Source organism: Felis catus, chromosome D2, assembly GCF_018350175.1.
Source record: "Felis catus isolate Fca126 chromosome D2, F.catus_Fca126_mat1.0, whole genome shotgun sequence".
NCBI lineage: Eukaryota > Metazoa > Chordata > Mammalia > Carnivora > Felidae > Felis > Felis catus.
Window position 1 is genome coordinate 19,277,913 of NC_058378.1, and position 71,259 is coordinate 19,349,171.

A 71,259-nucleotide genomic window follows, 5' to 3' on the forward strand; every position below is an offset into this window, starting at 1 on the left:
CAACATGTTATAAAGATTGTTTTAAGTTTGCTTAAGTAATAGTTTATGCAATAAGTTTATGCACGCGCAATTCCAAGTATGTATGGCTGGAGGTTTCCTGCACTGCTGAGTAATTCTCCAGAACCACCTCAATTCGGACACTATCTGCCTGGAGACAGCATCGGATCCCACAGGTTAAGGGCTCAGTCCCACAAGTCCCCTCGCCCCCCCTGCCCCCCAGACACAAATCCCAAGTCCAAGTTGTCATCACCTGTGCTTCTGCTCCGCCAGCTACTGATTGGAGTTTCCAACGAATCCCTCCGTGGGTTCAAGTAATTCGCTAGAGTGGTTCACAGAACTCAGAGAAACACCTTATTTACCAGAGCACTGGTTTATAATAAACAGGTATAACTCAGGAACAGCCCGGGCAAGGTCTGGGGAAAGAAGGTGGAGCTTCCATGCCCTCTCTGAGCATGCCACCCTCCCCGAATCTTCACGAGTTCACCAACAGGGAAGCTCTCCAAACCAATCACTTTGGGTTTTCATGGAGGCTTCATTACATGGCATAGTTGATTGAATCATTGAGCCTCTAGGCAGGTCACTCCCTAATTGAGGCTCTGCTTTGGGGAATGCTGAGAAGAAATGAAACATGAGGGGGGCTGGTTCCAGCATTGAAGATGGTTTTCCCTTAAACTAAACTCCAAGTCCTGGGGGCACGGGGGTGGTTCAGCTGGTTGTCAACTCTTGGTTCAGTTGGTTAAGCGTCCAGCTCTAGGTTTTGGCTCAGGTCATGATCTCAAGGTTCGTAAGTTCGAGCCCCACATCGGGCTCTGCGCTGACAGCGCAGAGCCTGCTTAGGATTTTCTCTCTTTCCCTTTCTCTCTGCCTCTCCTGTGTTCTCTCTCTCTCTTTCTCTCTCTCGCTGTCTCTCAAAAATAAATAAAGAAATAATGGGGAGAAAATCCAAGTCCTGGGCTTTCCCTGGAGTTACCTCAACTCACTTGGGTCCTTGGGGGAAACAGATGGATAGGATTGACGTATATTTGGGCTTTATTTGGACTCTGACCAAAATATATCCCAGCTTAGAGCTGGCTCTCAAGGAAAGGGGTGTTGCCTTTCTCTGTCACCCTCCTGGCCATAGTAACAAGCAGGCTGATAAGAGGAGTGGCCCCCAGGGATGAAGAATTCCGCGGTGCCTTGTCCTCCTCAAAGAGGGCTGGGTGCCCAGGTACCACCCAAGGGAACAGGGATCTATGTGCGGGCCTCAGCTTCCAAAAGCCCTATCCTCCGGCTTGTTCGTCCCAGTACATTCCAGAACCATGACATGTCTCTCAGAAAGGAAGAATTATTTTTGCCCATGGCATAAATAAATCCAGGAACTCGTTCCAGTAATCACAAGTGCGTGCCAGCTCTCGAGTGCACTCTCGACAAAAGCAGAAAGAAATCAGTACAGCCTGCCCAGAAAGGCCACTGGCCGTAGGGAAGCCAACAGGATTGTCAGGGATTGCCAGACTGGGATTCTAGAGAAAGGAAGCGGGAAGGAGGGGCTAGATTTTTATTTGAAATTTTCAAGTTTTCAAACAAATGGAAAGACGGAGCAATTTAAAAAACAAATTTTAAGTAATGTTGCCCGGTTTATTTCAGATCTTAAGAAATAAAAATAAAACATTATGTTCCACTAGAAACCTGACCATACTCTACAATTCTCTCCCCAGAGGTCATTGCTACCCTCAATCTGTGTTTACCTTTCCCATGCTTGCTTTAATAGTTTCATGATACACACACACACACACACACACACACACACACACACAACTGGATGTGATTTTCTTTTGTTTTTAAACTTCCTTTAAATGATTTTCTACTCTACATACGATTCTGCCCTTGCTTGTTTAGAAAAATTGTAGCAAAAAGAAAAAAAAAAAAACACATGAAAATTCACCCTCCCAACAATTTCCGATGTAGGCTGTAGTATTCGTCAACCACACGAACCCATCCTGTGTGATGAATCTACACCCGCCCACAACTCCCCACCTTCTCCTTTCCCCGTCCCTGGCAGTTACCATTCTGCTTTCTACAAATTGAACTACGTTAGATACCCTATATAAGTGGAGTCATAGAGTATTTGTCTTTTTGTGACTGCCTTATTTCACTTGCATAACGTCCTCAAGGTTCATCCATGTTGTAGCATATGTGAAAGTTTTTCCTTTTATGGCTGAATAATATTTCATAGCATATATATGCTGCACTTTGCTTGTCCACTAATCCATTCATGGGCCTTTAAGTTGCTGACTATTATGAACGATGCTGCCGTGAACACGGGTATGCGAATATCTTTCTGAGGTCTCGGTTGAATTTTTTTGTGCGTTCCTTCGGAAATACACCCAGAAGTGGGATTGTTGGATGATACGATAATTCTACCCTTTTTTTAAGTTTTTGAGAAAGCGCCACGCTATTTCCCCTAGTGGCTGCACCATTTTACGTTACCGCCAACAGTGCATAAAGGTTCCAGTTTCTCCTCTTCCTAGCTAACAGTTGTTATTTTCTCTGTTTTTGGCAGTGACCACACTAATGGGTGTGAGGTGATATCTCATTGGGGTTGTGGTTTGCATTTCCCTGATGATTAGTGATGCTGAGCATCTTTTCGTGTGCTTGTTGGACATTTGTGTACCTTTGCAGAACTGTCTCTTCAAATTGCCCGTTTATTCATTGGGTTCTTTGCTTTTGTTGTTGTTGTTATTGAGTTATAGGAGTTCTTTTTACATTCTGGATATTAACTCTTTACCAGATAAATGGTTTGCACATCTTTTCTCTATAGGATTGCATTCTCACTCTGTTGATTTTGTTGTTCACAGAAAATTTTAAGCTTGATGTGGTTCCGTTTGCCTATTTTTGCTTTTGTTGCCTGTGTTTTTGGTGTCGTTTCCAAGAAATCTTTATTGAATCCAACGTCATGAAACCTTCCTCCCTGTTTTCTTCTAGGAGTTTTATAGTTTCAGGTCTTATGTTTAGGTCCTCAATTAATTTTGAATCAATTTTTGTATGTGGTGCATATGCCTTGCTTTTTGAACTTTCTTTGTCTTTGAGATTTATCCATGTCAGTACAAGGGGTTCTAGCTCACCGACTGCCACTGTGGATGGAAACTCCTTGTAGTGTTCTCCACAAGTTATTCACCCATCGTTCAACGTGTCACACACAGTGTTGTGATGTTCTAAGTCTCCATGCTCATGTGTAACAAACAGAATCGCTGGCCCTGGGGTTGTGCTTGTACTCCTGTCCCATATTAATAGATACTCCCCCCAAGTGTCATCCGAAGGCATTGTATGAACTAACACTACTGCTTCTCTTCCCCGCAGGCACCTACACCCTCTGTCGCTGATGATGTAAGCTAGTGCCTCATGATGTTAATTTCCATTTTCCTGACGACCAAGTACAAATTGACGTATGTAGTTTACTAACCTGTTTCGTATTTTTCCACTCCCCTGAGCAGTTAGAACAGGTGATTATTACAATGTTAAAACTCAAGAAGTAGCAGTAAGTTACTCCCCGGAACACGCTTTTGCCTCTTACCCCCATGGTGTCAACTCAACGATAAGAACCTATTACGGTAGTTTGGGGCAAACTGGGGATAAAACCAGTTAGCAAAATTTATGCCTATCTTAAAGAGATAAACTAAAGAAGAAATAAATCCCTGGTTTGAATAATGGGTCTCAAACATGGCAAGAACTTCCCTATACTTAGATATGTGGGCCACACTGCCTTCACTTTGTTCCTGGAGCTCCCTGAGTAAAGGCACGCTAGAAATGGGAGGCGAGTGACATTTCTCAAATTCAGACTGCAGTTCATCTATTTGGGGTTGCAGAAAAAGCGCCAGGTAGGCTCCAATGTTAGAACTACCCCCTGAGAAAAGGCTCTGCCTGAGGACAGGATTTAGGTGATAAAATGGTAAGAAAAGACGCTGATCCAGTATGTTTGGATGTCGTCACTCCTGTGCTCATGACAAAGAGAAAGCTGAACAAAATGAAAATCGGCCACTCTTCCTAGATCCATGACAGTACTGACATCACAGGGCAATCGGCTGCCTCCCAAATTGGAGAGATGAGCAGGCAGAGAGAATCACAGCTTATTGGCAGAGAGGATCACGACTTACTGGAGAAGCAGCTTACGAACAGAAATCTTGGTGGGAACCAGTACTGGTGTAGGAAAAACCAAACTTTAATGGACGGGTAGCTAGAAGCTCCAGTCTGAGACTTGGCCAAGTCTGAAAGCTAAAAACTCCTGAGGGGATGCAAGGTTTGGAAGGCCCCCCCCCCCATTATTTTTTGAGTTTTACTTCCATGAGCCCTATCAGGTTCTCACAATGAAGATTGGAGAAAAATACCTTCAGACTGCTGGTAGGGGGAGGGGAGAAGGAACTTTTCCGAAACGTGCCAGAGCATTCTGTTCTTCTTAACAGGGCCTGCCTTCAAGAGAAACAGCTAGCCTACTGGGGTTTCATCAGAGCCTAACCAATTTGGAGGAAAGAAAACACCCAACTCCAGCTCCCTCTGGCCGCCTTATTCCATGCAAGTATGTGCTGGGGGGTACTGAGAAGCACTTGTAAAGATCACGGTCCATGGCTCAGGCTCATTAAAAGACTGAGACCTCATCATAAAACTATAGACCTCTCCCTCCCTATACCACACCCCCACATCAGTAGTGCTCCTGTATAATATCAGGGGAAAACAGCTGTAGGACTGTCACGTGACAGATCTTATTTGAGAAGACTTTCGGGAAACTCAAGCATAAACATACAGTGGAAGCAAAAGCAAAGACACCAGAGGCAATTTTAGCCTATGACACCTAAGTGATAATAAACAGTAAACACAGCCTCACTCTTAGCCACACAAACATAAAACCTCACACTAAAGGTGTAGTACATAGGGTTCCTTTTACTTAGTACATCGGGTTTGTTTTTCACCAAAAACTTAGAAGCCTTACTGAAAGACTGAAAGCACAGTTTGAAAAGACAGAGCAAGCATTAGAACCACAATCAGATATGGCAGAGACGTGGGAGTTATCAGACCGGAAATTTAAAGCAACTGTGGTTAATATGCTAAGGCCTCTAATAGAAAAAGTAGACAACATGCAAGAACAGATAGGTTATGTAAGCAGAGAGATGGAAATGCTAAGAATAATAAAAATAAATTCTAAAACCACTCTAACAGAAATGAATGAGGAATGCCTTTGAGGGGCTCATCAGAAGACTGGCATGTATTGGGAATAGCGGAGGAGAAAAAAGAGATAAAGAACAGAAGAAATATTAGAAGTAAGAATGACTGAGAATTTTCCAAAATTAATGACAGACATCAAACCATAGATCCAGGAGGCTCAGAGAACACTAGGAATGCTAAATACTGAAAAATCTATACCTATGCATATCATATTCAAACTGCAGAATATCAAAGACGGGAGACAATCTTGAAAGTGGCCAGAGAAGAAAACACCTTACCTATAGAAGAACAAGAATAAGAATCACATAGGGCTTCTCTTCAAAAACTGGGCAATAAAGAAAGAGTGGAATAAATAATTTAGTGTTGAAAGAGAAAAACCACCAACCTAGAGTTTTGTATCCAGTGAAATCCTTTAATAGTGAAGGAGAAATAAAGAGTTTCTCAAACAAGCAAAAATTAAGGGAATTTGTCACCATTAGATCTGCCTTGCAAGAAGTATTAAAAGTTCTTTAGAGAGAAGGAAAATGAGGTAAGCCAGAAACCTTGATCTACATAAAGAAGAGCATGAAAGAAAGTATAAATAAAACATTTTATTTTCTTATTCTTACTTGATTTAACAGAAACAGTTTGCTCAAAACAATGACAATACCCTCTGTGATTATAGTTTACAGATAACTGAGGTCAATGACATCAATGTTATAAGAAACAGGAGAGAGAAACTTGGAATACTCTGTTATAAGGTACTTGTAATACTCACGAAACAGTATAGTGTTATTGGAAGTGGATTGGTTATAAATGTATACTGCAAACTCTAGGGCAACCACTAAAAAAGTTTTATAGATTATAATTGCTGTGTTAATCAGGATTCTCCAAGAAATAGGGTGATAGGGTGTGTGTGTGTGTGTGTGTAAGAAATTGGCTCATGCAACACCTGAGAAGTCCCAAGGTCTGCAGTCTGGAGACCAAGGAGAGCCAATGGTGTAAGTTTCAGTCCAGGTCTCCTCCAAAGGCAGGAGAAGACCAATGTCCCAGGTCAACATCATCAGTCCAACAGAGAGGATTCTCTCTGGTTTGGCCTTTTGTTCTATTCAGGCCAGATTGGATGAAGCCTGCCCACGTTGTGGAGGACAATCTGCTTTACTCAACCCACTGATTTAACTGTTAATTTCATCCAGAAACACTCTCACAGACAGACTCAGAATATTCTTTAAGAAAATATCTGAGCTCCCCAAGACCCAACCAAGTTGACACATAAAATCAACCGTCACAATTGATATGCTAAGAGAGAAGAGAAAATGGTATCATATAAAATTCTCAAAGCCAGAGGTGGAAAAAAAAAAAGAAGACAAAAACAATCAAACGAAAAGCAAAAGCAATAGCTAGAAAATGTAACAGATATGGCAGACATTAATCTGACTATATCAATAATCACTTTAAATGTCAATTGTCTAAATGTGCCAATTAAAAGACAGGCGATCAGAGTAGGTTGAAAAAACCAAAGACCCAACCGTGTGTTGTTTATAAGAAACCCACTTTAAATAAAAGGCACAGATTAAAAGTAAATGGGTGCAGAAAGATTTACCATAGTAACACTAATCAAATGAGAGCTGAAAGAGCTATGTTAATTTCAAACAAAGCAAAATTCACAGCAAGGAAAGTTATCAGAGATAAAGAGAAGTGTAGATCATGAAAAAGGGGTTAATTCTCCAAGAAAACATACCAATCCTTAATGTGTATGCACCTAAGAACAGAGCATCAAAATACAAGACAAAAATGGATAGAAATGGGGTGCCTGTTAATCTCAGCCGGTGAAGCCTCCAACTCTTGATTTCAGCTAAGGTCATGATCTCACAGTTCGTGAGTTCAAGCCCTGTATTGGGCTCCACACTGACTATGGAGCCTGCTTGGAATTCTCTCCCTGTTACTCCCCTGCGCGCGCGCGCTCTCTCTCTCTCTCAATATAAATCAATAAACTTAAAAAATTGATAGAAATGCAAGGAGAAATAGATAAATGCAGTATTAAAGTTGGAAACTTCAACACCCCTCTTTCAGAAATGGACAGATACAACAGGCAGACCATCAGTTGGATATAGTTGAACTAAACAACACCATTAACCACCAACAACTGTATGTAATTGTCATTTACAGACTACTTGAGCCAAAACCAGCAGAATACACACTCTTTGCAAGCTCACACAGGACATTCACCAAGATAGGCCACATTTTGGGTCCTAAAGTATACCTTAACAAATTTAAAAGAATAGAAATCATATGAGATTTGCTTTCAGATATTAATAGAATTAAACTAGAAAATCCTGACAGAAAGATCACGGGAAACTCCCCAAAGACTTGGAGATTAAGCAACAGGCTTCCAAATAACACAGGAGTCACAAAAAGAGTCTCAGGAGAAATTTTGTATCTTAAACTAAATGAAAAGGAAAATATAACCCACAAAGTTTGTGGAATGCAGTGAAAGCAGTGCTTACAGGGAAATCTATAGCATTGAGTGCATGCATTAGAAAAGAAAAAAAGACCCAAATCAATTTTCCAAGCTTCCACCCTGGGAAACTAGATAAAGAAGAGCAAATCCCAGGTAAGCAGAAGAAAAGAAATAATACAAATTAGTGCAAAAATCAATGAAATTTAAACCAGGGAATTAATAGAGAAAAGCAATGAAACAAAAGCTGGTTCTCTGAGAAGATCAATATAATTGATAAACATCTAGCCAAGTTAACGAAGAAAAAAAAGGGCGAAGACACAAATCGCTAATCTCAGAAATGAAAGCGGGGTCAACGCTACTGATCCTATGGGCATTAAAAGGATCACAAGAGAATTCTGTGAACAAGTCTATGCCCACAAATTTGATAACCTAGATTAAATGGATTCATTCCTTGAAAGTTGCAACTTACTGAAATGCATACAAAACTCACAGAAGGAAAAATATACATCCTGAACAGACCCATATTTATTAAAGAAATTGAACTAATAATTAATAACCTTCAAAAATAGAAAGCACCAGTCCAGTTGGGTTCACTGATGAATTTTACCAAATATTACAGGAAGAAACGATACCAGTACTTTATAATCTCTTCCAGAAAATAGAAGCAATAGGAATACTTCTTAACTTATTTTATGAGGTCAACATTACCTAATACCAAAACCAGAGAAAAACATTACAAGAAAGGAAAACTACAGATCAACATCTCTTATGAACACAGATGCAAAAATCCTCAACCAATTACTAGCAAATTATATCGAACAGTGAATAAATAGAATTACACACCCTGACAAAATGGGATTTATTCCAGGTATGCAAGGTTAGTTCAACACTGAAAACCAATACTAGTGTAATCTATCTTAGTTTGTTCAGGCTGCTATAACACAATACCACAGAATGGGTGGCTTAAACTATAGAAATGTATTTTCTCACAGTTTTGGGGGCTGAAAGTCCAAGATCAAGGTGTTGGCAAATTTGGTTTCTCCTGAGGCCCCTCTCCAGATGTCTACATTCTCTCTACATCTTCACGTGGCCTTTCCTCTGTGTGCACATCTGTGGTATCTCTGTCCCTGTGTCCTAACCTCTTCTTGTAAGATTACCAGTCAGATTGGATCAAGGTGCATTTTAACTTAATTACCTCTTTAAAATGCCCCATCCTTAAATATAGTTACATTCTAAGATACTGGGGGTTAGGGCTTCAACGTGTGCATTTTAGAAAGGACACAAAAAAGAGAGAGTCAATGTTCTCAAGATGTTAGTTCTTTTCAATTTTGTCTATATATTCAATGCAGTCACTCAAAATCTCAGCAAGTTACTTTGTGGATATAGAAAAACTGACTCTAAAGTTTGTGTGGAAAGGTAAAAAAAAACCAGAATAGCTAACGTAGTATTGAAGGAGAAGAACAAAGTCAGAGGACTGACACTACCCACCTTCAAGACTTACTATAAACTATAATAATCAAGACAGTGTGATATTGGTGAAGGAATAGACAAATAGATCAATGGAACAGAAAAGAGAGCCCAGAAATAGATCCACACAAATGTAGTCAATCCATCTTTGGCAAAAGATCAAAGGCAATTGAGTGGAGAAAGGATACTAGTCCTTCACATAATAGTGCTAGAACAATTGGGCATCCAAATGCAAGAATATGAATCTAAATACAGATCTTACATCTTTCACAAAAAGAAACTCAAACTGGATTATAAATCTAGATGTAAAATGCAATAAAACTCCCAGAAGATAACATAGGAGAAAATCTAGATGACTTTGGATTTGGTGATGACTTTTTAAATTTAAAACCAAAAGTACAACCCACGAGAAAAAATTGGTAGCTGAAGTTTGTTAAAATTAAAAACTTCTTCTCTGTAAGAAACGCTATGAAGAGAATGAAAAGCTAAGCCACAGACTGGGGAAAAAAAATCTTTGCAAAACACACATCTGATAAAGATCTGGCATTCAAAATATGCAAAAAAAAAAAAAAACCCAAAGAACTCCTAAAAGTCAACATAAGTAAACAGACAACCTGATTTAAACATGGACAAAATACCTGAACAGACATCTCACTAAAGATGTACAGATGGAAATCAGCATATGAAAAGATGCAACCCATCATATGTCATCGGGGAAAAGAAAATTAAAACAATGATGAGATACCACCACACATCTATCAGAGTGGCCAAAATCCAAAACAACAACATCTAATGGTAACAAGGATGTGGAGAACAGGAACTCTTATTCATTGCCGATAGGAATGAAAAATGATACAGCCATTTCAGAAGGCAGTTTGGTAGTTTCTCACAAAACTGCATATGCTTTTACTATATGATCCAAGCAGTCCTCCTCCTTGGTATCTACCCAAAGGAGCTGAAGACTTATGTCCACACAAAAGCCTGCACACAGATATATAGAGCACTTTTATTCATAATTGCCAAAATTGGGAAGCAACCAAGATGTCTTTTGGTAGATGAATGGAGAAGTAAACTTTGGCACACAGACAAGGGAATATTATTCGGTCCTGAAAAGAAATGGGGTATCAGTGAGCTTATCAGCCATGAAAAGACATGGAGGAAACTGAAATTCATCTTACTAAGTGAAAGAAGCCAATCTGAAAAGGCTTTACTCATGTTGTATGATTCCAGCTATATTGCATTCTGGAAAAGGCAAAACTATGGAGACAGTAAGAAGGTCAATAGTTGCCAGGGGCTGGTGGAGAGGGATGGATTGGTGGAGCACAGAGGGTCTTTAGGGCAGCAAAGAACTTTGTATGATACTATAATGGTGGATACATGTCATTATACTCTTTTTTCCCTCTACTCACAACGCTTCTGACCCCAAAGTATGGGGGTTTTCCCACACTAACCAATTCCAATCTCTGGACACCAACTAGATGTCTTACAATTCCATTGTGACACTCCTAGGAGGTGGTACAGACTCCACGAAACCCAGAGAATGAGAAACGCAGAGTGATTGTTAAAAATGTATCAATGTTGGTTCATCAATTATAACAAATGCATCACACAAATGCACCACATTAACAATAAAGGAAACTTGGCAGGGAGGGGGCAAGGCGGAGGAAGTATATGGGAACTCTGTTTTCTGATGAATTTTTCTGTGAACTTAACCTACCCTAAAAATTAAAGTGTGCTAATTTAAAAAATAGTAAGGAAAGCAGGTAGCTTGAAGTCAAGCAAATTGAACAGATGACTAAACCAGAATGGTGAGGCAGATAGGACGGTGAAATGGCACACAGGGAGGGCCTGAGGAATGGGCATGTTGATTGGCCAAGGAGTCAGTAACTCATTTTGACAATATGGGCTGTTCCTAAAGGTATTTCTCTATCTACACTCTGCCTGATCAGAGAAGAACCTTTCAACGGCAAACCACTGGACCACAAAACCATAAACTATGCAGAGAAGGAAGCTGAAGAACCCATAAAAAGTTTTAAGTTTATTGAGAGCACGTGCATGTGCACATGAATGACGGATGGGCAGCGAGAGAATCTCGAATCTTTTAATCAGGTCAACCTTAGCCTTGTGGTATAATTTGACCTACTACGTCTTTAGCAAAACTTTTCGTTCATAGACAATTCAAATGCAAATTCCAAGCTCCTTGGGGAGCCTAGCCTGGGGTCCAGGTGAGTGAGATTTTCCTGTATTACTCTATTCCAAATTGTCTGTTTCTTTTTTCTTTAAAAAAAATTTTTTTTTAATGTTTATTCATTTTTGAGTGACAGAGCATGAGCAGGGGAGGGGCAGTGAGAGAGAGAGAGAGAGAGAGAGGGAGACACAGAATCTAAAGCAGGCTCCAGGCTGTGAGCTGTCAGCACAGAGCCTGACGCGGGGCTCGAACTCACGGACCGCGAGATCGTGACCTGGCTGAAGTCGGACGCTTAACCGACTGCACCACCCAGGTGCCCCCCAAATTGTCTGTTTCTGTAGTGATGAAGTGGTTTCATGTTTCTGGGTATTGTGGAGGATACTAGAAGAACAAATACAAGCTCCACCAGTCATGGGTACCAATGTGGAATTTTTTTAGAGACGAGCTGACATTGCTTCCCATCGATCTTGAAACCCCACCTCCTACCTCACTGTGCAATACTAAGAGGGAATAGCATTGACCAGTCTCTGCCACACTCGAATGAAAACAAGTCAACTGTTCAGCCAATACACTGGGTCTTAATGGTCCACTTCTGTGTTTGCTGCCAAAACCTTATATCCTTGGGCTTAACACCCCTTTAAGGATCTCATAATGAACTCAAATAAAGACCGCCTGTGAGCCCACAACACCTGAACTTCGGAACCATATCTACCTGCCAATGGGACAGCTCCTTTTGGATGTTCACGGGGGCTTACACCAATGTGTCCAGCACCGAAGCTGGCTCTTCCTCCTGTGATCTGCGATCCCCTCTGACTGAGAATGGCACCTCTGTCCCCAGGTGCATAAGCTAGGTGTCTCTTTCTTCACTCTTCTTCCCCTTCCACATCCACGTATGCTGTAGACCCGCCACTCCTCTTTCCCCTTCTGTAACTTCCTCAGTACAGACCACCCTTACTTGTCATTTGGAGGACAGTTTTCCTTGTTGCTTGTTTGCAAAGAGCCCTATCCTTTTCCATTCGAAAACATCTCTGTAATTACACATCCATGGATGGTTTTCTGATTCCCTCTTTTTGACCTTAAGCTCCACGAAAGCAAGACTTGCTTTCTGCTCCCCATTTTATTTCCAGTATCTCTACAGAGCCTGACATATACGAGACCCTTCAGAAACATTTGCAGATTTAACAGATTGTTGGATCAGCTCCCTAATGGTCTCCTGCTTTTGCCATTCTCCAATCCTTCTCCCTGCTACGGTAAGAACACGTATCGGATCATGATGTCACTTTCCTGCTGAAAACTTTGCAATAGCTTCTCGCCGGCCTCATAAAATCCAGTGCTTGACAAGGCTTCTGACAGGCCTTGGTCTCTTCTTACATTACTCGCCACCATGGCCACTAAGAGCTGGGAGTCATTCTCACCTTCATTTAGATCCTTCCCCCAGCTCTTTTCAAGCCTCCACATTTGTTGTTGCCTCTGCCTGGATACTTTCTCTTCAATCCCCTTTCGTTTGACCTGCTCATCATTATTCCTTATGTCAGCTTGGATGTCACCCTTGCTGAGATGTTTTCCCTGACCCCCTCCATCAGATTAGTGCCCTGCACACCAGTGTATTTCCTCTGTCACTTTACTCATCTGACCATATTTTACTTGCATATTTAATTGCCTGTCTTCTTTATAATATATAAATCATCTAAGAGCAGGCACCTGTCCTATCCATTGGGCTTGTCACAGCTCCTAGCTTGGGCAGACCCAGTCAATCCTTGTTGAAGGAATGAATAGGTAAATGAATAACCAAAGGGCAAAAAAAAAAAAAAAAATACTGGCTGATAATACGTCGAGGCTCTAAAAATGGGACGGGAGACAGAGTCCATCCAAGGTTTATTCAGTGCACATGCATTGAGGACATGCTCTGTGGCAGGTTCTGAAGCACAGACAGTGTCATAGAGATGACACAGAGAGAAACTGTCAAAAACACATGGGGTGGTGAGTACCCTGAGACTGTGGAAACCCACCCACTGGCATCTGCAAGGGAGATCCTGCTCCGCTGGGCTCCCAGAGACAGCCAAAGGAGACCTAGGTGCTTTCTATTTCTCCTACTATTGCACTCACAGAATTTGTCCCTTCACGCTGGACCCATTGAATTTTTTCTCTCACTGTCTGCGATGGAAAATTAAAGAAAGAAAGAAAGAAAAAAAGAAAGAAAGAAGAAAGAAAGAGAAAGAAAGAAAGAAAGAAAGAAAGAAAAAGAAAGAAAGAAAAGAAAGAAAGAAAGAAGAAAGAAAGAAAAAAAAAGAAAGAAGAAAGAAAGAAAGAAAGAGAAAGAAAGAAAGAAAAGAAAGAAAGAAGAAAGAAAGAAAGAAAGAAAGAAAGAAAAGAAAGAAAGAAAGAAAGAAAGAAAGAAAGAAAGAAAGAAAGAAAGAAAAAAGAAAGAAAGAAAGAAAGAAAAAAGAAAGAAAGAAAGAAAAGAAAATTAGTCAGAAAATCATGGGATGTGGAGAAACTCGAAAGTCATCTAATTAGTCTCCTACTTTCAGGAAAGATTGCTCTTTGTTTAAATGCATTCAGACAAAATTCCATAGCTGCTTTCAGCAACAGTCTAGAATGTCACAAACCCTGATGCCAAGAATTTTTTTCTTATAGGTAATCTTGGTCTCTCTTGCTACAATCTGAGCTCATTTCTTCTTCTCTGTACCCTGCTATGACCCCCCCCCCCCGCCCCCAGCCGATCACTTGTTTTTGTCATTCTCTGCCTGGAGTGCCTCCCTCTCTCTCATTGGCTCTACCAAAATGTTGTGGTCCCTGCACACCAGCTCCCCCAGAGTGTGGTCCAAGGACGTCTCAGGTCTAACTTGTCTTGGGGGTGATAAAAGGAATGAATTACATTTCCACTTGTCAACATGGATTGGACTCCAAACCATGATGCTGAATGAAGAAAGTTTGAGAACGAAGCATACAGTACATGAGTTATGTAAATCAAATATTATATAAAACAATACTATACCTTTTATGGATGTGACACACACACACACACACACACACACACAAATCAAGTGTGGGAGGAGGGCTGGGAGGATGCAGTAATTATATGAGATTGTGTTATGGGAGGGTGGGGCCAGGAGCAGAGATCAAGGGACCCACAGAAGAAATGGATGTCTGCATGTATCAGCCGGCCTGCAGTACTGTGCCATCAACTAAGGACCTAGTAACTTGAATTTATTCAAATTCAGCCCCCCAAAGGAAAAAGCACTCAACTCAAGGTGCATTACACATAGAGGCAGCTTTGAGGTGGACAGGGCGCAGAGTCAAGGGAAAAGAGAAGATGGCCAAGAGAAAGTCCAGGGGCAGGCACCCAGGTGTGAGCGAGGTGCGCATGTGCTCCCCGGAACTTCTGTTCCGTGGTACCTCTGTCCTCAGAGGGAAAGAAAAAAGAAATCAGAAACTCTGAGCCGTGGTGCAGGGAAAAGAGTCTAAGATATTTTTTTCTGGCACTAGAAAAGATACACAGACGTGTCCCCTATAATAGAACAAACAAGCCTACAAGGGATCGTTAGCTCCAAACATCAGGAATGTTTACATAAACTGAGTAGCGTTTAACGTCACGGCTTTGTGAGACTTAGATTTGGTATTTTGGAGGCAAGGTCAAAAAAGATGCACGGCCCTTTGAGGTCGGTGATATAAATATCCAACCATTGACCCCTTAGGCTAAATCCCCAACTCCTGACTGTGGAGCCCTTACCAGGGCACAGGGGCACCCAGCTCCCACCGACCCGGGGGCCGGGATGCCACCGTCTTCCTATGCCTCCCTCCACCCTGCTCTCTCCTGCCTTCAGACCTGTCTGTGTTTCTTTGAACTGTACCTCAATTGTTATATTTTTAAAAATATTTTTATATTCATGTTATGATTATGTTTTGCTGTCTTATCGATCTGTCTTTGAATAGGGTGAGCACATGTCATAGAAAAGCACGACTCAGTTTAACTGCCTATTGGAAGTAAGTTATTTAGACACCGAAGCCCTAAGCCCCCGGGGGTTGGCTTGCTTGGATCTAGAGCTCTGCCTCTGGCCTGCCAGCTGCTCATTCTACTTTTAGCTGATGGTGGATGTTCCTCTTACTTTCTTTTCCATAACCACCCAACTGCCACCCCAATTAGTGTTATACTTTGCAAAGCAGCGTTAAGACTGGACTCTGCCTCAGTTTCTCCTGTGGCCAGGACGCTCACATTCCAAAGATGGGAGCCAGCCCACCCAGCAGGGCTTTCAAAGGAGGCCTCTGCACATGGTGTCTTGCTGCCTATAAAAGAGGTTGGAGAGAGGTGAGGGGTCCAAAAGACAGAACTTACGTTGTGGGCATACAGTGAGTCCTTCCCCTCCTGTGGGGAAAGAGTAGGGGGGGGTGCCCCCTCACCCCCAGTTTAGGGAGAGGGGCTTTGAGTAGATACATTTGGGCACAGGCCAGGGGATCTGACAACGGCCTGAGAATGTAGGGGGGACACTTAGCTGAACTGGCTGGAGGAGGTGAGACCAGGACTGTAGGTGGGAAGTTGCTAGTCCTGACAAGGGGTGCAACGGAAGGGGTCTCTCATCTGAGAGACCAGGCCCTGGGCTTCTTTGCCCTTGATACCCCAGAATAAAATGCCTCTGTCTGTGAAGATGAACCTCCAAAAACCAGGGACTGGAAGGGAGTTGTCATGGCCAACTGGGCAGTGTATCACCCTCATCCAGAGAACTGGAGGTGAGAGGTCCTCAGACATCTCAGGACTGGGTCCCCAGAGGACCCAAAAAGACATTCCCAAGAGAAAGCCTGGTTTTTATATCTGTTGTGGCCACAGGGCTCCACATCCAGACAGACAGAATCCTTCTCCCCCTGCTAAGGCTCTGTCTCTCCTCTATCCCCAGCTTCAGCTCTGGAGAGGTCAAAACTAGGGAGAGGTCAAGGGGTAGGAACACTGGAGAAAAGAGAGAAGGCCTGGCAGGTGTTGTTGGTCACGTTGCAGCTCCCCTACTCCCTGAACCCATATGCTGAGGTCCTAACCCCAGCACCTCAGAAGATGGCTGTATTTGGAGATAGGATCTTTTTTAAAGCTTTTTTTTTAAATTAAATTTAAAAAAATTTTTTAATGTTTATTTATTTTAGAGAGAGAGAGAAAGAGACAGAGTGTGAGTAGGGAAGGGGCAGAGAGAGAAGGAGACACAGAATCCGAAGCAGGCTCCAGGCTCCGGGCTGTCAGCACAGAGCCCGACGCGGGGCTCAAACTCATGAACTGTGACATCATGACCTGAGCTGAAGTCGGACGCCTAACCGACTGAGCCATCCAGGCGCCCCTTAATTAAATTTTTAATTTTAATTCCAGAACACTGAACATACAGTGTTCTATTAGTTTCAGGTGTACAATATAGTGATTCAACAATTCTATACATTACTGTGCTCATCACGATAAGGGCCCTCTTATCCCCTCACCTACTTCACCCAACCCCTCCCACCCACCTCCCCTCTGGTGACCATCAATTTGTTCTCTATATCTAAGAGTCTGTTTCTTGGTGATCTCTCTCTTTTTTTTCCCTTTTGCTCATTTGTTTTGTTTCTTAAATTCTACCTATGAGTGAAACCATACGGTATTTGTCTTTCTCTAACTTATTTTTCTCCATCCTTATTGTTGCAAGTAGCAAGATTTCATTCTTTTTCTGTGGTGGAATAATATTCCTTTGTGTATACGCATCTTCTTTATCCATTTGTCTATCAGTGGACACTTGGGCTGCTTCCATAATTTGGCTATTGTAAATTATACTGCGATAAACACAGATAAAGGGTGCATGTATCGTTTTTGAATTAGTGATTCTGTTTTTGGGGGGCATATACTCAGCAGTGCAACTACTGGATCATAAGGAAGTTCTAACTTTTTGAGGAACCTCCATGCTGTTGTTCACAGCAGCCGCACCGGTTTGCATTCCTTGCCAATACTCGCTGTTTCTTGTATTTTTGATGTTAGCCATTCTGACAGGTGTGAGGTTATATCTCACTTCTATAAGTTTTGATTTGCCTTTCCCTCACGATGAGTGATGTCAAGCACATTATCATGTGTCTGTTGACCATCTGTATGTCTTCTTTGGAGAAATGTCTGTTCATGTCTTCTGCCCATTTTTGAATTGCATTCTGTTTTTTGGATGTTGAGTTGTATCCGTTCTTTATATATTTTTGATACTAATGCTTTATTAGGTATGTCATTTGCAAATATCTCTTCCCTTTCCATGGGTTGCCTTTTAGTTTTGTTGATTGCTTTCTTTGCTATGCAGAAACTTTTTATTTTGATGTAGTCCCAATAGTTTATTTTTGCGTTTATTTCCCTTGCCTCAGGAGACATATCTAGAAAAATATCGCTGTGGCTGACGTCAGATGAAAAGAAATAAAAGGCATTTAAATTGGTAAGGAAGAAGTAAAACTTTCACTATTTGCAGATGACCTGATACTGTATGTAGAAAACCCTAACATCTCCACCAAAAAACTACTAGAGCTGATTAATGAGTTCATTAAAGTCACAGGATACAAAATCAACATACAGAAATCTGTTGCATTCCTATCACTAATAATGAAGCCGCAGAAAGAGAAATTAAGAAAACAATCCCGTTTATAATTGCACCAAAAACAATAAAATATCTGGGAATAAACATAACCAAGGAGGTAAAAGATCTGTACTCTGAAAACTATAAAACACTGATGAAAGAAATTGAAGGCCACGTAAAGAAATGGAAAGACATCCCATGCTCATGGATTGGAAAAACAAACATTGCTAAAATGTCTATACTACCCAAAGCAATCTGCAACATTTAATGAAACCCCTATCAACATACCACCAGCATTTTTTACGGAGCTAGAACAAACAATCCTAAAATTTGTATGGAACCACAAAAGGCCCCGAATAGCCAAAGCAATCTTGAAAAAGAGAAACAAAGCTGTAGTCATCAAAACAGTATTGTACTGGCATAAAAATAGACACATAGATCGATGGGGATAGGGTCTTTAAAGAGGCAATGGAGTTAAAATGGGTCCATTAGGGTGGGCTCTAATCCAACCTGGTATGCTGATAAAAAGGCATCAGATTAAGGGAAGACCAGGGACAGCAGCTGACCACGAGCCAAGGAGAGAGGCCTCAGAAAGAACCAACCTTGCCAGCACCTTGATTGTGGACTTCCAGCTTCCAGAACCATGAAAAAATAGAGTTCCATTATTTAAGCCACTCAGTCTATGGTTCTTTGTTATGGCCACCCAAGCTGACTAGTAAACCATTCCCTTGCTCTCTCTGCAGGCTTCCTGCCTACAGCAGGCCTGAGTTTTCACTTTGAATGAGATTCACAAAGGCTGTGTTAATAACTGAACTACGGTCAGTCATGGAACTCAGATTATCAGCAAACTCCTTGTTCACGGGTGAAGACATGAGCTATGGCCTTTCCCCTTTGCCCAGGCCCTGGAAGAGCCAGCCCCATTGGTGGGTTTGCAGGAGAGGGCAAGACAAACCTTGAAGTTACCTCGTGATTGCGTTACAAAGGCCCTGCTCTTTTCGCATCCAGCTGACCTAAGTCATGAAAGCAACAGCCCCATGGCCGTGATCCCAAGAGGTTCTCTCACATTTTATAGAGGAGTACACACCTCCTGGTTGGATTTTGGCTGCCCCAATTATTCTTTGCAGAAGGCAGAAGGATGAATTCAAGGTAATGAATTCACCAAAGCATGCCCTACCCTCGGCAGAGCCCAGCCTCCAACTCTGCTGCTCACATCTGGGGATGGTCTATGAGTCTTATCGATGCTATTTTGCAGTCTATTCTTTGAAAAAGCTTCTTCTTCCCCGTGCTGCAGGGGCAGTTTAGTTGCTCTCCTTCAAACCTCGTTCCCCATTAAGGCTTTGTCTTGGATTAAATCTGATGAGCGATGATTTGTGGCAAAGGTGACCCTACAAATCCATAGAGGTGTGCTGAGTTCCCAAGAATAAGAAAGTTGAACCCAAAGGAGAGGGATTGGTTTGACCTTGTTCTCCAGAGTACCCAGGGGTGATCTACCTCCCCAGCAGAAAGCGGATGCAGGCTGGGGCTGCAGGGATTCATTTTGAAATGAAGCCACCTTGCCCTAGATGCCCAGTTTCCTAAATCCACCCAACAAAGGGCCCTTGTCATGGATAGCAGTTGATGTGAACATCGAGACATCCTGGGGCTGCTGACTTGAAGTTGCTTCAACTTCCTCTGTCCTCGCTGAGGAAGCTGGGCGATCAGCACGCTCAGCAAGGTTCATAAAACAAATCCTGGTGGCAGGAAAGCCTGTGACGATAAGCAGGAGGCCCTGAGGGGTGTGTCCCAGGGGGTAGCCTGACCACCAGGCGTCCCTGGGTTAACTCAAGGGCTGATGCTTCATCAGTGCTGGAGACTGTTGACATGAGCCTTGTGCGTCATTGAGCCCTGGGGGTGGTCCAGGGATCCTGGTCCTGGCAAGCTCAGAGCGCTCGAGGATGCTACTGCCATGGATGATCGCTTCTCTGTGTACCAGCAGTGACTAACAGGGACTCAAGCCAAAATCAGCCTACTGGGGGATTGGAGCACTTGGAATACACATCTGGAGGCTTGAATCTGGCCCCTTCAAAAACAAAGCCAATCAAAAACAGCAAAACCGCACCATTACCTGAGGATTCTTCACAAAACTTCCAGTAGGTTCTAGGAGCTTCTAAAACTCCCAGGCTGATGCATTACTCAGTGGTTGTTAATCCTGTGCAGGAACGCTGAGTGCAGACCCGTCAGTTCTTTCTGGGTACTTGGGGCCTCAGCTGACATCCCAGAGATCCTGGGGGTGCTTTTCTGAAGTTCTATCTCCTTCTGCAATATGGCCACCCCCAACTTCTCAGGCAGTGGACATACCTCTGGAGAGTCACTGTCAGTCTTAGAAAGCATGAGACATACTTGGGGCAGCTTGTTAAAAGTTCAGATTATCTAGGGGCTCCTGGGTGGCTAAGTCAGCTAAGCGTCTGACTCTTGATTTCAGCTCAGGTCATGATCTCCCGGTCTGTGAGTTTGAGCCCCGCATCAACAGTGCAGGGTCTGCTTGGGATTCTCTCTCGCCCCCTCTCTCTGCCCCTCCCCCACTCATGCTTGCTCTCTTTCTCTCTCAAAATAAATAAACTTAAAAAAAAAGTTCAGATTACACATACCTATGAGAATGGTGAGATTCAAAAGCTGGCGACTCTAACAACTGTGCCCTGTTGGTGGGGATGTTGATGGAGGCTGGGCATGAAGAGGGGAAAGAGGTCAAATGGGAGCTCTGACTTTCCACTCAGTTTTGCTGTGAACCTCAAACAGCTCTAGAAAAATGGAGTCTATAAACAAAACAGCTCATTCACTTACCCACCCGAAGGGATTCTGATTCAGCAGTGCTGGAGCTGGGCCTGGGAATCCACATGTACCCTATGACCCAGCGACAGCACTGCTAGAAATTTACCCAAGGGATACAGGAGTGCTGATGCACAGGGGACTCGTACCCCGATGTTTATAGCAGCGTTTTCAACCATAGCCAAATGATGGAAAGAGCCTAAATGCCCATCAACGGACGAATGGATAAAGATGATGAGGTTTCTATATACAATGGAATACTACTTGGCAATGAGAAATGATGAAATCTAGCCATTTGTAGCCACGTGGCTGGAACTGGAGGGTGTTCTGCCGAGTGAAGTAAGTCAGGCAGAGAAAGACAGATACCATATGTTTTCATTCACATGTGGATCCTGAGAAACTCAACAGAAGACCAGGGGGAGGGGAAGGGGAAAAAAAAAGTTACGGAGAGGGAAGGAGGCATACCCTAAGGGACTCTTAAATACTGAGAACAAACTGAGGGTTGATGGGGGGTGGGGGAGAGGGGAAAGTGGGTGGTGGGCATTGAGGAGGGCACCTGTGGGGATGAGCCCTGGGTGTTGTAGAAACCAAGTTGACAATAAATTATATTTGATATAAGAAAGTAATAAAAAATTAAAAAAAGAAAACTGTTCCCCACACACCCTGACGTCACTGGTCTGTGGGTCAGCCTCAGAGGAGCAAAACCTCCCAGCGCCTGGCAACAGCTGGCAGAGGCAGACAGAGCTCGGCAGCTTGAGGTTCCCTCCGCGGGCAATAGCCACCCTCACCCCCACCCCGGCAGCTGGAGTGGGCTAAGTACACTGGCCTGGGGGGCAATGCAAGAGGTTTTGGCTTCTCCCACCCCTAGGGCCCTGCCCTTTGGGTTGGCAAACTAGAGAGAAGATTTGCGAGTGTTTACCTACCTGGCCAAAGGTTTGGCGCAGGCGGAGGCTGAATTATTGGAATGAATTCCCTCCTGGCTGCTCTCTGTTCCCAGGCTTTTCTCCTCTGCAGCGTTTATTTATCCAACCGGCCACATAATGTTCCTCTGACACATTCTCATTCCTCCGTCTCCTTCCTCAAAAGCCTTCCCCTGCCTCCCTCCTGCCTTTAAGGTCAGCCCCAAATGGTGGCCTCCCTGATCTCCAGATCTTTGGGGGCCGTGTGCTCCCTTCACTCCTCCCTACCCCATGGAATGGCCCCCTTCAGCCGGGCTACTGTGCTTTCTGCTTCCTGGAGGCTGGCTCTCCTCCCTGCCCATCTCCCCCCTTCAGCATGCATGCTTCCCCCGCCCCTCTTTCTGATGCACCTTGTCCCCCGTTGTGCTAAGCACTTGGCTTACAACTTACCTCTGTGAGGAGCTTCTCTGTCCGATCTCTTGGACCCCAGAGCATATGGCAGTGTCATTACTGAGGGTGCATCTCTCTGAATCTGCCTCGGTGGGTTCTTCCACCTGTCCTCACCCTGACTCCTAGCGAAGAGGCCAGTGTTTAGGCAAAGGGGACAACCCAACTGAACCAGAGGACCTGGCCTCAAGGACAAACTCTGACATCCAGGAGCTACAAGACCGGTGCAAGGTACTCAGTTTCTCTGAGCTTTTGTGTCTTCGCCATAAAGGAGAATCGTAAAGGACCATTGGGAGGAGGAAAGGACAATGATCCTGGATATGAATGTGCTCTAAATTGGAAAGCACTTCCCACAATCCAGTGACTGTCAGGCTTCATCAAACCCGGTTCATCAAAGGCCGGGCTGGGCTCAGAGCAGACATGAGACCAGAGGGGGGGCCACTGTTCTGAGGCTGAGACTGGGGTAGGACCTAGAGAAACCCCATGCAGAGCCTTGGAGTCAAGAGCGACGAGGAAGAGGGTTGGGTCGGGGATGTGCAGAAGAGAGATTTACAGAACCGACTGGGTGGGCGCCCAGGTGGCAGAAATGGCCAAGGATGGAGACCCGGGCAAGAAAGCCGACCAACTGCAGGAGGCTGAAGACAAAGACAACAGTCTTTCTGGTTTAGGGAAGAGCTTCTGGAACGCTCTTCATCCAGGGCCCACTTTGTGGCCGAAAACATCGCTAGGGAAACCCAAGAACATGTCCTTGAGGTCAGGAGTCCCAGAAACTCGGGAGGCTGATAGGTTCTCCATTAGAGGGTGGCTGTCAATGTAGAGTTCAGGATAATGATCTAGGACTTTGGCTTCGGAATACTTCCTATGGCCTTCCCAGTCTTATTCAAGTTCTTGAAGCTTCTTCTATTTAAGTTCTTCAGTTCCTCCTGTATATGATGGGGACATTCGTAACCACGTCATCGCATTGGCGATGAGTATTTCATCAGGGAAGGCACGTAAAACGCTCAGGACAGGGCAAGGCACGTGGTAAGGGATCAGCAAACCTTAGTTCTAATAATCATTTTTATTCTTACTTAGACAGTCAGCAGAAGCTGGAAAGATGTGAGTTTCTGCCTGCACAAAATACGGGCGAGGAAAATATGAAACCACCTCCCGCCCTCAAGACCAAGAGAAGCTTCGTCTGCCTGAAGCCGGGTAAGGGTGTCTCCTCTGCTTGCGTCCGTCCCAGAGTAAGTCTGTGTCTCCAAGAGGCAGGGGCTGGAGAGTGATCGCCTAGCTCAGCCTCTGGAGTCCAGACGTGCAAGTTTCCCATCCTTTCAAAAACTGCTTCTCCAGGATGATTATCTCTTTTTTTCTTTTTTTAAGGAGGCTCCGCGCCCAGTGTGGAGCCCAGCGCGGGGCTTGAACCCCAGACCCTGAGATCAAGACCCGAGCTGAGATCAAGAGTCGGATGCCAACCCAGGCGCCTCCGGGATGACTCTCTTGAGGAAGCCCCCTGCTATCAAGCCTCGCCTGTCCAATAACTCAACAGGAAGTTACCCAAGTTGGGCATAGAGCGCCAGGCGTGTGGGGGACGCCCCAGCGGGAACGTTTGACTGGAAAAGGAAGTGCGGGGCTGGGGGCCTGGCCACAGGGAGAAGTGCTGTCTGCTCTGTGGTCACGCCGTGGGCCAGAACATTCAGGGCCACCCGTGGCACACGGCAAGTGCAGGCTGGCCGGGGCCGCGGGTGAGCGCAAAGGCCAGGGGGACCTTTTTATGATCCGTGAGACAGCTACCTTGGACCTGAAGGACAAAGCTCATTTTTGTGGGTGAAAATTTAGAAGCCGTGTCTGCTGAACTTGGCAGTTCAGGACCACTAAGATAATGCTTAGGAGGAGGAAGGAAGAGAGAAGGGAGCCGAGAAGGAGGGAGATCGGGAGGCCGGAGCCGCTCCTCCACTGCTCGACTTTTGACATGCTTCGTATAAATACTAGTTCAATTCGTGTTTACTCTTTCTAAAGACTCATTTGCTACACACTTCTCACACTGCTGTTCAGCGGCTCAGCACTCTTACGGGCATTTCTCTGGAGAGCCAGCCAAGGAACAGCCTTATTAGGGTCCTGCTTCTCAGAAGGCGCTGCTGGTGGGTGTTTTTCCCCGCTCGCCGCCCCCCCCCCCCGCCCCCGACCCCGCAGAATGACATTTCACCACACAAAACATTTGGGAACAAGCCGGGCCGGGGGAGGGTCAAGGTGGGGCAGCCTCCCTCACTGTCAGAGCCGAGGGTGCGGGCCGAGCCGAGCAGCTCTGTAATCCCACCCCACACAGGGTCTGGAACAACATAACACAGAGCATGTGGGCTTTTCTTTGGAGAGCTGTCACATGGGTAGCAATCTGTGTGTTCTCCCATTATATAGTTTGATGTCTTGTTAGAATAGAAAGATTTCAAAATTAGCATCAACATTTGAGAAGAAATAAAATTTCTTCCATATGCTGCGTAGCTTGGGTGGCAGCAAAAAAGGCAGAGCCGAACCCCAGAATGTTCTGTGTATCGCCTCTCCCCACGGTCCATCCAAAGCTGTTTTCAGACGTGCCGCGGCCTCCACGGCGGCCTTATTTCTGCTTTCACTGCGCCTGGCTGTTCCCCACCCCCGTGGGCTCATGTGGGCCCCTGAGGCCCGGCTCTGCTGCCTCCTGCCCTTCCTGGCTCAGCCTGGCCAGGCATTGGCATCAGGGAGGGGGTGAAGGCCAGCCAGCCTCCTCTTCCTCCCTCCTGGGCTCTTCCGGCCAGGAAGAGGGATGACACGGGGACGAGTGTCTTTCAGCTGGGCCACACCACATTCTCTGGACGCCCTCCCACGCCCTCCCTTGACTTAAACATACAAACAGATGACCCTGACCTCTATTTCAAGGCTTCGTGGAGTCCTCCGATTAAAAGAGCAGAGATCCTCAGATAGAGACAGGCACACATTTACGGACCGCCCTTGCCCAGAAGCATTGTCTCCTGACTTGTTCGTATTCTGGAGACACAGGTCTCTGGGCATTTTGTTGTGCCCTCTTGTCCGGAAAAAAATCAGCTAAGACCTTGGCTTCTTTTTTTTATTTTTGTAAACTGAACAGTCCCCTGTGTCTCACCCCAGTAAACGATGTGTTTCTTGTTCACAAAAGCCCCCGTGGTAAACAAATTCTCACACAAAGGGGACAGCACAGAATCTTATCAGATAGGATTTTGCTTGCCCTTGAGGAAAACTACCTCTTGGATCCAGGTGATCTATCTTGGAAAATTGTTAACTAGTCCCAACTGTATAAAAATTCATTCTTAATATGCCTACAGCCTTCCTCTCGGCCTTTCGTGCTATCAGAGCGTAGAAACTCCACTGCCCAGGGTTGAAGATCTGAGCTTTGGCCTTGGGCCTTCCCCATCCCCCCACTCCCCTCCTTTTTTCTTAAATACCTTGAGACCAAGGAAAAGAAAGTAACTTTGATATTCATAAAAATGAATTTATATTATTCATAAATTCGTAAAAATGAATTTATATTATTATTTATTTTATTAATAGATGGAAGTAGAAAAATAAATCATTTTCTTAACATACACAGAAACAATAGACAACATTCAACATCAGTGCCTTGTGAATAATTATTGGCAAACTTGAAATAGAAAGGACCTTCTTTCCCTGGACCCTTTGTCATCGGCACAGATTAGTTTATCGAACCAGATGCTGGACACCTTGAAGCCTTTGGGAGTCTGGGGTCCGGAAAGTGTCAGTGGGAGAGGGGAGGGGGACAAGGAATAGGACAGGCCCATGGGGACAGAGGCCTCCAGGAGGAATGAAGCCAGGGGGCTCCCCGAGGGCTCGTGGGCATCTTAGAGCAGCAGTGGGGTGCTGACGAGCGGGACGGTCCTCCCTTCCTCTCTCTCCCTCCCCTGCCTTCCCCTCCTGAATCTCCAGCTCCTGTCCCAGCTAGTCAGGCAGGAAGGAAGTGTGGAAACAGTCTTAAGCCCATCCTTCTTTCCTGTCCTCGGAATTAGCCGGACCCAGGAGGCAAGACAGAATGGACTTCGGTTTCTCTCTCACGTAGCAGTCCAGAGGTGGGAGCGTCCGGGCGAGCGGGCTCGCTTGCTGAGGCCACCCTAGACCCAGGTTCCTTCTCTTGCTGCTCTGCTGTCCTCTGGCTGTGGTCACATCTGGCCACAGGGTCACATCTGCATCGTAGCCTGTGAGAAGAGGGGTTGGGGGGGGAGCAGGGCAGGAAGGCCACCAGCTTCTCTTTGAAGCCATGTCACCGAGAAGTTGCACTCAGCACTCCTGCTCACAACCCAGTGACCGGGGCTTAGGCGACACTGCCACAGGCCACTCTAGGGAGACCAGAAAATCTAGTCTGTAGCTGGGCAGCTCTGTGCCCTGCTCAAACCCCGGCCGAAAGAAAGAATACGAGAATGGGTACTGGGAGATAGCCGGCAGTCTTCGCCACAGCAGTCCTCCTGGGATGAGGCAGACAACGAGCCCAGAACATCGAGTCCTGGGCTCCTGCGCTGCTCCCGGTGCTCGTGTCTTTCAGCTACTGAGTCTGCATTAGCCCCTTGTCCCCACACATCCCGATTCGGGGGACTGGCCTACTACCTTGGCTTCTATTCTAGATGGCCTAGTAGAGCTGTAGGCGCTCCTCCCGGGCTGCCGACCACCCGCCTGAGCTTCGAGGATCAGCAGCTTTGGCCCTGCTGGGCACCTGCAGGGGTGGCCTGCTCAAGCAGCCTGAGTCTTCAGAGGCCACAGAACCCCGCCCCCCGCCTACCTGTCATTGCCCACCCCCTCCCTGAAGGTCAGGCTCAGTCCTTCTCCCTCCGACCCTCCTCAGATGGGCACAGGCGATGGGGAACCTCGGGGGGGGGGGGCGGTGGAAGGTAACAAAGGAGAAGTGCCTGAGGGAGCGGGCTGGAGGTGAGCCCTGAGCCCTGAAGCACTCTGTCCCCTTCACTCCTCTGTCGGTGCCGGAGGGGGCTGTTGTGACATGTGCCCCCCACCCCCCTCCCCAGTTCCTGTGCCGAAGTCCTAACACCGACACATCAGAATGAGACTATACTTGAGTTTGGGTAACCAGGGGTAGGAGTTCCCACTGCTCGCTTGTCAAGTGCGCGCTCTCCGACCCTGCATGCTGCCTGGGCCGGGCGAGGGCCTCAGACTCGGTAGCAGGACGGAGGGGCCGAAAGAGACCTCAGGCTCCTCGGTCCTGGCAGGGTCCCAGGGTGCTGTCTACCGCCTTGCATTCCGGAGCTGCCTGCAGGTGTGACGGGGGGGGGTGGGGGGGGGAAGGGGGAGTGCTGTAGGGCTCAGCCAAGGTTGCCCCTCCCCTCCCCTTTAGTCTCAGAGACTCCAGTTTTCTCTTTTTTTTTTTTTTTTCAACGTTTATTTTTGGGACAGAGAGAGACAGAGCATGAACGGGGGAGGGGCAGAGAGAGAGGGAGACACAGAATCGGAAACAGGCTCCAGGCTCTGAGCCATCAGCCCAGAGCCCGACGCGGGGCTCGAACTCCCGGACCGCGAGATGGTGACCTGAGCTGAAGTCGGACGCTTAACCGACTGCGCCACCCAGGCGCCCCTCCAGTTTTGTCTTAATGCATAGTTCCCTTACCAAAAAGAATCCAAAAGACTCCAACGGAGCTGGAGTCACACGGGGGGTTGGAAGTCTCAGAAACAGAGTCCAGCCCAGGGGTCTTCCCATCTCACAGTGATGTCTGTCCCAATGGGGGAGGAGGGGAGGGGGGAGGTGTCTGAGCACCTGTGGACCAGGAGAGGGGCCCTGTTCCAGGATCCCAGGGCGTCGGGCCTGGAGGAGCTCAGGGGGCTTGGGAGGAGGGGAGCAGTGAGATCTACAGCAGGGGACAGGAATTCCGGCTCGGCCCTCCCTGGGACATCCAGATTGTACTCTCCCACCCTGTGGCGCAGGCAGGGCACTGGGAGAGGTAGTGAGGAGAAGTCAGTAAGTGAACTGTTGCAGGTGTTAAAGGGGAGCGAGTAGGAAGTCTTAGAGTAGTGGTCTTCCTCGATGCTTCTCAAACTCGCCATGCAGATTCTGACTCAGTGGGTCTGAGGGAGCCTAATGTGGGATTTCTAACAAGCTCTCAGGGGCTGTACATGCTGGGATGGGATCTGTGATTTTATGTGCCAACTTGGCTGGGCCCTGTACTCGGGTAGTGGGTCAAACACTACCCCGGATGTTTCCGCGAGGGCATTTTTCAGATGAGATTGGCATTTAAATCGGTAGACCTTGAGGAAAGCAGATGCCGCTCCATAGTGTAGGTGGGCCTGATCCAATCAGTTGAAGGCCTTAAGAGAACAAAAACTGACCTCCCCCTAAAAAGAGGGAATTCTGCCCGCATGGCCCTTGGACTCGAACTGCAACTCTTTCCTGGGTCTCTAGCTACCGGCCTGCCCTGCAGATGTTGGACTTTACCGAGTCTCCACAGCTATGTCAGCCAATTCCTTAAGATAATCTCTCTCTCTCCCTCTCACTGTGAGATTTTGACAAGCTATCCCAAACCTTTGCTTCCTTCTCTGTAAAGTGGAGATTACGCGTTTAGCACAGTGCCTGGCACTACTTAGGAAACTCTTAATAAATCAGAAAAATAACCTTGGGGCGCCTGGGTGGCTCAGTCAGTTGAGCGTCCGACTTCAGCTCAGGTCACGATCTCACTGTTTGTGGGTTCAAGCCCCGCGTCGGGCTCTGTGCTGACAGCTCGGAGCCTGGAGCCTGCTTCGGATTCTCCGTCTCCCTCTCTCTCTGCCCCTCCCCCGCTCATGCTCTGCCTCTCTCTGTCTCAAAAATAAAATAGACATTAAAAAAATTTTTTTTAAAGAAAAATAACCTTTATCCACACCGTGATGATCGTCACCACAGTCCCGGGAGAAACTGTAAGAAGTCTCGTCCTCTCTGTCCTTGGGGAATCTTGTCTCCACCTCTTCTAAGCAGTAAAAAAAACTTCCTCTTTTCTTAGAAATCTCAAGGAAGCGAGATTGTACAGACCTTTTCCAGAAACCCAGCAGCTTTCAACTAAAGCCCTCCGATCGTGTTTTGAATCCGGCGTCCTGTCCTGGAGGCAGCCCTTCCTGTCACGTGAGGGGACCAGCCCTCTTTCCCTGCCACGCGTGAGTCCCTGGCCTGTCTGCTCAGTCCTGGTGGCCTCACTCCCCGCCTCTCTCCTCGCTGCCTGGCAGGAAGAAGAAAAGTAGCCAAGCGTTTTCCAGTCGGGACATGCCTGCCATCGGCTCTCTCCCTGGTAACAGTCAGTGTCCTCTTCTTGTTTTAATTGGCATCACTCTGTTTGTTATCGGCGTGGTTCTTTGGAGAAAGCCCAGAAAAATCATTTCCCATCTGAACGGCGAAGAGTGCCGAGCTCCGCTCTGCTTCGCTGACGATCTTTAGGACTCATTTAGACTTCTGGCTCCTTCCGTCCCATGGGCAGGTGGGCTTGCTGAATTAGTATCGTGTGCAGAGGCCTTGACTCGTATCAGGAAAAAGGTTCCGCGGCGCTATGGGTAGCCCCAGGAATTTTGCATAAAAGGGACTTGGAGACAGGAATTTGGTCGTGGCGGGGCGGGGGGGGGGTGGGGAAGGGGGGAAGGTACTAGAATTGTCCTACAGCTGTGTCCGTAGAGCAACCACCCTGCTTTTACTCAGATGCTATATTCTAGAGCATCGAGGCGATAAACCTGACACTGGGCCAAATCTGGCCCACCACGTGCCTTTGTAAATAAAGTTTTATTGGAACACGGCCCCATGCCCATCCATTTACCTATTGTTTATAGCTGCTTTGGGGCGACAGGGGCAGATTTGAGTAGTTGTGACAGAGACTGTGACCTGTATACATCAGCCTAAAAATACTTACAGCAGGAAAAGCGTGCCCACCCCTAACAATGACACAGCAATGTCGCTAACAACGTTTACATAGACTTGAGAATACATCCTGTGCACATTTCAGATACTATCTGTATCTGGGGACGTCTGGGTGGCTGAGACAATGAGGACGCGGTGGGGAGAGGACCAGACAGTTTCCCTAAACTACCAGTTTGTGCCGCGATGGTCTAGACGCTCGCCTCGCGGCCCAGGATTTGACTCTGCAGAATGCCAGCCCCGAGGTTCTGGCTTCTGCTCTGTGTGGAAGTCCAGCCTCTGCCCAGAGCTCCTGCTCGCAATCTTTCAGGCCACAGGACCCACAGAAGATGGCATTATTTATAAAAGGGTGAGGCCGCTCCCAGGGAAAATGCCACGTGTAGAGGCCATGCCGTTCCAGGCCCCGTGCAGGCCCCCAGGACTGAGGCCTCGGCCTGTGCACGCGGGAAAACCCATTCACTGCCTGGAAGTCACTGCCTCCCTAGAGGTGAGCTTTCACGTGGTGACAGCTCTTTGGATCTGTTAATCCAGGGGGTGGAAGAGAGTGGGCCACCCTTTCCCGCCTGCTGCACTGGGATCTCCCACCCCCTAGAGCTCCAAAATGGGCTGACCGGACCACCTTAACAAGGACCCGGTGGAACATTCTAGACCCGGGAGTGAGTTTGCCAGTGTTTTCTCCTCCCTTTCATTAAAGCCTAATCGAAGTTCTCACAGTAGGCGGGATCGGTACGATATCCCTGTTTCGTAACCGGGAAATTGGAACCTCAGAGAACTGAAGTCGGTCTCTTACGGGGCCCAGGCTGGCCGAAGGGGTGCGGCACGTCCTGGTAGGGTGGTGTACTGGGCCGTGGCGTAAATCCTGCCACTGTCCTGCTGGGGCACGGTGGGGAAGCCAGTGCAGGGTCCCGTGCACACAGGTGCAACTGTGCATGCCTTGCAGGAGGACGCACGGGGATGGTGCCCAAGGCGCGCTCTCAGAAAGGGAGGTCAGGGCATCTGGCCTCTCCCACTTGCCTGCCACGGCCTGAAGCCTGGCTCTGTCGCTCACCTGTTGTGGGGTCTGAGAGTCGGTTCCTAAACCTCTGGGGGGGGGGGCCTCCTTTCCTTATGCATGGACTGAAAAGGCATCGTGGGCAGAGCGTGGGAGCAGACCTGGTGCAGGGAGAGCTGGGGGCGTCTTCCCGTGACGCTTGGACTCTTAAGAGTGGCATGCTGGGAGTCCTAAGCACGCCCACCCCCATCACCCACACACAACTAAAAACAAACATAACACGAAACCGTGTGTTTCCAAAAATCCAAAACATTCTGAGGTTTTGCTCCTGATGCCTATGTCAAAAAAAAAAAAAAAAAAATCTTTTAATGTAAATCATCAGACTCTTAAGAGATGAAAAGTGTTAGGGTCACTTCGTTACCTCCGGCAAGTGACAGAGGCCATGCACTACCGGCCTTCAGGACGGTTGTGAGGACGAGGCCGGTGACCCACAGGAGAGAATCTCTGCCCGGATAGGGGATTGGGAAGAGGTGGGTGTCCTTGGATCCCACCAGCCAGAGCAGACTCGGTTAAGGCAGAGCCGACCTGTGGCTGAGGACTGTTTGGCCGAGGAAGAAATCTCCAAACAGAAGCACTGGGAAAGCACAGGAAGTCTGATATAAGTCCTTTCCAGAAGCCTTGGGCCAGCATCTCCACCAAATCTGTCTTTCGGAGTTCTGACCACAAGTGCCACCAGACTCCCATTTGGTACTGCAGCTGTTGATCGGAAAGGGTTGTGATCGAAGCTATACTTATCGGTGTAAGAAATTCTCGAGTCTTTCTGTGGCATTAAGGAGGTAGGCAAGGGGGTGCCTGGGTGGCTCAGTCGGTTAAGCGGCCGACTTTGGCTCAGGTCATGATCTCACAGCCCTGCGTCGGGCTCTGTGCTGACAGCTCAGAGCCTGGACTCTGCTTCAGATTCTGTGTCTCCTTTTCTCTCTGCCCCTCCTCTGCTCACACTCTGTCTGTCTGTCTCTCTCAAAATTAAATAAACATTAAACATTTTTTGAAAAAAGGGGGGGGCGCCTGGGTGGCCCAGTTGGCTCAGGTCATGATCTCACAGCTTGTGGGTTCGAGCCCCGCATCAGGCTCTGTGCTGATGGCTCAGAGCCTGGAGCCTGCTTCAGATTCTGTGTCTCCCTCTCTCTCTCTGCCCTTCCCCCACTCATGCTCTGTCTCTCTCTGTCTCAAAAACAAATAAACACTAAAAAACATTAAAAGAAAAATAAAATAAAATAAAAAGGTAAACAAAAGAAGAGGTAGGTAAGGCATGCCCGCTCTGTGCACGTGGGTCTCGTATGTGTATTTTTATGAAAGTGAGTCAGAACGCAGGGCCACCCCCTCCAGGCTCCCATGACAACAGGCTCAGTGTTGTCAGACCATCGCTCTGGGTCTTTCTGCCTTGAAGAACATGGTCACAGTAGGGTTCAGCTCGGAGAAAGCAGAGACATGCTGAAGATCGTGTTCTTCCAAGGAAGACTGAGAAGATAAGGGAGACAGGCCACAAACTGGGTGCAGCAGGGACAAGACAGTCTCCTACTATGACACAGATTAGAGGAATGTGGTGGCCTTTCCCCTCCCCTCCACCCCATCTGAAGGGCTGCGAGATTAGGTGGGGCCCCAGCACCAGGTGAGAACGCTGTGAGCACCCAGTGGCTTTGTTACGGAGCAAAGGCTGGATGGCCTAAGGGCGAGGTCACAAGATCTGGATGGTCAGGCCCGTGGCATGCCTCCAATGTTGCAAAATGATGTCAAAAGCAAGTCTGCACACCCCAAAGAGCACCACCTCCCCCAGCCCAGACTCACTTTCGAGGTTCTTTTCGCGAAGAGGGCTTGTGAGCCAAGGAAAGAGTGTGGCTGGGTGTGGGGTGGTGGTGTCCCTCCGGTTCTTGGATGCTCGCAAGTCTTCTCACGGACATTTACCCAATTCCCACTTAAGACTGTACCCGCTGGGTCCTTGGTCCTCGGCTTTGCAAGCCCTCGCGGGGCTCCCAGGCTTCTGTCTCACCCTTTGAGTACATCCGCTTTAGGGCTGGCAGAAGAAACTCAAGACCCACAGGCCATAGCCACGTCTCAAACAGCAGTGGCCTTGCTGAAATCAATTTCCCGGTGACAGATGAAGTGTGGACTCCATTCATCACGGCTTCCCACAGGCTCGCCTCGCATGGCACTTTGCGGCCAGCCGGTGCTCGCTAAGCCGATCTCTCTAGAAAATCACAAAGGGATGCCAGAGGAGAGGCAGAAAAATGCCAACTCCCAGATTTTAAATTCCCTGCCCCTTATGGAGCCAGGACCCTTAGAAACACCTATCTGGGTGCTTCTGTCAGTCTCCCAGCTGGCTTGTCTGTCTGTCCATCTCTCACACATACACGCACACACGTACACACACAGTCTTTAAAAATCCCTTTCTCAAAAAAAAAAAAAATTTAAAAAAAAAAAAAGGGGGCGCCTGGGTGGCGCAGTCGGTTAGGCGTCCGACTTCAGCCAGGTCACGATCTCGCGGTCCGGGAGTTCGAGCCCCGTGTCGGGCTCTGGGCTGATGGCTCGGAGCCTGGAGCCTGTTTCCGATTCTGTGTCTCCCTCTCTCTCTGCCCCTCCCCCGTTCATGCTCTGTCTCTCTCTGTCCCAAAAAAAATAAATAAAAAAAACATTGAAAAAAAAATTAAAAAAAAAAATCCCTTTCTCTCTGTTTTCCTTTTTCTAAGCCTCTTTATTTAGCACACTTAAAATACTGAAAACACCGTCTCTCCTACGTGTGGGTCCACATCAAATTTACTTCCAGGTTTTGTGTAATTTGGAAAGGGAAGAGGAAAGGAAAGGTATCCTGGCACGACCTTCTTCTGTGGATTCATTGATTGACTCATTGAATCACTCGAAGAAACGACCATGTGCCACATGCCTCGCTAGTGACGAAAGGTGACGTGATAAATGAGATGGGCTGCGTGGTCTAGCCTGGCCCTCGTGGAGTTGGGTGTCCCGCAGAAAGCCATCAGCATTTGGAGGAAGTCCTCCTGCTGCCCGTGACCTTGATGCTCTCTCACTCTTTCTTCCTCAGGATCCCGGCAGAATCCCCAGTGGTCCCTGTGTTTCTTCTCCACGGCCCCATGCCCAAAGCCTCGTGGCTGGGCCGTGGTTCCCTTCTCTGCTTCCCAGCTCTTCGTGTCATTGGTCAGCCTGGTAACTGCCCTTCCAACATGACTGACCTCAAGGATCACCGCTGACCACTCAGCTGAAATAATCGTATCTATCCTGACCACCCTTCGGGAGAGGTGCCCTCTCAACTGAGATTTCTAGTACATCTACAGAGAATTATAGCTTAAAGCCCTTTATCCCTGTCATGCTACTTGACTTAGGCAGTGCTTTGGTGCCATTGTAAAACTCAACACAGAAGCTGGGAGAGGTTGAATGAACTGCCCAAGCCCACGGAGCTCATAAAGGGCAGAGTCAGGCATCAAACCCAGATCTCTGACTCGCACCTGCCTTTTCCGCTGTGATGCATTGGATCATGGGGTGACCAGGGAAGCATGCTCAGAAAGCTGTAGAGGGCAAATCAAACCCCAGGTACTAGCCTGCTTCCCCATTTATAGTTGCGTAAGGATTTTTAGGGCCTCAACCCAAGGTCTCTGGTAGACTTTTTGACACCTCAAATGCCCCATATGTGATAGTTACGCCCTTTGCTGGGTGTTAACAATGATTTATTCAGGTATGCCTTCTTCAGTAGGCGGAGAGGGCCCTGGAGGTGGGAGATACAGAATATGTAGGGGATGTGGGGCCCGGATCAGGAGTAGGGGTGATATGCGAAGGGACCCAATCAGGTTTAATCCCAAGCCCTTGGATATGGAATTACTAATAATATGAAGGCAGAATACGTTTGGTTGAGCCAGGGAGCCCTTGGCATCTCAGTTTTCAGGAGGCCCAAGGTGTTTCTGACACCCTGTAGGGCTGACAACTCCGACCTGGCCTGCACCTCAGAGCTGACCTCTGGTTTGCTCTGTCACCACCTGCCCTGAAGATGCCTTCCTCTCTGGGGTCAGCTGAGCCTACCCATTTTGAGTCACTTTGGCAGCCTTCGGCTTTCTCAATGATAGAGAGAACAGAAGTCGGGATCACTGGCCTCTTTCTCCGGGCCTCCGCCTCCTGGCTTCCTCCTCAAGGTTGCCTCTGCTCGCCTCTCACCAGCTCTCTCTGCTCTGCATTTCTCTTTCTGTCCCGTCTGATGCTTCCTCTCCCTGAATCTCTCTTCCTCTTCCTTCAGTCCCCTTTCCTCATTCACTGCCCATAAGATGAATTTGATGCGCAGTAGGAATTACTTGGCAGGATTCGGTAAGCCAAAGCTCGTTCATTTAACTACTCGTGGAACTTAACATCTTCCACGCTTCTCTACCAAGTTGAGATCCCCACGTTCAAATTAACCCCAGGGGCTCTGTCCGGATTCAGTTTCAGGTAGGTCGGAGACCTTAAACGCTCGCCCTTCTTGCGTGAGCCCAGGGCAATGAGGGTGTGGATCCGGGCAGGTCCTCGCTCTAGGCTTTTCTGCTTGGCTCTCACCTAGCAGATTTTATTCTTGATATTTGAGTTTACGTCCCTGTAAAATGCAGTCTTCTCTCAAGGAGATGCAGCGAGGCGCATGCCTGGCCCGGAGCGGGGCGCCTGGCAGGACACAAAAGTAACAAGATCCCTGGCGTTCTGGGAGTAATAATACCAGCCCTGGCATACTGGGAGGCTGGTTCAGAGAACTCGGCTTCATTTCCACAGAAGAAAACAAGACACAAAGGATAGCTTTGTGCCCTTGCCCATTCCGCTGAGCAACAGGACACAGTCTTGGCTGAGAGCCAGCCTTGGAAAGGGCGAGAGGCTCACACGATCAGGCTGGCGTGGTTACAAGGTGCCTCCTCATTAATTTCTTCCGTTGTCACTGTGTGTGAGCATGCGTAGCATCAGGAAGGAGCGAGCAAGCATTAGGAGCCCTTGACAGAAGCCTCTTTTCCCTCCCAGGTCTGGTGAGGGGTGGGGGAGCCTTGCAGGAAATGAGGACATGATCAAAGGTGGACAATTATGCAAATAGGTAAATGGTTTTGCGAAGAGTTCTTAATAACATAGGAAACGTTTAAGACGTGAACTCTGTGGCCACAACGGTCCTGGGTGTGTGGGGGGGGCGGGGGGGAGGTACGGGGTGTCCAGGGTTGGGATCGCATTTGTCTCTGCGAGTCTGGTGACCTTGTGGGCGGACTGAGCACTGAAAAGCCTCCTGGGAGGGCAGTCGGCCCGAAGGAAGAGCCGTGCATGGCCGGTGACAAGGGCCTGGAGGAAGGGGTGTGGACCTCTGCTTTGGCCCTGTCCTCGTGGATTTCCATCTGTGTCCTGAGAGTGCCAGCTGGGAACACCCAGGAGAGAGCTTTGCACTCGGACCTCCGTGGGGTGGTGGGTGGGACGGGCCAAGTGCGTTTCCCTCCGAGTGCAGACGAGAAGGGAGCAGGTGGGCCCCCCTACTTTGCCCTCTCCCGCAGAGGGCTCCGGGAAGAAGGGGCAGGGCGCCTAATGGGACCAGCACTGTCCTGGGGAGTACTGTCCCCCATCTAGGTGGCTTCTGTCCTGAAATAACTGTGGCTGTTATTTTTTGTTTTCTGATGCTTTGACATCTGGGGCCCTTGGGGACCCCGGAAAGACTACGCCTCTCAGGGCTCACCGATTCCCAAAGATGGTCAACACCTGACCCAGAGCTCCTGCTCTTCAAATGCAGAGCGACCAATGCAGAACTCATCCCAGACCCACCCCCCTAGATCCCTCCCTCGCTCTGGACCACTATCCACCTGCCCTCCCTGCCCAGGGCCAGGTACCGGACAACAAGGGACGTTCTGTCCAACAGGGGACACGCCGTAGGACCCTGAAAGCCTTCGAGCTAGCCAGCCCTCAGCCTGTGTGCCCTGTTTCTGCAGAAACCACAGGAAAGGCTCTTGCCCACGTGTCCTCTGGTTCCGTCTCCCTCCCGACCCACCCTGGTGCCTCCCTGCGTGCCCCGCCGCCCATGACGCGATGTGCCCCTTTCTCCCGAAACCCGTCCCGTGAGCCCCAAACTCTCCTCTCCCTGGCGGTCATCTCCTGATCTGTTGGCCTTACTGTATCTCAAAGAAGGCCTGGGCCTGGCCCGAGCCGGCGGTGGGAGGGAGCAGAAAACATGTGCAGAAGTCAGCAGGGAGCACACACAGATGCTTCCAGAGGGCCGCCCGGCAGGGCCGGGCGATCTTTTCTGCTTCTCTCTACGTACCCATCTTTTCCAAAGGTCAACGGGGAACACGCCGTACTTGGATGATGGGGGGAAGGCTTGGTTCTGTTTCTGCTTGTTTTTCGGGTGGCCTCGGTCTCTGCAGAGGCAAGACGAAACGGCGGGAGGGCGCGTGCTCTGCCGGGACCATCTCTGGCGGCTTTGGTCTCCATGAGAAGCAGCAAACCGGAACCTCTGCCCCCCCCCGGGGGGGGGGAGGGGCAGGAACCCGCCCCACTGTGCCACCTGCTGCTCCGGCCCCCCAGCTGGAGAGACTTTCACTCTAAGTTCAGCGGGAAACCACATGTGTTGCTGGAACAGCCTCGCGGCCAAGTCCAGGGATGCTGGTGGGACAGCTGTGTCCAATTAGCAGGGCCGGGCAGGCCCACCCCGCACAGCTGCAGGACAGCAGCCCCCGGGGGCTGAAAAGGCAGGGGAGGGAGTGCTGTGCGTTCCCAGGCTTGAAGCATGGGGGCGAGGACCAGGATGGGTCCCAGGCCGGTGGCTGCGGTGGAAGGCACCCAGCCTTGGCACCGACAGATGGACAGCCTTGCACGGTGACCCCGACCGGCTGATGGGCCTGGGCGCATCGTTCATCCTCGCCAGGTGTCAGTTCACCCCCGGTGCGAGGCGGCTGTGGCGCACGGGTGACATTTTCAGATCCCGACTTGCGCGAAGGTTCCTCCCCTCACCCCCCCCCCCCACCGACTCCAGGAACGACCGGGCTGCGAGCCCTGTGCCCTCAGTGGGGCACCGCAGGGGAGGAAGAAGATGCGGGCTTAAAGCCTTCTGATTCTTCCTTCCGAACACCGAGGCCTCAGAAAGGGAGAGGATCCGTGGGTATAAACAAAACATGGCTGGGGCGCCTGGGTGGCTCAGTCGGTCGGGCGTCCGACTTCAGCTCAGGTCACGATCTCACAGTTCGTGAGTTCGAGCCCCGCGTCGGGCTCTGTGCTGACATCTCAGAGCCTGGAGCCTGCTTCACATTCTGTGTCTCCCTCTCTCTCTGCCCCTTCCCTGCTCATGCTGTGTCTCTCTCTGTCTCAAAAATAAATAAACATTAAAAAACATGGCTCGTAAAAATGGAGAGGGAGAGTGGGGTCCCTCACCCTGGACAGCTACCCCTGCGCTTTGGGGGGGCGAGGAGGACCAGGGAGAGGAAGAGGAGCACCAAGAGAAAGAAGAAGAGGAGAAAAAAAGGAGGAGGAGGGACAAGAGAGTTTGGGGCCCCCAGAACCCCTTCTCTCTGACAGTCCAGCCCGGAGCCAGCCGGACCCCAGGCAGAAATGGCAGCCAGCGACCGGGGTGCAGAGGCCGGCATCTGGACCTTGTGCGCAACCTTGGCCTGGAACCCCCTGGCCTGCCCTCCGTGAGGGGCTGGGCGGGCTCTGGAGGCCCCCTGTGACACACGCACAAAGGGAGCATATGACGTCGGCACCCCGTGGGCCCATGCTGGGCTGTCCAGCCCTGTCAGCAGAAGCGATGGAATTCTACTCTTAGGCAGAATTAACTTAAAATGTTCATGATCTGGTGAGATAAGAGTAGGGTGCACACATTAGACAAGAACTTTCCATTCTCCCCCCACCCAGACTCGGGTAAGCTCCGTTCTGCCTTCCGTTTCTCTGGAATTGACTATTCGGGGTACCTGGTGCGGGTGTAATTATTGCCGTATTTGTCCTTTTGTGGCCGGCTTACTTCGCTCGGCGTAATGTCTTCAAGGTTCTTCCGTGTTGAGGCACGTGTCAGGGTCTCCTTTTTTCTTAAAGCTGACTAATGCCCCACCCAGTGTGTATATCACATTTTGTTCATCCATTCCATTGCTCGATGGGCAGTTGGGTCATTTCCACCTTTGGGCTACCGTGAATTACGTTGCTGTGAACATGGATGGACAAATAGCTGTTTGAGCCCCTGCTTTCGATTCTTTTGAATTTTAGGAGTCGACGTGCTGGATCACGTGGAAGGTTTATGTTCACCTTTTCCAGGAACTGCCCAACTGGTTTCCACAGGGGCTGCACCATTTTTCATTCCCATAAGCAATGCAAGAGGGTTCCATTTTCTCCACATGCTCATCAACAGGTATCATGTATCACTTGTTATTTTTCTTTCTTCCTTCCCCTTCCCTTCCCTTCCCTTCCCTTCCCTCCCCTTCCCTTCTTCCCTTCCCTTCCCTTCCCTCCCCTCCCCTCCCTTCCCTTCTTTTCTTTGTACATAATGGCCATCCTAACAAACGTGAGCGGGTATTTCATTGTGGTTTGATTTGCACTTTCCTAATGGCTAGTGACGTTGAGTATCTTTTCACAGGCTCACTGGAGAAATGTTTGTTCAAGTCCTTCACCCATTTTTAGATTGGGTTGTTTGCTGTTGAGTCCCAAGACTTCTTTATATATTCTGGATAGTAATCCCTTATCAGATACCTGATTTCCAGACGTTTTCTCCCATTCTTTGGGCTTTTGTTTCCCTCTCGTGATAGTGTCCTTTGATGCAAAAGTTTTGAGGAAGTCTTATTTTTATATTTTTTCTTTTGAAGCTTCTGCTTTTTACGTCATTTCTAAGAAATCATCGCCAAAACCAATGTCATGAAGATTGCCTTCTATGTTCCCTTCTAAGAGTGTTATAGTTTTAGGGGTGCCTGGGTGGCTCAGCCAGTTAAGTGTCTGACTCTTGATTTTGGTTCAGGTCATTATCAGTTTGTGAGATGGAACCTCACGTCGGGCTCTGTGCTGGTGGCGAGGAGCCTGCTTGGGATTTTGGGATTCTCTCTCCCTCTCCCTCTCTCTCTGCCTCTTCCCTGCTCTCTCTCTCTCTCTCTCTCTCTCTCTCTCTGAAAATAAACTTGAAAAAATTTTTTTTTAATTTTAATGTTTATTCTTGAGAGAGAGAGAGCGCGCACACACGCATGTGCGTGCATGAGTGGGGGGGAGGGGCAGAGAGAGAGGGAGACAGAATCTGAAGCAGGCTCCAGGCTCCGAGCTGTCAGCACAGAGCCTGATGCAGGGCTCGAACTCACAGACTGTGAGCTGTGACTGTGAGCTGAAGGGCGCCCCAAACTTGAACAATTTTTTAGAAAGTGTTTTATAGTTTTGGTGTTCACGTTTAGGTCTTTGGCCAAGTTCGAATGATTTGAATGACCTTGGAAACTTTGGTGAGAATCCACTGACCATAGAGGCAAGGGCTTATTTCTGGGCTCTCTGTTCTACTCCATTGACCTATATGTCCGTCTCTAGGTTAGTGCCATACTGTCTTGTACTGGTTAGAGCTTTGCAGTAAATTTTGCAATCAGGAAGTAGGAGAGCTCCACATCTGTTCTTTTTCTAGATTGTTTGGCTATCTGGGGCTCCTTAAACTTTAACATGAATTGTATCATATTAACAAAATCCTTCATGATGTGTTAACATTTTACTGTCTTTATTTCAGTTGAAGCCTCTTCAACTTACCATGGGATGCAGAGAATAAACACATGAGCCCTTGGGCAGGTTGCCGTGCATCCTGAGACTTTCTGCAGGGGCCTTGTCCTCCGGATTGAGTGCCTGACCAGACTTCATGCTGAGGCCTTCATTGAGATGCGTCAGGAGGGTGGCTGTAAAGGGGCCCGGAGTGCTTCTAGAAAACAACCATGAACAAACTATGGTGAAGGATGCTTCTCCTTTTCCTGGGAAACTTTACCCAAAGCCATTTTAAATCCTCTACAGCTAACTTATCAATGTGATGGAAATTTCTATTTTATTGCTATTACTAGTAATTTTAGTTTATTTTGTTTTACCTGTGTGTGTGTGTGTGTGTGTGTGTGTGCACGTGCTACAGAGAAGGCACAGGGAGATTGATTCTTTTTCTTTCCCTAAAGTGTCACAAGAGTGTCTACCTCTCTTCCCTTCAAAGGAGCCACCCCCTTTACCTCCTACTGTAATACATTCAGGGACCTGGCCTCATTATTCCTTCCAAGGAGCTTCAAATTCGATGAATTCCTTCTGAAACCTTTTACAACCCCCTGTGGAGCAGGCCATCCCATACCCACCCATCCCTTTGTTGGCTCTGGAGTTAACTCTCTGCTTGGGATTGGACAGCCAATTAATAGCAAAGCTGGAGGAAGAACAGAGCTTGGGGGATTCCTGTTTGTTCCAGTGCTACCTGAGTCCAAGCTACTTAAACTCTTGCTGTGGCCCAGGATGGTGTTCAGGGCCCTCCTCTTTAACACTTAAATTGAGAGACAGAGAGAGACAGACAGACGGTGTGAGCAGGAGAGGGGTGGAGAGAGAGGGAGACACAGAGTCGGAAGCAGGCTCCAGGCTCCGAGCCATCAGCACAGAGCCCGACGCGGGGCTCGAACCCACGAACCGTGAGATCGTGACCTGAGCCGAAGTCGGACGCTTAACCAACAGAGCCACGCAGGCGCCCCTGAACATGAATTTTAGCCCGAAGAATTGCGACGAGAACGTGAGACAGAAGAAGGGGCAAGAGAAGACCGCTCTTCATAGCTGACTCCTTTTCCCCCAACCTCTGCAAGACGACGAGTTCGAGGGATGTTTGATGTCACACTGGGCTCTGTGGCCTGAAAACTAGAAACAGATACAGAGAGGGTGTGTAAACCATTAAGAGGACATCTGGGCCCAGTGGGGAACGGCTCCCAGTGCTGCCAGATCCCATGTCCCCAGCTGATGCTGAAGCCTGGCCCGGGGGATTCTGGCAGGACTTCTGCACCTTGGGGGACCCGGCCCCACAGGGGGTCAGAAGAAGGGAAGGAAATCTCCTGGGACAACTGGTCTACCCTACTGAAGGGTATGGTTGTTCTGACCTCCCTTTGTTTCTCTTTGAAAAGAGAGAAACCGGAAATGCCACAGACGTAGCTTGCTCTGTATTCTAGCACACACAGTACAGTGGCCGGCTTGGCCGTGTACGTAAGATCTTTTTCCTCAGAGTCTGTGCACAGATAAGCGTGTTGGAAAATTCTAGCTCCTTTGTGTGGGATGAAAGCACTCAGAAATTCAAACTGCGGTGTTCTGCTAGGAACTTATCAAGGCAAGACTCTAACTAAACACTTCACTTTGACAACAGGCCAGCAAACAGAAATACCGTATGTGAATTTCCTGCTTGTTTTGTTTTTTATCTGCGTCCTCGTGGGTGGTTCCATCTATACTCGACAGCACTCCCTCTTTCTTCCGTACTCATTTAATTATGGAATTAGTAGAAACTGATTTAAAAAATATGACCCAGAGAAGAGGGCCAGTTGCATGGGCGAGAGACAGAAGGATGCCACATTTGGCTTAGTTCTCTGCTGTCGGTGTCTTGAGATTCTTAACAATTTTTGGACAGGGGCCTCCTAATGTCATTTACTACGTTTGCAAATGACGTAGCTGGTCCTGTTAGGATATATGACTCCCCATCTCGGCTCAAATGTGCGGTGTGGTTTTAGCCAAATTTTATACTCTTTGGGTTTGTGTTCCTTCATCTAATTTTTTTCCCCAAAGGCAGTGGCTGCGTATTTATTTACTATGCATTCCCAGCCCCTAGCACGGGACACGTATAGGTGCTCAATAAATACTGTGGAGAGAATGCATTAATGTCGAATACAATCTGTTGCTGAAGATTTGAGAAAGAATGCTGAGTTACGGAAATACATTTCTTAAGAGCTATAAAGACAAGCGTACTAAATGGTCAATGTGATCAGGGTGACAATACCAGCTCTACTCATCAATTTCTCTGATGGCGTTGCTGGTAATTTACCAAATAGTGGATGAGAACAAAAGAGTATCGCCTTCAGTGAATAAACCTGGGACCGGTGCCAGACGTTTCATTGGATCGTATGAATTCTTCATCTTTACATGAGCATTCATGGAAAAAAAAGCCTCACAAGCTATAAAAAAAAAAAAAAAAAAAAGAAAGCTCTGGATATTACATTTCAGGCCAAGGTCTAGTTCAGAGGCGATCTGGGAAAAGTATCATTTGGAAAAGCTATCTGCCTGCAGAATACTATACCTCATTAACATTTTGGTCTTTTACTCAAGACACAGGCAGAATTCAAGCCCGGGCCTAGGAAGCAGGAGGATTTCTTGTACGGATGTCTCTAGGCAAAAGTGTGGGCCCGGACTGGATGAAAACTAAGCAGCGGCTCCAGTAAACCTGGGAGGCGTTTGATCAGGGGCTGGGTTGGAAACTAGAAACAGATACTAGCTTCAGTCTGCCTTAGACTTGTGGATTATCTTCCCTGCCTTTTCCCCCATCCCCTGGGCACATCCCAGAGGCTGCCGTTAGAGTGGGCTTTACCACAGGGCTGCTGGGGGATAGAGGCACATCTGTGCCTGAGATGTGAGCATGTAGCTCTGATCAACACGGCTGAGCTTTTAATATTCCATACTAAGGTTAGGAGATGAGGTCACAGACCACGGTAGCGACTGACCATTGGGTACCCGCTATGTGCCAGGTAATGTGTTGGGTGCTTTGTGCGTATAATGTTTCTTCTCCAAAGCTTCTGAAAGTACCTATTATTTTACCCATTTTAAAGGTGGGTAGGTTAATTTGGCTGAGTTCATGTATTTACTAGTGGCACCACTGGGATTTGAACCCAGAACCCGGATCCCTCAGTCTCTAAAACTTAACGCTTATGCCCTTTCTCATCTACTACCTGCCTCATGGATTTCAGACGTGGCCGTGACTTGCTGAGAGAATTGGGGTGGGTGTGTTGTGGGCAATGGCTCTGAAACTGCTTGCCGTGAGGGCATATGCCTAAGGAAGCCACTGTCCCCCGGCCTCAGCCTCAAAATGGGACACGCGGAACAGACTGGAAGTGGGTATGAAGCTGGAGAGTCACTGAGCTTTGGGGTCATTTGTTACACAGCACCATTACAGCAATGGCTGGTCAACGCAAGCCTGGTTTCCCTCCCTAGGAAAAGAGAGCTAAGGTAACATATTGATTAATTTAATAAATACTTACTTATTGATTACTCACTCTGTACAACGCACGGGGTTTGGTTCTGGGGAATAAGGTAGTTAATGGGTCAGACGCCATAGGCTTCCTCGGTTTTGCTTGCTGGGTCATCCTTCTCTATCCAACTTTTAAAGGTTAACATGAAGGCTCCATTTTAGACCCCCTCAGTTCCCTACAGTCTCGCCTAAGCAGGCGCGTCTCTGTCCACAGCTTTAATTCCACCCACGTCCGTGGAAGAGCATCCACGCAGCTCCCGCGGGGAGACCTTGTCTCCCTCGTGCTGTAAAGCATCCACAGATCTGCAGGTGAGCATATACATCCACCCGCAAAACAAGCCCCGGACCTTGTCCTGGAAAACTGAGGCAGTGGAAGGGAAGGTGGGCTGTGTGCTCTGACGCCCTGTGTCAAAGTTCCCACCAAACTCTGGGGCTGGTCTTCCACCTTCTTTTTAAAATTTTCATGTCCTGCGGACTCTAACCTCCTGATCCATTTCTGGAAATCCCCTCAATCTACTTCTTTCCCAGAGGGCCCATTACGGAATTTGGCTTTGCCATTAAGTGGTGTTTGGATCCGAACAGCTGTAAGATAAAGGGGAATGTTTCAAGTTAACATTTTCTTTTGTTTCGCGATTTCATGCGTCTTTTTTTCTGGTTAAAACCTCCGTCCAAAGTCCACATGTCAGATAGCACATCCAAGCTGCAATCGCAGACCAGTGAGCTCATGCAGTGTTTGTCTGGGCTTCGGCCGCCTGGTCCAACAGGCTCTCAGGGTGGGTCTCCTGATTAGAGCGATAGCGACAGTCCGGTCCCGAGCTCTTGTTAAAGGCAAGGCCAGGGGCGCCTGGATGGCGCAGTCGGTTAAGCGTCCGACTTCAGCTCAGGTCACGATCTTGCGGTCTGTGAGTTCGAGCCCCGCGTCAGGCTCTGGGCTGATGGCTCGGAGCCTGGAGCCTGCTTCCGATTCTGTGTCTCCTTCTCTCTCTGCCCCTCCCCCTTCATGCTCTGTGTCTCTCTGTCTCAAAAATAAATAAACATTAAAAAAAAAAAAAAGGCAAGGCCAGCCTCCTGGGGAGCTCCGGCACCTTCCTCAGGACCTCAGTGACTCCTTGCAGATCCCCTGTCAGACCTCTTGGCACCTCTGTGGTCTTTGACGTTGGCCATTGCTCTTGGTGAACTAGGACAGTGGTGGCAGCTGGTCAGAGACATTCTGAGCAGGTCACGAGGCCGACTGGGGAGTGGGCACATCCCTGAGGGTCTCTCTGAGCAGATGTCATGCCTGCATCCAGGGTCTGACTCCAGGCTTTTGCCCGTGGACCAGCTGAACGGCCCATTCCTCACCTGTCACGTACAGTCCTCCAAATACAGTCAGACACAGAAAGGCCACCCTGACCCATGGACCTGACCCATGACAGCTGTCTCCACTCTCATCTGCTGGATTTGGCCTTCCTACCCCAGGCCGAGTCTTCACTGACATCCGCACCCCTATCTGGAATCCTCCTGTTCTTCTAAGTTACCCCCAGAACCCTCATGGGACTTCCCCTTTCCTGTTTGCATCAAAGCTTCCTCCAACCTCACAGTGGCTGAGGTCCAGTTTCTTTCCTAGTCGATCTTCTCCAAGGGCCAGGCTCCACAGACTCAGGGCCTCAGAGGGGCGAGGGGCTCAAGGCAGCTGGCAGCCCACGGTGCCCGTGCTTCTGGGGACATAGGGCTCAGGTCCCAGCAGTTCCCAGGTCCCGAGGGCCGGTGGGGGTGACCATGTTTGGACTAAGGCAGTAGAACCATTTTGATTTTGAATTTGTGGGCTGGCGTGGAACCTAACTACCACTGATAATGCCTTTTCTGTGAGGAAATGTGCTATGTGTTCCATTCACCTGACCCATGCCCAGAGCCCTGGGATGTGTGGGAGGCAGTATCTGAGCTGTTAAGGCTTGGATTTGGAACAGGCCAAGTTCAAACCCAGCCATTATTGCCAGCGGGCTTCATGGCCTTGTGTGGGTGGCATAGCCAAACCTCAGTCCCCTCTTCTGTAAAATGAAGACAATAATCAAATACTTAAGTTGTCGTGAGGAGCCAAGAAAATGTACGTGAAATCCACTGCACAAAGCCTCCCATACAGCTCTCGATACTATAAATCCTAACCATCGTCTCCATAATTTATTTCTAAGAAAGAGCTCACTTGTCTGTTGAGAAAGATCTTCCACAGAACCTTCTGGAAGCACAGAGCACTAGCACTAAAATAGAGGTCTTGGAATTTAGGGCGGGTTCTGATCTGTCACAGCATGGTGAGACCGTGGCGCCCACAACTGCTCCGGGCCTTGCTTATCTTTTTTTTTTTTTTTTAATTTTTTGAAATGTTTTATTTCTTTTTTGAGAGAGCGCAAGCGGAGGAGGGGCAGAGAGAGGGGCGCAGAGGATCTGAGACAGGCTCTGCGCTGACAGCAGTGAGCCCGAGGTGGGGCTCGAACTCATGAACCACAAGATCAGGACCCGAGCTGATGTCGGACGCTCAACTGACGGAGCCACCCAGGCGCCCCTGGGCCTTGCTTATCTGATGTGTATGATGAGTGGCTTGCCTAGAATCATTGGTTTTCTAGCCAGCTCTGGTCACACAGAGATCCTCGAGGAATGGTGGCGGGGCGGGAGGAGGCTCTGTGCCCATCTGCTGGCTCCTGCAGAAGAATCTATCTTCAACAGGGGCCCCCATAAGCTTTCATCCGAAAGAAAGTGTTGTACTTACAAGGGAACATTCAAATCCCCAGGCCTAGGGGAGAACTAAGACCATCCCAGCTGCCACGTTCTGGAACTGAGGTGCTAGCAGTCTAGCATATGACAAGCTGGCATTGTGCTCTGCTCCAAGTTGTCCCTTATGGAAAGGCTGACGCACTTACGGGAGGGAAATGGATTCTTGGGGAGAACAGAGCCGGGATCCGGCTCAAAACCAAGTAGGCTGAATAGCACTGACTATACAAAGGGCACATCGACTTGTCGCAAAGGGCCATCTGGTTGATTATTTCTAATAAGAGGAGCTCACGTCGAATTGCCAGTCTGTGTGTGTCCCCACCATCCCAGAAAAGGCGACCTAAACTGATTGGAGGCTACGAGTCTTCAGAAGCCACACCACGGACACGGTCATCGAACTCAGCTGTCGCCCCTTGAGCCAAATGCAGCCAGCAGAGACGTGCGTGTTGCTGGGGAGTGCGTCTAGACTGGCTCTCTCCAGGTAAGGGGGGTAGGCCGGGTGTGGGGTCAGCTGAGGCTCCTCACCAGGGGCAGCCAGATGGTCTGTGACAGCTGCTCACACATCAAGTCCTTTTATTTCTTCCGCTGCCATTGTCCCCACCCCAGAGACGGAGCTGGGTGGGGAAGGCAAATGAGGAGGATTGTAGGGAAGGGGGGGGGCGGGGGTCGTCGCGGGGCTGCGGTGGTAAAGTTTCTGGAAGCAGCTTGCCTTGTAGCCTGTGATACCACGGCTCTACTCACTGCCTTCCTTCTGAACCGCGTCCGACCTCTGCCCTAGACACCCCAAGGTCTGGGGGCGGGGGAGTCTAGAGTTGCTGCTCAGGACAGCAGCCACAAGCCACATGTGGCTATGGAGCACTTTAGATGTGGCCGTTCCAAATTGACATGGGCAGCGACGTAAAACACATATTGGATTTCAAAGATCCGGTACCAAAAACAAACAAAAAGAACATAAACTCTAACAGCTTTATATAATAATTCACACATATCTTACTAAAAATCGTTTTCACGTTTGGTTTTTGAGAGAGAGAGGAACAGTGTGAGCAGGGGAGGGGCAGGGAGAGAGAGAGAGAGAGAATGGGAGACACAGATCTGAAGCAGGCTCCAGGCTCCAAACTATCAGCACCAGAGCCCGAGGCGGGGCTCGAGCTCACGAACTGCGAGATCATGACCTAGGCCGAAATAGGTCTAGGTCACCCAGGCACCCCTTACGCGTATCTTATTGACAAGTTTAATAATCGTATGTTGAGATGCTAATGTTTGTGATATATGGAGTCAAATGAAACATACAGTCGTACTAAAACTAATTTCACCTGTTCCTTTTCGCTTTGGTGTGGCTACCAGAAAATGTGACGTGGCATGTGTGGCCCACGTTGACATTCTGTCGGATGGCCCTGGTCTAGGAGGGACCAGATTTGTAGAGAGGCCTAAATGGACCATTTCAGTGGATTCGGCAAATGTCCACCAAGCATGCTCTGCGCGTCTGTGTCAGGCAAGGCGGGGGAGCCGAAGGGCCGCTCAGCTCTTTTGGCCCCACGGATGCCTTGGCTGAGCTGCGGGGGCAGGATGGGAAGGGAGGTGACGAGCTCTGACTGTCAGAGCAGGGAGCTGCCCCGCCCTGTGGTTAGGGGCTTGGAGAGCGGCATCCATGCCACCAACATCTTCTTAAGAATGTCCACTCTTGGGCTGTGCCCTAGCAATGGCATGACGGGGGGCATCCAAGGCACCCCGCAACATTTGTGGACATGTCACAGAAGCCCGTGGACCAAGTGGGGGATCAGCTCTGACCATAAGCCCCGAGGGCACCGCGCCCTCCTTTCTCCTCCACTGAACACCCTCATCGTTCCCATGCGGTGACCGGCAAGCCCAGAGAGCTCCAAGATTTCAGGGACCTGTCTGTCTTCTTCTGGGTCGTCTCCTCTGTTGGGAGAGACAGCACATAGCAGAAATCCCACAGTCATTTTCTGATAGAGAATTGTGAGAGGGGAAGAAGAGAAACGGGAGGGAGTAGGGAGGGAACAAAGTTGCACAGCTCCCCCTGGAGAGCTGCGGCTCGCCTTGGACAGATGGACCCGGCGAGGTGTGGGCGACCAGTCCTGGCACTGGTTGCCCTCAGCAGGTGAAGGGGCATGTGTGTGGTGGGGTCCTCCTCCCTCCCTCCCTACTTCCCCCCTTCCTTCCTCCCTCCACCCCTCCCTTCCCTTTCCCTCCTTCACTCTCTCCCTCCCTCCCCCCCCCACTTCCCTCCCTGTCTCCCTCCCCCTTCCTTACCTCCCCACCTCCCTCCCCTCTCCCTCCTTCCCTTTGATGCCTAGGACTAAGCTTGGGAAGAGAGAAAAACTCCTGGAAACATAAAAGCTGAAGGTAAACCCCAAAGCTTCCTTTGTTTTCCCTTAATCGGCTTCAGGCTCCCACTAGCTCAGTCCTAATTGAGTTAGTCCTTGAGTGAAAGGGGCATTTAGAGATGTTAAACTGTTATTTCATCACAAGTGGCAGGTGGGATGTGGGGCAAAGGGCAGGAGAAGAAGTGTCCGTGGGAACACTGAGTTGCGGGACACCCTCGATGCCCTTTCATTGGGATTTCAGCCAGTGTTTTCCAAACCGCTGACCATAAACCATTAGGGGATTGGGAAACCACTTTAGTGGATTCAACCAGTATGTTGTAAATGTGGGGGTGGGGTAGGGTGGAGAGAATAGAATAGGAAAATAAGAGAAGGCACGGTGTGTAGTAACAGGAAGTGTTGCTTTGCGAGATTTTTTTTTTTCTACATTTATTCATTTTTGGGACAGAGAGAGACAGAGCATGAATGCGGGAGGGGGCAGAGAGAGAGAGAGAGACACAGAATTGGAAACAGGCTCCAGGCTCTGAGCCATCAGCCCAGAGCCTGACGCGGGGCTCGAACTCACAGACCGCGAGATCGTGACCTGGCTGAAGTCGGACGCTTAACCGACTGCGCCACCCAGGCGCCCCGCTTTGCGAGATTTTTGACTCAGGTGTGTGTGTGTGTGTGTGCGTGTGCGCGCGCGTGCACCAAGTTGTAGGTCACCAGCATGAAAGTTTGAAAGCCATTCTGATGTAACACATGCTCCTAGAAGTAGAGTCCCCCATGTGTTTGGATCCAGAAACATAATAACTTACGGGGAGTGGAGTATCCATCAGGCAAACAGAGCTCTCTGCAAGAGGGCCAGGAGAGGATCTGGGGTGAGGGGAGGGGGGCAGGCTGGAGGACTTGGAAAGGGAATTGCGGGCTGTGACAGAAAAGACAGTGGGGGTGGGGGAGGCGCCTGGGTGGCTCAGTCGGGTGAGTGTCCGACTTCGACTCAGGTCACCATCTCGCAGTTTGTGAGTTCAAGCCCCGCGTCGGGCTCTGTGCTCGCTTCTCGGAGCCTGGAGCCTGCTTCGGATTCTGTGTCTTCCTCTTCTCTCCGCCCCTCCCCTGCTCATGCTCTGTCTCTCTGTCTCTTAATAATAGATAAATGTTTAAAAAAAAAAAAAAAAGGAAACAAAAAGAAAAGACTGTGGCAGGGAGGGAGGTGGGTGGAGATGCATCCCGGGAGGGTCTCCCCCAAGTCCGAGCACAGTGGCTGGACCCCAGTGGGCACTTGGCTCCCCACCCTGAATGAGTGAGGGACTCGGGGTGGGGGGGGGGAGGAGGTGGAGGATGGCAATGGACAGATGGTTCTGGAAAAATTTCAGACCAGGCTAGCATAAACACACAGTGGGCAGCTTTCCTTCAGCCCCAGACAAGCTTTGCAGATGACCTTTCTATTTCGCTTTCTAAAGGACCTGTCGTATTCCTCTTTTGTATGTCACATTCGTCCAAGAGCCTCGTAGTCAATATAATATAAATAGCATAATATAAATATTATATTATCGAACTCAACTAGATCACAAAGTGGGGTACCTTTGCAAAAAATGAACAAACAAACAGAAGGGTGAAATAAATCCTGGTTGACAGGTCGCCCTGTGGAAGGAAGAAGCTTGTCTCAAGAAGAACAAAGACAAGGCCATCAGGCCCTCCAGTGCCTCGAAGGTTGCAAGTAATTGTCCGCGACCTCCGTGATTCCTTCACACCCGTGCAGAACCCTGGGAAAGTCAGGGGGAAACAGGACTTTATCTCCAAGACAAACTTTGAAGTTTAAAAATAAAAGCAGGCCCGCCAGTTTCCTAGAGCTGGTGTTGAGATTGTACAGGTCGGGCTATTTCTGTACAAATAAACAAGCGTCTAACAGGCTAACGAGTTAATTGCCATTTCGGATGGCTGCAACCTCTTCCTCCAAGGCTGGCCCAGGTGAAGGGTCAGTTATTTGGGGCCAACCTGTTCCCATCAAAGGGGAAATTTTAAAAAGCATCTTTCTTGGGGAAAACGCCATTATTTTCAGACGGGGGTGGGGGTGGGGGGTGGGGATGAGACATCCCGAAGATTCTCTGGGCGGCTTTGGTTTCAGAAGACAACAAAGAAACAGCCCAATGGGTGAGGAGTTATGTGCCTATCGTTGCTCGCGGTGGCAGGCAATTATTCACAGAAAAAAGCCCGACACCATTTCTTCCGCCAAAGTCCCGGGGGACAAGCCATCAAAAGCAGGGATGAGAGAGAAGGCCGTGAGCAGTCAGCCATGGCACCTTAGCTCGTTTTTACTTGCTTCCCTTCAGCCATGGTTACTCAGTCTTGGGTTTTCTTCTCTTCTCGAATGTGCCTTCATGTATCCCAGCAGGAAGTGAGCCTGAGAGGCATGCCTCCCGGCCCTGTGGTGTTTCTCTCGGCCCAGCCCTGCATTTCTCACGTACATATAGACACTGACGGTGGCTCCTGGTCCCAGGACTGGCCCCGGCGTCACCAGGATGTGAGGGAAGCCGCAGGCCCAGCGTGCACACTCTGCCCTTTTGAGAAAGAGGTACCAGGAATCCTCTGTTGTCCTCCTGGAGGACCAGGCTGCCTGGATGCCGTATCAGCCTCCCACGATATCAGAGACCGCGTGGCCCCGGCTGGCCGTGCATCTGTACCTGTGGCCCTCGTAGCGCTCCAACGTTGTCAGCTGCCCTCCCTGCTGAAGGCCCGTGCCTGGCCCTGGCCGTCTCTTTCTGAGGCTGTCGCTGCTAGAAAGCTGTGTTCACCGGAATGTTCTAGGGAGCGGACCAGACCGCTGAGACACGGACTTAGGATGGCCTGCGATCTTGCCAAAGGCGGCGGAAGACCCTTCCCTCGGCTGCCGTGCCCGCCACCCCCCTGTGATTCTCCCCACCTCACACACGAGGAAACCGAGGCTTCCGGAGGGTCAGGGAATGGACCAACTTCTGATCGGTTGGAAGCAGCAGATTCCAAACCAAAAGTCGTAGCTCGTGGATAATTTCCTGTCGGTGGAACAGACCAGCCGCCTAGAAATCCCGCCTCAGTAATATGGAAGTGCAACACAGTGTGGCCTTCTTCTCAAGAGCGGGGTGATGTGTCCCTCTCCAGGGCACTCCTGGGCTCTCCCTGGACTAACCCACTGTATTTGCAGTGGATTCTCTCACCCCGGCATTTCCTTCCCCCAAAGAGGGCCTTTGTAGGGGTGTTGCTGGGGCTTGAGGACGTCGGTGAGTCAGGGGAAGATTAGGTGCCTCTCTGGGTCTGTGGAGAAGAGCACGCCGTGGTCTCTGGCTGTACCCAGGCACTTCGGCACAGCTGGACAGAGTCTCTGTGTTGTTTGTCTGCAAGGAAAGGGCTCCTATCTCTGGGTAGACCGAGCAGGCGATGGCAAGTGTTCCTGTTCTCATCGCCGGTTATCTCCGGCCTGGAGAGCCAGGAAGAAATAATGATTAACTTTGCTCCAGCTTTCCTTTCGCTGGATGCTTTGGCAAAGATGCTCTCAATTTGCCTTTTGTTCTCCTCGAGGAAATCCTATCAGGAGGGAAGATTCCATCGGGACGAATGGATCAAGTCCTGGTTCCAGGCTATCCAAGCCTCCCCCTGGCCCCTCCCGCCTTCTCCCAGCGATCATCAGATCATCAGCCAGCCCAGGAGCCCCTCCTCCTCCCCGAGTGGGGTCCCAGGCAGCAGCTACAATGCAGGTTTTGTTCCAGAGCCCCGGAGAGGCAGTGGACTCCAAAAATATTCCTCCACTGACCTGGAGGCCTGTCCTTGACATCTGGCTTCTCTCCCAGGACCCAACTTTTCCCCACTCAAGCAGGATTTTGAATGAACAAAATTAGTCTTTTGAAGTGATTTGACAATTCCCCTGGTGGTAATTACATTTACCACTTAGCGTGTCTAGGCGACTCCAACGCTTTTAGAAATAACCCCCTCCCGAATCCCTGGTAGGTGGTCCACAGTGTTGTTTTTCTAGAAGAACGTGGCTCCGGGAGGACCTCCTGCCCCAGCAGTTGGTGGTGACAATTCCTGTTGGAGTATCTGTGAATGTCACATTCCCATGTAGAATGGGCCTCAAATAAATCCAATCATTATGTTCTTTGCATCTCGGCTGGCATATTGCTAGCTTTGTAGCAAAGTCACTGTATGGATGAAGCCGGCCTCCTGTTGCCTGGACGGACAGTGCTTTTCTGTCCTAAAACCATCTTGTACCTTAAGCTAAAGTACGTTATGTGATTGACTTCACGGTGACTCCGATATGGTGATTGTCACAGTAATCAGCATCAGAAATGGACTGAATTTAGATCTTTTAATACCCCTTCTATTGTCCTCCTTTTCCCTGGGGCTTCACCTTTTAAAAATTGGAGGCAGGGGCACCTGGGTGGCTCAGTCGGTTAAGCATCCGACTTTGGCCCAGGTCATGATCTCGAGTTCCGTGAGTTCGAGCCCCGAGTCGGGCCCTGTGTTGACAGCTCAGAGCCCGGAGCCTGCTTCAGATTCTGTCTCCCTCGCTCTCTGCCCCTCCCCAACTCACGCTCTGTCTCTCTCTCTCTCTCTCACACAAATAAATAAACATTAAAAAAATTTTTTTAAGTTGGAGGTAAAATTCGCACCCAGTACCCCATTACAAATGGAGTCAGTAGTTATCTGGATTATTTTCCATTCAAGGGTCTTAAGATTCAGGATTAGGATGGATGTAAATATATATTCAGAAAAAGAAAATCAACCCTAAGTGTGATCTAGGTCCTCTGGATCTATTTACTTCATTAAACAAACAAGGGTCAGAGGAACATGTTAAATGACACCATGAGAATCACCAGGAAATCCAGACTATGGGAAACTCTACAAGACAAATGGTTTGGTTTATTCTTCAACAACAGCAATGTGCACAGAAAATGGACGGAAATGGGGGGGGGGGGGGTAGAAGGTACTGATTAGAAAAGACTTCAGGGGCACCTGGGTGGTTCAGTCGGTTAAGTGTCCGACTTCAGCTCAGGTCATGATCTCACGGTCCGTGAGTTCAAGCCCCGTGTCGGGCTCTGTGCTGACAGCTCAGAGCCTGGAGCCCATTTCAGATTCTGTGTCTCCCTCTCTCTCTGCCCCTCCCCTGCTCACGCTCTGTCTCTCTCTGTCTCAAAATAAATAAATAAACATTACAAAATTTAAAAAAAAAAAGAAAGACTTCAGATACATATCAACCAATCTCAGCGTATGGATCTTTTTTTTTTTTTTTTGAAACCTAAGTCAAGTAAATGAAGTAAAAGAAACGATAGGCCAATGTAAACACTGGCTGGATGTATGATGAAATTAAGGATTCACTTTAATTTTTCAAAGATGTAATGGTCATGTTACTATGATCGTATACTTTTCAAAACAGTCTTTATCTTTTAGATAGATATACAGTTGACCTTGAACAACATGGGTTTCAACTGCATTGGTTCACTTACACACAGAGGTTTTTTTTTGTTTTGGTTTGTTTTTTCAGTAAATCCAGTATGTAAATGTATTTTCTCTTCCTTACAATTTTCTTACTAATATTTTCTTTTCTCTAGCTTCCTTTATTGTAAGAATACAGTATAGAATACACATAACATACAAAATATATGTTAACAATGCGATATCAGTAAGGCTTCTGGTCAACAGTAGGCTGTTAGTGGTCAAGTTTTTATGAGTCAGAAGTTATATTATATGTAGGGGTGACTGGGTGGTTCAGTTGGTTGATTTTGGCTCAGGTCGTGATCTTGCGGTTCGTCAGTTTGAGCCGTGTGTCTGGCTCCGAGCTGACAGCACGTAGCCTGCTTGGGATTCTCTCTCTCCCTCTCTCTCTGCCCCTCCTCCACTCGCACTTTCCCGCCTGCCCTCTCTCTTTCTCCGAATAAATAAACTTAAAAAAAAAAAAAGATTTAAATGATAAAAACAAAGCAAAACCAAAAGTTACGTGTGGATTTTCAACTGTGGGGGAGGTTAGCACCCCTCACCCCCATGTTGTTCAAAGGCCAACTATAATGATTGAAATACACATCCAATGTTATACTATCTGGTATTTGCTTCCAAATGATATGAGTGTAGGCAGCAGTGGCCGAGTGCATAGATGGAAACATGTTGATAATTGTTGATGCCCGGTAATGGATAGATTGGGTCATTGACCATTAAAATTTTATATATGTTGACAAAAATAATAATAATAAAATAAAATAAAATTTTATACATGTTTGTATAATAACATGTTAAAAAAAGAAAAGAAACAAGGGGACACTCTCAGGGCTCCATTCCTGATAGGTGGCCTGAGAAGAGGGTGGAGAACGTTCGCTCTGGATCCAGCCCTGCAAAAGCCGAGCTTGCTCCGGCGTTCTTGACCCTCGGTGAGCTTTACCCAGTGGGACAGCCAGACTAAAGTGGCTGGGGCTCACTGGAGACCGATCAGAGGGGAAAGGACATTTTGAAGGTAAAAAAAGAAAACAATGGAAAGGAACCACCAGCACCGGGGCAGTCTACGAGAGGCATTTTCACAAATTGAGAAATTCACGTAGTTTCAGAACTTAGGGGATGACGATGTTCGCGACGCCTCTTCCAAAAGCATTGAGGCGAAGATAATTAGAGGCTGGTGCAGAAATTACAAGGATAAAAAAGGTGTGACAATGCAAGAGAGGGATCATGGATCATGAGTGGGAAGCCGACTCTGAACAAGCCCGGACTCGGGTCCTTGGCTCTGCAACTGCTCCCGACAACCTGTCGGGATTCAGGGCGCAGTGCAGCGCTGCCCACCTTCCTGCCCGGCTGGCTGGGCTGGCGAGGCCAGTTCTTCATGAAACAGACTCAAGGTCTGGGATCGCCTAAGGGTCTCAGCAAAGCGCTGCCACCTGACAAACCAGATCGCCAGGAAAACTGAAAAAGACGGCAGGAGCTAAGAGCACCAGACTGCCAAGGGCGAAGGTGGGGGGAAGAGCAGGAGGGAGCAGGAAGGTGGCGGGGAGGTAGGGGGGTGGGGGTGCACCTTAGCCAGGGCGTCAGTCCTGGGAGAGTCAGCGTGCTGGGTGAGAAGTGTCTAGGCAGGCCCTGCGTGTCCTTTTCTTGCTGCCTCTGGCCCTTACCCCTGGAACAACCTCTCTGGCCCTTAGACTTCCCAGCCCTCAGGGCAGCAGTGGGTAAGATCCCCACCTCGCCAGTGGTGGTGCTGGGAGAGGACCCCTTCTCACCAGTTCCTCCAGGTAAGCTAGTGACAGCTCCAGACGAGAGCCAGCGACTAGAGTGTCCCAGGACTCAAGGGGCTGGCGTCGGGCACTGAAGGCCTAGATTTGCATCCCAGCTTTTGCTTCTTATTGACTTGAACCCTTGGGCAAATCGTTTATTTGCTCCATCTGTGAAATGGGGGCAGTGATACCTCTGGCCAAGTTTTATTTCTAGGTGTCTGAAAATTAAGTGCATCGAGTAGTGGCTCCTGTCATTATTAGAGAAGTTTTACTTACAAGACGTCTAGAAGACTCTGTGGATTTCTACTTTCCCTGGCACCTCCCCTGCGTGGCTGTGATCGTCGAGGTGATTGCCGTTTCTAGGCAAGGATGTGGGAGGCAGTGAGGTGTTGGGGAGAGAAGGTGGGCTCCAAAAGCAGAGGAAGGGTAACCGCCGCCCCCCGCCATTCCTCCTGTCACCAATCGCCAGCCACTGGATAAAATTTCTGGAACTTCAGATTTTCCTCTTGCTTGAAAACGGTTCTTATTTGCCTCGGTAACTTCTTAACAAACAACGAAAAGTTTCTTCCATGATCAAGCCCTTCATCCCCATCAATATTATAAAGAAAGCCGGTAACACCCACTTGGGAGGGTGGATGTCAGGTCTGATGAGGAAACGCAGGTAAAAGTTCTTGGAAAGCCCTCAGTGTATTGCAAATTTCTTTCAAAGAAAGCCAGTTGAGAGAAACCAATGAACTGAAAGGGCCATTGCTCCCTGGCCTGCAGTATCCGTGTTGACCACAGCAATAAAGGTTTTTGAAGGTGATAAATAAAAGTTGCGTTAAATCACAGAGAACAATCTTCACGGAGAAAAGTTGTCTCTCCATCTCCATCCACCTGCAGGGACAGGATGTTGGCTCTTCTGCCATTAAGGAGGCTGGTACCCACCTTGAGCCTCTTTCTAGTGATCACGTATAGGTTAGAGATTTTCTCTCTTCTGCGGCTTTACTCACACTGGTCCCCCCGGTGGGAGCCAGAGGCCCCTGTCTGAGCTCCTGCTACCACTTTATCAGAAAGCTAAGGGGCTCTAGCGAGATCTAGACGTGAACCCACTTTTAGGCCCTCAAAAGAAAGTCGCACTAATACAACCAACCTTTCGGAAGAAGGAAGCTTACCACTGGGGACAGGAGCCCTCGGAGTCAGTTGGGAATTGAAGCCCCACCAAGAGCCTTCTCTGGGGCATATCCTGCATCCCAGAGATGTGGTCCAATGTCCATTGAGGGGTGACAGCACTATCCCCACAAGGTCACGGTGGGTGGCCTTGGCTATGGGCACACTGTGTCAGAGCCCGAAGCACAGCTCAGTGTAGCTAACTAGTCAATTCGAGCTGGAGGCAGATCCACCCGGGGCCAGGCAAGCTAGGTGCAAAGCAGAGCCCAAGGGAGCCAAGCTCTCCCTTGAAACGGGCCACCCTCTCCCCCTTCCCTCCATCAACACCCCACAGCCTCCCCTCTGCCACCGACTGGAGCTGGCTCTCCACCAGCTGTACCACTGGAAAACTCTTGCTGAGTAATTCCCGCCAAGTTGTTAATGACTAAGAGCACCGAATTTGTGGTCCTTCTCAGAGGTACATGACTTAACTATTTTCATTTTTTATGCAACTATATGGCATAACATGACATTTTTTTTAACAGCAAGGCACTCATCCAACTATTTTTGTTTTGTCTCCCCTTCTTCCAATTCTTATCCATTTGTGTACACAAGGTTCGTTCAATCATTTTCATTCAGCAAATACTTGCTGAGCACCTGCTATGCACGGGGAACTGTCTTGATCACTGGGTATGGGGTGGCCAACACCAGACCTGGCCCTGCCCCTGTAGAGGATGTGTCTGGGGCCGAGAAGGACAACACACAAGTAAACACAAAGGCAACAGACAACTACAGCCTTTAGGAGTTGCTGCAAAAGGCAGTTGGGCACCGTGGTGTAGACACTGAGGGGGTCTACTTGATGGTCTTCAAGATGGTACTTGAAGACACCAACCCCGAGGAGAGGGGGTTTCAACTATGGCCTCATCTTTCGGGTATAGACGTATTTTTGTTTGTTTGTTTGTTTACAACTCACTGATTTGGCATACAATTTCCTATCGATTCATTTGGTAATTGCTAATTTTATGTGAATTGGCCAATCACGTCTTTCCCAATTAAGGGATAGTTTTCTTGAATTAGGAGAGAGGGGGCAAGGAAAAGAGAAGAGCCAGAGGACCCTAACATTTGTTAAGCACCTGCTATGTACTGGATGCTTGAAACACATTCTTTTTAAAATAAGATCCCAAACAGGCAGCATTGTGGTATCCGCTTAGTGACGTGGAAAGGAAGGCCCTGAATGTCCAAGTGTTTAGTAAGTGTGAGAGCAGGCTCTGGCTTAGTTGGATGTAATGTTAAAACTCAGGCTCCTTCTACTCCAGAAGTATAGTTTGCGGAACCCCCGTCTTGCAAAGCGCTCCATGAAGAAGTGTTCCGTGACCGAATATATTTGTTGAATTCTGTGTGCATCTCCCCACTGTCCTGGAGATTCATAATGCACTTTATGCCATTAAGAGCTCTGACAAGTCCTGCAGTAAAAATAAACAACCTCTTTAACTTTAGCCCGTCAACGTTTCCCTTTGATACAAATTCTGGCGGATTTAGGCAATAGAATAGTTCACGGCTGTGCGGTCCCATGCAGAGCCATGAGACCCTGAGGCTTTTGAGCATTTGAGCTAGGGCCAGCCTGAACTGAAATGTGCTATACGGAGGACACACACACTGAGCTCCAAAGACTCCGAGCGGAAGAAGAATGCAAACTAGCTCATTAACAATAGTATATTGCTTAAAGGTGGAAATAATATTTTGGCTATACTGGGTTACATAAAATGTCATTAAACTTATTACTCGTTTCTTCTTTTCATGTGGATACTAGAAACTGTTATTGTGGCATTAAATTATATTAAATTATATTGTGGCGGGGCGCCTGGGTGGCTCAGTCGGTTAAGCGTCCGACTTCAGCTCAGGTCACGATCTCGCGGTCCGTGAGTTTGAGCCCCGCGTCGGGCTCTGGGCTGATGGCTCCGAGCCTGGAGCCTGCTTCTGATTCTGTGTCTCCCTCTCTCTCTGTCCCTCCCCCGTTCATGCTCTGTCTCTCTCTGTCTCAAAAATAAATAAAGGTTAAAAAAAAAATTATATTGTGGCATTAAAATGAACTCAATTGCACGAACAGGGATAAATTGCAAAACACGACTTTGCGTAGACAATCAAGTTATAAAATGATAAATGAAATATGATATTGTTTACTTAAAGTTTAAAGCCATGCAAATAATAGTATCGATGAGCATATACGTATGAAGTGTACATTTACGGTATAAAAACCGTGCATAGGGATGGAAAATTCCGGAACTTTGGACAGCTCATCTTTTTTGTAGATTGACCACTGGGCCCCTTTTACTTCTTATCTCTGTCTCTTTAATTTTTTTAAGGTTTATTTATTTATTTATTTTTTGAGAGACAGAGAGAGAGACAGAGACAGAGCGTGAGTGGGGGAGGGGCAGAGAGAGCAAAGGAGATGCAGAAGCCAAAACGGGCTCCAGGCTCTGAGCCGCCGGCCCAGAACCCTACGGCAGGGATCGAACTCACGAGCCATGAGATCACGACCTGAGCCGAAGTCGGACGCCTCGCCGAGGGAGCTTCCCCGGGCGCCCCTCAAAACTTACACCTTACGTGTAAAACCAGAGTCGGGCAAAAGCAAAGAGAATTGTCCTGCGTACCTGTGAGGAAAGACCCAACGAGCCTGGCTGGTTTCTCAGCGTGCCTCTTCAGAGGGAGAACTGGCAGGAAGGCAGAGTCATGGCACTCTTCGCAGTGGGGCGTAGGGGGCTGCCTCCCCGGAAGCCCCTACGGGCACGGTGTGGGGGCTGTAGAAAGCGCCATGTGTTTGTTCAATAAAATAAACGCAAAGAGATTCCTGCCGTATCAATGCTTAGGCTTTTGTCTTAATCAGCAGCTCAGACCAGCACCTCACACCTCCGACTGCCAAGATCCCGGTCTTGTCCTTAGATGCCCACACGATTCTCACAGGTATCTGTGGCCACTGCGGACAACGTCCGGGCTTGGCCCTCGTGCAGACAGAAACGGGGTGTTCAGTCCCTGACACGGTATTCTCTTACACTCTGCCTGAACTGGCCCCTCGAACTGGGTCAGTTCGATGAATGCGCTTCAGTCTTCCTTCTAGGGAGCGGGGCCGCGTTGGATGTGGGAAAGTTCAGACCTCGCTAGTGGGAACGAGGCACCTCGCACTTTCCCTTTGCTCTGACCAAGCACGCTGGACAGCTCTCTTTTATTTGTTTGGTGGGTTATCACATAAATAAGGCGGCCAGCTTACGTATGTGGTGCGATCACACGAGTGAAACAGCCGGAGCTCATTTGAGAGTGGTTTCAGAGCTTTGTTTCCTCTCCGGGTTATCTGGGCTTACTCAACAAGGCACCTAACGCAGAGCAACTTTGAGCCCTTTTTTCCTTTTCCCTCCACAAAACAGGACCGACTGTAGGTGGGACTCACGGCTTGTTCCCCTCAAGTGAGTTTGCGCTTTTGCTCGCGAGTTAACGATAGTCAGATCTTATTGATGTTTATTTAAACAGTTTGAAATGTAACCCGTACAGGCCTCGGACTGATGTCTCTGATCCTTGGCAAACTGCACGTTGGTGAATACCGTGAAATGGGGAAGAGTCCCAAATTCAGAACCCAAAGTGGGTAGGTTCACCTCTTGGTTATATCAAGACATTTTCCCCTGAGGCCACTGGTTTCTTTTCTGTTTTTTTAAATGTTTATTTTTGAGGGAGGGAGAGAGAGAGAGAGATACAATGCAAGTGGGGGAGGGGCAGAGAGAGAGAGAGAGGGAGACACAGAATCCAAAGCAGGTTCCAGGCGCTGAGCTGTCAGCATAGAGCCCGATGTGGAGCTTGAACCCACAAACCAGAAGATCATGACCTAACTTGAAGTCAGATGCTTAACCTACTGAGCCACCCAGGTGCCCCTGAGGCCACTGGTTCCTTAACTCTGCTTTTCTCATCTGTTAAGTGGAAATCATAGAAGTGCATGCTTCGCAAAGGTGTAAGGATGCAGCAAAACCATGAAAGCAAACAACCTTTGTAAACTGCAAAGTTATGCAAATAAAAATAACATTGTTTATAGGCAGTGTATCAGAGGAGTGCAAGCAGGAAAAATAAAATATTCAACATAACACCGCCACGCTCTATGAGCGTTCTATCTTCTTGTTATTGCCAACCCTCCTTTTTATTAATGTTTTATTTATTTTGGGAGAGAGAGAGAGAAACTGCGCTCATGATCACAAGCTGGGGAGGAGCAGAGAGAGGGAGAGAGAGAATCCCAAGCTGGCTCTCGGCAGTCAGCACAGAGCTGGATGCGGGGCTCAAATTCACGAACCGTGAGATCATAACCTGAGCCCAAATCAAGAGTCAGACGTTCAACTGAGCCACCCAGGTGCCCTGCCAACCCTTCTTTTTAATCTATTATGACAAGCTTCCTAAGGACCTCTCTTTGGAATCACTTCCTTAGGATTACAAAATGATCTTTTTAACATGGCCACATCTTTTTTTTTTTTTAACGTTTATTTATTTTTGAGACAGAGAGAGACAGAGCATGAATGGGGGAGGGTCAGAGAGAGAGGGAGACACAGAATCCGAAACAGGCTTCAGGCTCTGAACGGTCAGCACAGAGCCCGACGCGGGGCTCGAACTCACGGACCGCGAGATCATGACCTGAGCCGACGCCGGCCGCTTACCCGACTGAGCCACCCAGGCGCCCCGGCCACGTCTTTTTAAAATGTCTCCTATGCCGAAATGTGTCCTTTCCTGCCATTAGTACAATTAGGGAAGTCGGCACACCCTTCCACTTATAAATGGAGACATCAGGACGGGCTACATAGTTTGTAGACAGAAATGCAAAATGAAGCTGTGGGTCTCTTGTTCGTGAAATATTAAGGGTTTCAAGTGGTGATAGCAGAACATCAAACCAAGAGTGGCTGTAGCTAGTAGGAATTGCCCACGTCTAATGCCAAGTTCAGATTCCTATGATATTGAAGAAGTTAGAAATAGACCTTGCAATACAGCAAACATGTATTAGGTGTCTGCTCTGTACACAATCCTAAGCAGTCGGAAAGAGGAAGAAGAGGGGGCCCCTGGCTGGCTCAGTCGGCTGAGCATCCCACTTCGGCTCAGGTGAGTTCGAGCCCCGTGTCGGGCTCTGTGCTGACAGCTCAGAGCCTGGAGCTGCTTCGGATTCTGTGTCTCCCTCTCGCTCTGCCCCTCCCCCACTCATGCCATGTCTCTGTGTCTCAAAAATAAATAAATATTAAAAAAAAAAGAGGAAGGTGTAATAAAAAGATTACAAATAGGTCTATGGCAATCCCTCCAAGGGAGCAATGAATTCTAATGTGGACAACAAGGGAAGGGAGACTCTTGGGACGAGGGGACCTTTGAGCTCGCCCCAGAACCTGGGGAAGACTTGGACAAAGTCCTACCCATCCCCACTCAATGAGTCAAGCAGATCCTTGGGTACTACTGCTTACTCGGATCCTTCTCATCCTGGGTAAGCCTCACAGACCCTGCCAGGAGCCCTGCATATAGAAAGGTGTCATGATGGGGCTAGCTGGGAGGAAGCGTGACAACTCCTGGAGAGAACGGTTTGTTTCTTATGGCTTTATCAAGTGTTTATATGGAAAAAAAAAAAGTGTTAGCTGGTGAAGTCCCAATCACTCACTCACCATGACGTCAAAAATTTAATTATTTCTAAAAACTATGTATTCTCGGCAACGTGTGTGGAGATTAACGACAGCAGCCAACCTGCTTCAAAGAGGGGTCCTGTAAAATGCCGGGGCTGAGATCTCCCTCTTCAGATTCCTGTGAGAGAGCTGGACTTGGTTGAATCTTTCAGAGACACGCAGAACACACGTCACCTTCCACCCTTGGAAGAGAGCTCAGTGGGCGCATGTGTGTCTTCACTTTCTTACGATGGGCATTGGTGTTTTTCACGTCCAGTAGATTTGTTCCTTACCTTCCCTGCTCCTTTCTCTCTCCTCTCCCCTCCCCCTTTCTTTTCTAAGTATTTGGGTCTACTTAGCCACACATTATCTAAATCCTACTTAAGATAAGCAGGAAAAGGGATTTAGGAGTTAGAGTGGAAAAGTCCTTGAAACTTTCAACTCTGTTTGAAAACAAAAAGAAAGTGGGTAGGAAACCAAAAAAAAAAAAAAAAAAAAAAACCCAAAAAAGAAAGAAAGAAAGGAAAAAAAAAAACCCAGGTATGTAGGGATTTCTAAGGACTGAATGTTGAGTAATATTTGCAAACAATTCATATAAATATATTAATCGCTGAAAGTGCATTTGCGGATAGCTAGGAAGATATTCCTCTTGTTAAATTAAAGGAGGACAATTCTAAAAGTCTTAAAATGGTATGTTTTTCACATAAGATTAAAATTGGGGAAGGTGAGTTTTGGAAGGTATAGGCAGTGAGGAGTAGAGACAGCAAACTGGTTGTTCGAAAGGAGCCTCAAACATGTTTAAATGTATGACTAGAGATCCGTGGTGCAACACCCCCAATCTTCCCAGCTAGTGGTGTGGGTTCCCACCCCCCTGCCCAAGTCCTGCAAGGGTCTGCTGAAACCTCTGCCCACCCTGAGGTCTCTGCTCTGTGAGGGAGGGGGTGACTCGGGGAGGAGGGGAGGCCTTCGCCTCCAATGAAGGCACGGGAGACAGCGAGAAGACGCCGTGAATTACCTTTTTATAAATAGAAAGCCATACAATGACACGGCAAAGGTCATGAGGCAAGAAGGAAGTTGAGCCCAATTCTCCTGCCCCATTTTTCAGCTGAAGGGCGTTCACTTGCCTGGGATCCCATAGAGAAGTCTTGCAGTGCTTGCCGAGTCCAAGAGCAGCAGAAGTGTCAAGGCATGACCACTCCCAACAGTTCCGATGTCGTCTCAACTCCTGGGGTCTTTGCACCTGTCTCTTCAGAGGCTGCGGGAAAAGACCCCCTTCTGAATGCCTGTGTAGAACTGGCATCATTTCTCCCTTCCGCCTCGTATGCCATCTTAAGGGTCTTCCGGCCTGGAAGCAAAAGATGGCCGCCATCAGCCCCCACCTGAACTGACTCCTTAAACATGGCCTCATTCTTTGTAAGCTCCTCCTTGTGCTAATGTTGAGGCTCTCCTGGACCGGAGGGAATGATGGGGGCAGGTCCTCCAGACTCCACTAACTTTGTCCAGGCACAGCTCGACATCTTGGGGGTCAGATGCCTTCCAAGTACACACATGTGGAGGCTGCGAATTCACAGCCCAGGGCTCCTTACTTCCAAACTAAACGGTACTGATACACAGCACCTCTCTTGACCAAGGGCAACCCCCAAAGAGGCAGAGTTCATGTGGTGGTGAGCCATGACCTCTGAGTGTCCATCAAGGATGAGCGCTGTCGGGGCCAGTGCTCCCCAAGGTGGAGGTGGGGGGGGGGGGGGACAAGCACAGACAGATGGAGAAGGCTGAGGAGACTGTGAGGGGTACAAACGCTCTGTCCCAGCTCACACCTACCTTTTGCTTGCCGTGGTCCCTGGGGGGCATGTAACCTTTCAGCAGACTGCACTTCCCATAAGTATCGTCTCAGGCTGAATGGGGACCTGGCTGGCATCCCCAGCTGTCCGATAGCCAGAGCCAACCCTCGAGTCTCTGATTTGAGAGAGTCTCCGATTCCCGAGTCACAGTTTGTCACTGTGTTGAATCAAGACTGTGCCCAACCCAAGTCCAAAAGTGAATTCCCTCTTCACAGGAGAAAAGGGATGGGCTATAAAATGTCATTTGAGACCAAAAGGAGAAGGAATGTTTCTCTAGTGGTCCTGGAGTTACAATATTTATCTTCCATTCAGATTCATGTGAATTTGAGCTTAGCTTCTCTAGACCTTAGTATCTATAAAATGGGGGCAGTGATGCTCCCCACAAGGTCACTGCCAGGATTAAATAAGGCAACATGGAAATACTTTGCGCTTTTCAAACGTTAAGGTATTAGAGTCTCAACAATCTAGAACAGACCACTCCTAGCCTGGCTTCCACTGGACTCAGGTGACCCCCCCCCGGTCACCCTATTTCTACTCTCCCGGTGCCTTGAGAATCATTTGGCCACATTCACTTTCAAAGCCCTGCTCTTTGTAACTTCTGTCTTCTTGGCATGAATGTGTTCACTACCGTGATACTATTTGTCCCTTAAGTGACAAGCTTCCTTCTTATCTTTTCTAAGCACTTCACTGGCCTTATCACTGCCCTGCTGAGGCCCTGCCCTTTGTTGGTTGGGTCTGTGTGTCTTGCTCTCTTGAGTACCGGTTCACACACCTGCCTGGTGCTGAGCCCGGTGGAATTAGGTCTTCAGTCAAACAGGAGGGACCTCACCGGGCCACATCACCATGTCCTCTGGGAACCTCCAGCAGGGGCTCCTCAGCGAGAGCCTCTTACCATGAGGGGAGAAAACAAGCTTGGCCGAGCTATTCTCAAAGGTTTAGGAGCAAGTCAAGGGAAATCAGAGACCCCTGTCAGAACCTAAAGGAACGCCCCCAAGATGGGACAGCTGTGTTCGCGTTTATTGGTTTATTCACTAAGCTTGTATGTAATGGGTCCCTGCTGTCAGGTTGGGCGTGGGCTCACAGGGGCCTGTCACGGAGGAGAGCACAGTGGATGAGTAAATAAACACGGGGCATGTTGAGGACCATGGTCGGGAGGGAAGGAGGAAACACAGTGGGCAGAGCCTTTCAGGAGCTGGGGCCTGGGGTTGAGAAGCTCACCAGAAAGTGATGTGGGGAGATGCCCAGGGAAAGGGGGCCTCCAGGCAGTCCACTTTGTTCCCCACATCTGGATCCCTGGTTCCTGGGGGAGTGACCTCAGCCCCTGCAGGGTTTCAGAGGTCCTGCCAGCATGGGATTTGCATTTCTTTTTTGATTTGCATTTCTTTTTTTTTTTTTTTAATGTTTATTTATTTTTAAGAGAAAGAGACAGACAGAGTGCAAGCAGGGGAGGGGCAAAGAGAGAGGGAGACACAGACTCCGAAGCAGGCTCCAGGCTCCGAGCTGTCAGGGCAGAGCCCGATGCGGGGCTCCATCCCACCAACCGTGAGATCATGACCTGAGCTGAAGTCAGGCGCTCAACCGACTGAGCCACCCAGGCGCCCCTCATCCCACTCCTGATTTTGGCTCAGGTCACAATCATGATGGTTTGTGAGATCGAGCCCCGAGTCACCAGTCACCGGCGTGGAGCCTGCTTGGGATTCTCTCTTCCTCCCCCTGTTCCCTCTCAAAAGAAATAAACTTTAAAAAAAATGCACACACAGGTATACACGCACACATACACACACACACACACATATATATATATGTATATATATATATAATATGTATTTTAATTATGAAAAGGAGCACACCCAGGCCTGCTATATACAAAGCGTACACACACTTAGTAGATTAGTTCTGTGCCAGCTTCTCAGTTAAGCTCTCTCCTCTGCATGCTTACTTGGGCTCACTCCACAGGAGCCCAAGTCTCTGTCTGGGGCAACTACTCAAGGTGCCTGTAGCACCGGACAAAGGTGGCAGTGACAGCAAGAGTCCTGGACTCCAAGCCCAGGTCATTGGGTGGGTCCCAGTGCTTTTATCCCCTTCCTCTGCAACCTCGCTTCACCTTTCTTGCCTCGGTTTCTTCGCCTGTGAAATGGACACCAGGGAGCGTAGTGGTGAGGGCTAGCTGGGCCGGTTCGTGCAAAGGCTTCGAGCAGCGTTGGCCCGTAGTAAGGCCCAGGAAGCAATGACTGTGATTACTGTCAGCTATTGTCGTTGTAGTCTGTGTCTGCCAGGCACATGGTCCTGTTAAGGCATGGCTATGGTTTTTGTGGTTATTGTGAGTTTTGCATGTGTTTTGTGTTACCTTTTCATCTATAAATGCTTCTTGCCCCCCCTTAGGCCAAGTGGAAAAACCAGAACTTGACTACTTGTTAAAAATGAAAACTTAAGAACTTCACGGAACGGGCAAAGAGATCGGCTACGCCTGCGGTAAAATGGCATCATGGCAATCTCCCAATCAGTGTCTCACCCAGTGCCACCCACACTGACAACCCTGGAGGTCAGGAAGGGTGAAGGGTGAAGTCAGTTTCAGAAGGTGATGTCCTAAGGAGCCGCTGTCAAGGTTCATCGCTCATTGCGACAAGATCTTCTCGTGCCCTTAGTATGCTCACGCTGTTCCTGCCAAATTAAGATCTTCTGAAAATAGAGAAGAATAAACGTGAAACTATGGTTTTCACCTTATTTCAGTGCAAGTCGAGTGTTACTGACAAAAATCTAAAAACAAATGAAACGAGAAGATGAAATACACATATAGGGACGTGCAGAAGAAGTTACCTCTATTCCACGTAAGACACTGAAGTGATAAAACAGGCGAGGGAACCATTCCTCATACGGGGACACTTGACATAAAGCGTGTAAAGCGAACAGGCTTTGGGAAACGGGACTCGTGCCACCGTCTGGTAACAGAGCCCAGAGACAGATCCAGGAAGCTTTGCCCTGACTCGATGGCTGAGGACAAAGTGTGAGGTCAGGGGCATTGTGCAGTCAGCTGGGTAAGAGTGCCCACATTCCGGGTTTCTTCATTTTACTTATATTTGCAAACTATGTTGACACAGGTGAGCAAGGGTTGTCTTAGGTAAAGCCTCACATTTACAACTGCCACAAAGAAACCGTTCCGTTCAGGTAGGTTTTTAATTTTTTGGTTTTTTTGATGTTTTATTACTTATTTTTGAAGGAGAGGAAGACAGGGCGTGAGGGGGGAGGGGCAGAGAGAGAGGGAGACACAGAATCCGAAGCAGGCTTCAGGCTCCCAGCTGTCAGCACAGAGCCCGACGAGGGGCTCGAACCCGTAAACCTGAACTGAAGTCGGGGGCCCAACCGACTGAGTCACCCAGGCACCCCTCGTTCAGGTAGGTTTTTAATACACCATGAGGTAAATTAGAAAACACGCAGTGACATCTGTGACCACAGTGTGGCAGGCCAGGAGGAGCCAAATGGCCATCTTGTATTTTACTGGCTCGGGTTGTGTGTCCTCTCCGCATTTTAAGACCTGTGAAGCGGGCTTGCACTTTACCATCCCCATGGGCCAGGTTGCTGCCCGGTGGTAGTTGTCATCGCTCACCCTTACACAACAAAGCTCAGTGTTGCCAAGTCTCGAGGACAGGAGAGGAGCATCCTTTTTCGGAGCTGAGTCATCCATAGCCAGGCAGCTCCGAAAATGTTCTGCAAGAAACACAATGAGGGGTCTAACTTTGTGAATCTTCATACACATCGTAACCAATTTTGTTCCACTTATATTTTTTGTTTTCTGAAAGAATGTTATGTGTTTTTTAAATGGATGAATAAGTGGGCGCCTGGGTGGCTCAGTCATCATAACCAATTTTGTTCCATTTATACTTTTTGTTTTCTGAAAGAGTGTTATGTGTTTTTTAAACATATGAATAAGCGGGCACCTGGGTGACTCAGTCACTAAGCATCTGACTTTGGCTCACAGTTCCGTGAGTGTGAGCCTCACTTCGGGTGAGCTTAGAGCCCCAATTCAGGTAAAAAAAAAAACCCACAAGCCCCGCTTTTCTCTCTCTCTCTCTCTCTCTCTCTCTCTGCCCCTCGCTCACTTGCTCTCTCTCTCTCAAAAAAATGAAAATATGAATAAGTTACAAAGAATACTAACAATTATAAAGTTAAATTACAAGAGATAAGAAAGCATTGTGTCTTTGTGTGGCAGTGTTTTTCCTTTCTTGGTGGCGCTTAAGACAATGGCATTAGCTTACATTTCACGCACCTCTGATTTGGTGAAATGTGTTGCAGACATAAGTAAGTTGCGTAGATAAACACTCTGCTGGGATCGTTCAAACTGGTATTGAATGATGATGTAGAAGTTGTCAGTTTTACTAACAGTTATTTGTAATGGTATATAAGAACTTGCCTTTTTTTTTTTTTTAAGTTTACTTATTTATTTTGAGACAGCATACGCGCGTGTGCACGAGCGAGTAGGGGAGGGGCAGAGACAGAGAATCCCAAACAGGCTCCGTGAGATCATAACCTGAGCTGAAATCAAGAGTCAGATACTTAACTGAGTAAGCCACCCAGGCACTCCAAAACTTGACTTTTCTTTTTTTTTTTAATTTTTTTTTTTAACATTTATTTATTTTTTTGAGACAGAGAGAGACAGAGCATGAACAGAGGAGGAACAGAGAGAGAGGGAGACACAGAATCCGAAACAGTCTCCAGGCTCTGAGCTGTCAGCACAGAGCCCGACGCGGGGCTCGAACCCACGGACCGCGAGATCATGACCTGAGCCGAAGTCGGACGCTTAACTGACTGAGCCACCCAGGCGCCCCTGGAATTAATAAATTTGAAGTAGCATAAGTGTATGCCCATAAAACATCAATTTGTGGTTTTATACTTTGGGCTTTGGCCTAAAAAATGGAATCCATCCCCGCAAAAAATGGGAAACGTGTTGGAACCTTAAGAGTTAAGACTTAAAAGAAGTAGGGACTTCTGGGCACTGATGTCTCATTTTTCAAGGTCCCTTTCAAACACCAACCTCCGTCAGGTAGCGCGGCTGACCACTTGGGTTCTAAATGGCCTCTTTTCCTCTGGGTATGTCGTAGCCTGCTGTCTCCACCCACGCTTCGCAGGCATTCCTGGAAATCTTTCCTCTGTTTGTGTCTAATGTCCTTATTGAGATTTTAAGTTCCTGAGGACAGGGAAATTTGTCTGCCCTTTGTTTCTTACCTGAATTATGCCTCTTGGGAGATTTACAACTCATTTGACTTTTCACGCTTTCCCCAACTTCTGAGTTAGGCTAGGGAGACCGCAGTGAGAGCTAACGTTGGTCTTCTGACGTTACACCTGACCAGGGATTTTTATAGTCAAGAAGTAGTTTTGCCTCTATGATCTCCGTTGAGTTAGGACGAGCTGCTCGAACTTCTGCAGGCGAGATCTGGGGCTTGGCCAAAGCTCGGGAAACCAATCAGCGCTCGCTGGAGTGAGAACCGTTGGATGGAACGTGCACTTCCTGGTTTCGGGTTTACTGCTGGACTTTGAATTATAAAGCCAGGCGGGCAGGATGGTAGGGACCTGGGTAGGAAAATGAGTCCAGAGAGGCGTCCCCGAGTGGCCGCTTTGAGTAACGGTTGAGGGACTGCGGAGGTGGTCTATGTCCCAAGGGACACTGGGACAATACAGGGTGGGGCCGCTGCTGGGACACTGTGGAGTTCCCCTTTAAGCCCAGTTGTCTGGTGTGGGGTCTGGGTCCCAGCCACAAGCCTCCCTCCTATCCTGCCACGCATGCCTCCCGTCTATACGGTTGACTCCCGCTCCCTGGAAACCCCGGGGGAAGAGCCGGTGTCCTCTGAGCTGACAGTGGTGCTTATTCCCCAGGACAAGGAAGTCCCCGCAGACAAAGAGAAGACAGGAGGTATCCCAGTCAACAAGGCAACCTGAAGGACGGTGGCCGTGCTGCCCAGGAGCCGGAGCCTGGAGACTGTACCCCCAGCACTAAGGAAACCAAAGGAGCCCCAACAAGGCAGGGTGGCACTGCTTCAGGGCTGCTAAGCTCCCCTGTCTCCTGCTGGATCCTTGGGACGGGAGCTTGAAACGTGCCACGGGTTTTCCATCCCTGGCCCCAAACTCTCGGAAGGCAGAAGTTGTTCTTCTTTCCTCCCGAGCTTGTCTTCAACAACCCCACGGCTGCTCACTTTCCCGGGGTGGCTGGGTGAGGACACAGAGCAGCCAAGAGTATCCAGCTGTCCGTTCACAGAGCACCTTCTTTTGTCTGGAAAGTGCA

At 48.5% G+C, this 71,259-nt stretch overlaps 3 long non-coding RNA genes across 3 annotated transcripts; 2 read left to right on the plus strand and 1 right to left on the minus strand.

Moving 5' to 3' along the window:
• The first annotated feature begins 3,113 nt into the window (after window positions 1-3,113).
• On the plus strand, window positions 3,114-24,026 carry LOC123381016. The gene is made up of 4 exons (XR_006587521.1): window positions 3,114-3,422; window positions 4,437-4,549; window positions 23,068-23,184; window positions 23,356-24,026. It is a non-coding gene; the product is annotated as an uncharacterized LOC123381016 (long non-coding RNA).
• Window positions 24,027-35,772: 11,746 nt separating this feature from the next.
• Window positions 35,773-44,090, plus strand: LOC111557033. The gene is made up of 3 exons (XR_002736780.2): window positions 35,773-35,958; window positions 39,090-39,231; window positions 40,570-44,090. It is a non-coding gene; the product is annotated as an uncharacterized LOC111557033 (long non-coding RNA).
• A 20,054-nt stretch (window positions 44,091-64,144) lies between these two features.
• LOC123381018 lies at window positions 64,145-67,973 on the minus strand. Its single transcript, XR_006587523.1, has 3 exons — window positions 67,803-67,973; window positions 67,498-67,664; window positions 64,145-64,489 (listed from the first exon to the last, which is right to left on the minus strand). It is a non-coding gene; the product is annotated as an uncharacterized LOC123381018 (long non-coding RNA).
• Between the last annotated feature and the right edge of the window lie 3,286 nt (window positions 67,974-71,259).